General features: G+C 40.9%; 5 protein-coding genes across 5 annotated transcripts in view; 3 read left to right on the forward strand and 2 right to left on the reverse strand.

The window, feature by feature from the left end:
• Positions 1-11,554: 11,554 nt before the first annotated feature.
• Positions 11,555-15,156, forward strand: chac2 (ChaC, cation transport regulator homolog 2 (E. coli)). Its single transcript, XM_079214236.1, has 3 exons — positions 11,555-11,832; positions 12,411-12,446; positions 14,313-15,156. Exons 1-3 carry the CDS (start codon positions 11,698-11,700, stop codon positions 14,706-14,708), a joined length of 567 nt encoding a protein of 188 aa, XP_079070362.1. The 5' UTR covers positions 11,555-11,697; the 3' UTR covers positions 14,709-15,156.
• Positions 15,157-15,791: 635 nt separating this feature from the next.
• Positions 15,792-46,879, reverse strand: psme4b (proteasome activator subunit 4b; the record flags this gene model as incomplete). The annotated part of the gene is made up of 47 exons (XM_079237368.1): positions 15,792-16,792; positions 19,046-19,179; positions 19,406-19,544; positions 20,595-20,750; positions 21,687-21,815; positions 22,013-22,098; positions 23,363-23,565; positions 23,760-23,891; positions 24,092-24,183; positions 25,087-25,191; positions 25,298-25,450; positions 25,692-25,817; positions 25,919-25,985; positions 26,427-26,580; positions 26,923-27,004; positions 27,679-27,808; positions 28,033-28,086; positions 28,265-28,401; positions 28,490-28,699; positions 29,741-29,872; positions 30,075-30,170; positions 30,292-30,354; positions 30,450-30,548; positions 30,637-30,692; positions 30,793-30,849; positions 30,990-31,045; positions 31,135-31,230; positions 31,535-31,692; positions 33,279-33,482; positions 34,068-34,135; positions 35,177-35,246; positions 35,587-35,685; positions 36,310-36,460; positions 36,666-36,730; positions 37,265-37,354; positions 37,725-37,911; positions 38,397-38,483; positions 39,596-39,774; positions 40,034-40,126; positions 40,222-40,344; positions 40,434-40,508; positions 41,340-41,403; positions 41,981-42,130; positions 42,333-42,377; positions 43,604-43,720; positions 46,137-46,277; positions 46,686-46,879. The coding sequence occupies 47 exons, from the start codon at positions 46,877-46,879 to the stop codon at positions 16,658-16,660; spliced, it is 5,439 nt and encodes a 1,812-aa protein (XP_079093494.1). The 3' UTR covers positions 15,792-16,657.
• A 2,791-nt stretch (positions 46,880-49,670) lies between these two features.
• LOC306753753 (thrombospondin-2-like) lies at positions 49,671-61,128 on the forward strand (the record flags this gene model as incomplete). The annotated part of the gene is made up of 21 exons (XM_079237672.1): positions 49,671-49,734; positions 49,858-49,994; positions 50,729-50,805; positions 51,019-51,133; positions 51,820-51,913; positions 52,019-52,183; positions 52,298-52,474; positions 52,548-52,721; positions 53,022-53,152; positions 53,817-53,951; positions 54,025-54,243; positions 54,341-54,448; positions 54,541-54,700; positions 55,487-55,605; positions 55,887-56,121; positions 56,537-56,764; positions 56,855-56,985; positions 57,902-58,042; positions 58,271-58,368; positions 59,872-60,011; positions 60,721-61,128. 21 exons carry the CDS (start codon positions 49,671-49,673, stop codon positions 60,726-60,728), a joined length of 2,856 nt encoding a protein of 951 aa, XP_079093798.1. The 3' UTR covers positions 60,729-61,128.
• A 947-nt stretch (positions 61,129-62,075) lies between these two features.
• On the forward strand, positions 62,076-65,055 carry LOC306753443 (potassium channel subfamily K member 1-like; the record flags this gene model as incomplete). The annotated part of the gene is made up of 3 exons (XM_079237309.1): positions 62,076-62,412; positions 63,284-63,688; positions 64,748-65,055. The coding sequence occupies 3 exons, from the start codon at positions 62,076-62,078 to the stop codon at positions 65,050-65,052; spliced, it is 1,047 nt and encodes a 348-aa protein (XP_079093435.1). The 3' UTR covers positions 65,053-65,055.
• A 1,537-nt stretch (positions 65,056-66,592) lies between these two features.
• entpd1 (ectonucleoside triphosphate diphosphohydrolase 1) overlaps positions 66,593-72,089 on the reverse strand; it is a 17,773-nt gene continuing 12,276 nt past the window's right edge. Inside the window, exons 4-10 of the mRNA XM_079214186.1 lie at positions 71,485-71,635; positions 71,013-71,172; positions 70,716-70,919; positions 70,300-70,557; positions 69,829-69,942; positions 69,561-69,698; positions 66,593-66,806 (exon numbers count right to left, since the gene is read on the reverse strand). Of these exons, the coding sequence (XP_079070312.1) occupies positions 66,600-66,806; positions 69,561-69,698; positions 69,829-69,942; positions 70,300-70,557; positions 70,716-70,919; positions 71,013-71,172; positions 71,485-71,635 (1,232 nt within the window). The 3' untranslated portion in view covers positions 66,593-66,599. The remainder of the gene's footprint in view (positions 66,807-69,560; positions 69,699-69,828; positions 69,943-70,299; positions 70,558-70,715; positions 70,920-71,012; positions 71,173-71,484; positions 71,636-72,089) is intronic.

Here is a 72,089-nt window from a genome sequence, read left to right on the forward strand (position 1 = left end):
CAATACAACATGTATGTTGCTGGGGAAAAGGCTTGTTGTTGAACACCTAATTCCAAAACTATGGGGCATGAGCAGCGGCTTAATTAAAACGCCAAATTGGGATTGGGAATTTGGTGGACGATGTGGAGGAGGAGGCTTGTCTCGTGTGGATGTAGCAGTGCAGCTTGAGTTGCCTGAACTAGCTCGCAGTCGCTCCATTGGTGAGGTTGAGTGCGGATGTTGGGTGCCAAGGCCTAGCTCCCAGTCAGTGGTCCTGTTATTCCCAAAAGTGACGGACGGGCGTTGAAGTCAGGGATCTGTGCAGGCCAGTCAAGTTCTTCCACACTTGGAAATCCTTTTCTTCATGAACCTTGCTTTAATGCACAATGGCTTTGTCATATTGAAACAAGAAAGGGCCTTTCCCAAACTGTCTACAAAGTTGGATGCGCTCTATTGTCTGTATCATCATCGCATGCTGTATTATTAATGAAGCCCCCGACCAGGAGCACACCAAATGTAGTTTGTATTGATTACACACACAAAGTGGCCCAAATGTGTGTGTGTGTGTGTGTGTGTGTGTGTGTGTGTGTGTGTGTGTGTGTGTGTGTGTGTGTGTGTGTGTGTGTGCGCGTGCAAGAGCATAAAGGTGCAGGTATGTTGTCTCAGGCCAATGCAGTGATGGGTAGCATGAATTAGGAAGTGTGGGCAGGGAGAGCAGGGTTACTATGACAACGGGGGAGAATGTTCCAGGTGACAGTGAGATCGTTGAGATGCTAATTGTCCATTTTCAATCCTCCATAAAGTTTAACAGCCACTCTGCCTCCACATGTTATTCTAACGCAGTCACAGAGTATACCTCTGGGATGTTTGGCTATTCCTCTGTCTCTCCATCCCTCCCTCCCTCCCTCTTTTCTTTCATTTATAATGACACCACATCATCCCTTCACATCCCTCCATCTCCTCCTCCTTCCTCCTGGCAGAGGGAGGAAGACTGTGTAAATATCATAGGCAATCTGGAGCATATGTGTGCATCTCTCATGAGGCCAACCAAACACCTGATCATCAGACTCTCTTTCCATCCATCTCTCCTTCGCTCTCGTTTCATTCGCCTCGTCCTTGCTCTCCTCCCTTCTCTTTCTTCACGCCCTCTCCTCATTTCCTCCTGTCCAAATTCATCTCCCTCTAAGTTCCCTCTCCATTTTCGCCCCCCACATCCCCCTCCCCCCGCTCATTCCCTGCTGTTTATCTCTACCGCCGCTCTCTCCCGATGCAGTGCGTTTAACCACTTTGTTCCCCTTTAAGATAAAGATAATTAAATCAGCAGCTAAATGAGAGAAAGTGTGCTGCTGGCGTCACCATGGTAGCGCTTTGATGTTCTATTTCAGCGTGATAGTATCAACATCAACTCATCAGTCTAAAACTACTGTTGCACATACACTCACACACATGTGCACAATTCATGCATTCACACCACCTCCCTCCTCCCTGCACACAGAGACAGATTCGACACACTAAGCTCTGCTGTCTTATTCCCCGTCATCCAACCACAGCATTCTTTACTGTTGATCTCACCCACTTCTCTTCCCTTTTCCCTTCCTTCTCTAGACCTCTCTTCTCTAATCTTTTGCCTCTCTCCCTCTCGCCTCCTCCCTCCCTATCAGCAGGTTGCTAGGCAACTGCGCTCCATTGATCTAGAGGAGCACGATGACAAGCTCCCATAACTGTCATGAAAACACACACACACACACATACACACAGGCACACACATGGACACACACATAGTTATTGCAGATGTCTAGTAGCACCTTTTGAAAGAAGGCGTTCTCGCTTATCTGATAAGGACAAGTAGCGGGAGGAGAGAAGGAGGAGGGACACAGTGATACAAATGACAGAAGAAGAGGAGGAGGAGAAGATGGCTCTTTATGTCGTTTACTTACTCATATCCTCCCTCTCCAGTCTCCAGCCTCATTCCCTCTTTATTCCTTTAGCTTTCCCACATGTAACCCTTGCCATCCCTGGAAAACAATTACCTCTCCTAGTGGCCTGGCTAAATTTCCAATCTGACCCATCACACAGTCATGGCCACCTCATCTCCGCAAGCTACAAACTGGTTCCCTTCCATTTGTGCCTCCACTTCAGCGCTTATAACGCAACCTGTCACAATAAAATGAAACAAACGAGGAGATGGTGGGTTGAAAGAAAGAGAGTCTATAAATAGTAATAGGTCCAAGGTGGTGGTTAAAACATATGCCTTTGCATTTACAGATAATGGAAATGTCAATATGTGTTGAATTACGAGTAAAAGATGGTATTGTCAGGTTCAGTGATACGTTTTGTGCATCATGTAAGGCTTGTCTCAATGCTCTTAGTCGATTTCTTGCCAAGAATTAGATGATAAGATAGATACCACATTGTCATACGTATACACGAAACACAAAGCTAGCTACAGCCAAGAGTTAAGATAAGATAATCCTGTATTAGTCCCGCAGTGGAGAAATTACAGGTTAATTACAGTTAATAAAAGAATCCTGGCTATTAGCGTACCCTGACATTCTTACTTAACAAATCTCACTCCTCATGCCTAAACCTAACCAATCAACTCAACGAAGGCAATGAGTAATTTAGCAGATAGGACATAGTTAGCTTAGTGCAACCCAGGTTAATATAACCTTAAACAAATAAAAGGTTAAACAATAACTCTCAGAATGGTGGTTTACACTGTTGGTTTTACTTGTTTAATTTGTGTACTGTTCCTTTAAGAAATACAGCACCCAACGTTACTGCAGCGCCTTGCTGGTGTGGGTGAGAGAGAGAGAGGGGATCATGGGAGACAAGCGAAGGAGAGGTCTCAAATGAGTAAAGAGTCAAGCAAATAAGTTCAGAAATACGTTTCTTAAGTTGAATGTGGAGCCAAAATGCCCCGTAGCTAAACTAAGACGGTGGTAATAAGTTCATATGGTGTAGTTTGTTCATTTGTCTGTTTGTGAAGTGAACTGAGAATCTACATGCAGCAGGCATGTTCAAGGTTAGCCTGGTTAGCATGGTTCAGTGAACAGCGCCGCCATTTTGTGTGGTTCAGATGATTAATCTGTATTTAGGTGCTAGTTCTATTTAACTAGTTTTAAACTGCTCCTCCGAACCTAGTATCTGGTCCTAGCTTTCTGCAAATACAGAGTAGTGTTGCTGGTGGTGGACTTCCGCCGGGGTAAACGCCCTCCTCCGGTACCGGTGAGCATCCAGGGACTGGACATTGAGATTGTCAAATCTTATAAGTACTTGGGTGTTCACTTGAACAACAAACTGGACTGGTCTGACCACGCTCATTAGCATAGCATAAAGACTGGAAATAAGGGAATCAGGTAAGCTAGCCTGACTCCGACAGTATAAAAAAGCTTTTTTCCAGCACCTAAAAAGCTCACTGATTCACACAAATATATCTCATTCGTTTTGCGACTAATTGTTTTTTTTTATTTAGGGTTATATGCTATTTCCTTGTCTTATTTACATTTTTGGTTTATAGTTTATGTACAGAGCCAAGCTAGCTGTTTCTCCCCACTTTCACTCTTTATGCTACATACAGCTGCTGGGTCAATCTTAATATTTGGGATGAGAGAGAGGGAGGGAACACACACCAATGAATGGTCTTGAAATTATTAAATTAATCAATATCTTTTCCATCTTGTCTTTGAGTGCGTCTCTATTTTTTCTTACATTTCTATCTTAATATTCGACATAAAGGCACTCAGGAAGAAAGCGAATTAGCGTCAAACATTTCTCTAAATGATATTGTCTCCTAGATTCTCAGGACATTCAATCAGCAGCCCTGTGTAAGTAATATATCTGTTATAATCAGCTGATTGTGGAACACATGATCAACACTTCAACCCACATATGATGATTATCAGTAGTTAAAGCAGTGGAAATCTGGTTTTCTTCATTATAGCACCGATTGCTATAAATAACTAAAAAACCTTGATAATTCAACAAGATTTCATTTCCTCAGTCTGCTATACCACTTTTTTGAATTGGCTCTGTGGCATTTTACACATTATAAACTATCCATTTCTGAGTGACATACTGTGAACTCGAAGCTGCTTCCTATCTTTCCTTTCAGAGACGTTTGTCAATGTCATGTCATTGTGCTCATTATAAGCTCTGCGTTATACTGTAGTGTTATCTGACTACATGCATCATTTTCTGGACTTCTTTTTCAGACATCTCTTTTTGCTTTGTCTCTTCTCTTGGACTTATAGTTGAGGAAAAAGTACAAGATAAAATGAGGCTCCTCAGAAGGCTATGGTCAGAGAGAGAAGAACGGGTCATCTGTAAAATGGCTAAAAGAAAGCAGGATGTAAGGATGAAAAAGACTTCATGGACAAAGTAATATTTTGACCTGATTCTGGAGCGAGATGAAGAGTTGCGGGATCAAAGTGATTACACTTCATCCTGAGGGGGACATGAACGTCTGCACCAAATTCTGTGCCAATCAATCCAGTGGACATTGAGATGTTTTACAGGGAGATTGAAAGCTTCAACCTGCTTTTGGCAAAAAAGGAAAAGTCTGAAGATGACCAAAGTCAGGAAGATCCATCCTCTGGGAACCATGAATGTCTGTCCAAAATGTCATTGCAATCCATTCATTAAACATGCTAACGTGGATTGTCATTTGGAGGTGGGGAAGAACTTTAGGGGAATATTCTGGTCACTTTCTTAGCTGGGAAGGTGAATAGCTAAGAAAAATATCAACAAAGAAAAAACAACAAATGTTCTTTTTGAAAAATGGCTTTAATTGAACGTTGGGAAGAAAAAAAAAGAGGATATACTTTGATGGAGGAGGACAAAGAGCCAAAACTGTCAGTCATGATGCCTCAAGGCATTCGACGACAGGACATTACATCGTTTGAAAATTATATTAATTACTGGTTAGCTTTTAAGCTCTGACATAGTAGTAGCAAGGTTTAAGGTCAGAATAAGAACAGCAGATGACAATATTTACAGTAAAGAGTAAGAAAATGTTCTTTTCTGTGGTTACCAGCAGCCAGTGAGTCTGTCAAGTGTCCAGAGCAAAATGTTCTGTCTCTAGCCAGAGTGACAGACTCCCTTTCATTATCACAAATCAGTCCTCTTCACCTGCCAAGCTCAACATATTCACTGACAGCACCATTTTTTTCCGTCGGCTTCACACTGTTCTATGCCTCTAAATTCAACACATCTTAAAAATCAGAAAAAGAATAGAAAGGAAGTAAGAAAGAAAGGAACTTTGATGAATCCCCAGTCTTGTACACCTCTTCATCGCATCTTTTCTTCCTCACTCCAGTTCTCTCCCTGACTTCAGCAGCTTTACGCTGGCTCCTCTCCAGCAATTACCCGGTTGGTTCCACTCTGACGCAACTCAGACTCCACTCATCATCTTCTTCGTCATCAGTTCCTGTTTCTTCAGTAAAAGCGAGACTCCCTCTCTGACATCAACTCCTACTCATTTCCAGGATGGGAATCAGCTCCAGCTTTGCTCAAAATGTTTCTGGCTCAATCTCGGCTCCATCTCCTCAGTGGCTCTTTGGCCAGATTGGTGCCAACACCGGCTCTGCTCTGATGTGGCCATGACTCCACTTTGGCCCAGCCTCCATTTTGACTCCAAGCCAGCTGTCCCCCAGCTCTGGCTTTGACTCATCTCTGCTCTTAAACCTAAGACCCAAGGCGGTTCTATTTCCAATGCAAAAACTATGCCAGCACATTGGTAAGACTTTATTTTCCACCAAAAGTTGTGCCTGAATAGTCAATACTGATGCCTCAGCGTGGCTTTACTGTATGTCATTTGGTCGGTCCACCACTCTATTACAGGCTGAAATACCTCAAGAACTATCAAATGTATTGTCTGAAAACATTGTACAGATACTGTATGAATGGATCCAGACCATGTATCCTAATAACCTTGGTGCCCCCTTGACCTTTCCTGTAGTGCCACCACGAGCTAGACATTGTGGGCGTTCCTGGAGAACTATTGGATGGATTGGCATGACATTTGGTACAAATACCAATGGTGCCCAGAGGATGAATCATAATGACTTGACTGGTGTGATTAGAAATGCCTTGCATTTTCCTCCACATTAACACCACCACATAGTTCACATTTGTTGTTAAGATTGAAATGTCTCATCCAACTCTCTGATGGATTGCCATGACACTTGGTGCAGACTTTAATGTTCCCTATTGGATGAATTTAATGTGTTCAATACTTTGATTCATGATCAAATGCTGAAGGGATGATACACTTTTGTAAGCCAACCCCTGAAGTCAGCATCACTGACAAAAAGCCAATGGAATTTTTCCATTGGATTTTTGATTATTTCTCAAAATAAGCTCTGTGGCAAACACACGTTTATGATACATATACGTTTTCTTCAGCATGATATTTTTTGATAAACATCACTTTTACTATTTTTGAAGAGCAAACACTAGAAGTAAAAAGCAAATGTTGGGCTATAAACCAACTACGCCATGGTCGCAGGAGCCTGAGTCTGCACAACGAGGCTTTAAGGAAGGCGGACTAGTCGGTGAGATGACGTCTTGCAGTCTCAATTAGCCACTTTTTATTAACTCCCGATCACAAAAGCTTCAAAATGTATGAGAGGGGTATCTGCTGACATGTTTTTTTTTTTTATCATAGAACAAAACATGACAGTTTCTACGCTTGTGTCAACCACAGACCTTATTTACTTATAAACTCATTTTGAATGGTTGCATAATGTTCCATTCAAAACATACCATTTGAGCAATTCATACTTTTAAATTGACATTTGCTTTTACTTTGATGTTTATTGTTCCTTTTTTTCAATTTAAGATTGAATATTTACACTTTTACAATCCACACATCCTGTGGGTCACAGTCTGTCACCTATTCTGCTATTCTCAAGATGGATCATTTTAAACTGGGCAATCCTGCAGCCAATAAATATCAAAGGAAGTCCCTTCTGATCAGTCTCCTATAACACTTCACGGTTCTCACTCAAACATGCTGATAAAGTTATGGACTTTGTTATGGACTTTGGCTAAGCTTGAGGAAGCTTTAGCGTATTAGTTTCCATTGCAGCAACTGGATTTAAACCTTATTTATACCAATTTTGGGAAGGAAATATCTCAAATCCCTTCAGCGATGTCAGTTCCAAGTGAGGAATATATCTTTGTAGTTGCTCACTACATGCAGCAAGAATAAAAAAACATGTGTTGAATGATTGGACACAATTTTCAAAAGGTTACAATGACCCCAATTTAATTTATCTAAGTTAAAAATGAAAAGTGGAAAAGAGAGTAATGTTTAAGTGCATTGCTGACAGAGGTTTTAGGCTACTATTTTGTTATCAGTCAATGAGGAAAAGTAGCCTGTGGTTCATTATTAAAACAAATTAAGATCAGCAGTAATCTAATTTAGGTATATATATATATATATTCTTTTTTTTAAATAGAAGAATCCACATTGCCTTACTTCTTCGTTGATTTCATTGCCACCATCTCAGTCAAAAGACCTTTTTCAAGACATGTGCTGGCTTTTGCCTTATTTTGGCAGAAACTTCAACTTTATATTGAAATTCTGAATTAACATAAGCCTCTATCATCATATTGACTCCAAATGTTTGGCCTTTTTCGCTGCTAAGACAAGGGGGAACACAGCATTTATCATCAATGAAACCTTCTATTTTATCATCATTTCTATTATTACATCTCGTTTGAAGACGGAGGACGAATATCAGTCATGCCAAAGCAAACATGATTCTCATTCTGTTATTCTAATTAGCCAATGCTTGTGCTGGTCCAACACTTTCACAGATGAGTTTTTTTGCAGTCTCAGTGTAAAAGCGGAGTCAAAATAGATAATATTGACTTGCTAATAATTACTTTCTTATCTTACAGTCCTTCACATCATCATTATTAGTTGCTATACCCCAAATTGAATCATACTCTCGGGCAAGTACAACCATGCTGAAAGATGTGGCTGCATTCCCTGAGCCTGTATGTGAGCGAAGTCTCAGGAGTCATATGAGCAGTTCAGGATCAAACCGTCTGAGGCCTCAGAGCCAGAAATGGCCCATTCAACTCTGCTCTCGACATATAGTGGACTTTTATGACTCGGCCGTCTAATTCCTCTCTATGGCTGCTGAGATGGAGTCAGAAGTTCAAAAGCTTTTTTTGTGTGTGCAACCACTGCTGCTAGAGTGAGTCAGTATGGAGGAAACCTTTGGATGGGTTTTGTAGACCTTGATTGCTTCAGAAGTACAAAAAAAAATCGAAGGTTAGTTCAATGATTATAAAGGTTGCTGGTGGAAAAAAGAAGTTCCAGTAACTAAAGAAATGTGGTTTCAAAGAGCAGATTGAGGAGATAACTACCATGTAGACACTTTACAACGCTGACAGAAAGCAACTGGGGTGATATCACTATGAGCAATAAAAACTAATTAAATGATTGCTGGCCAGTCTGAACCTCTTAAATAACCTTTAACCTTGGCTGCAACAAACAAACTTGAACAGAACAACGGTGCTCTGGATGTTGACAGCTCCATTCAGCAATGCACAATGTAAATGGATTAAAGAGACCGCAGAAAGAAACACAACAAGAAAGCCCACTCAGAGAAAACAGACGGAGTGTAACTGGTCTTAAAGGGGCACTCTTTAAATAAAGTATTGCTCTCCTATAATGATGAAGGAGCAACAGATTGAACAATTGGTGCTGCAACGACTGAGATATCCTGATTTGTATTCCTTAGTCAGGCTGTTCTCATTCACTGTTCGTACTTAAACCTATAAAAAGTAATGCGCTGTAATTTGGATTTAACCCAGGTAATCGTGACCCAGGACATGCAGGGCTGCTGCTAAGGAACTCTTGTTTTGTTAGGAGAGACAAAGTCCACGAGGAGGAACGGTGTAATGGATGAGTGGCTTTTACCCAGAAGACTGCTGTACATGTTTTGTGTGAAAACAAAAATGAATGTTGAGATATTTTTCTTTTCACTTTTGTTATGTAAGTACTTAACTAATGCCACCTCCGTAAGTTACGTAACAAACACCGTTATTTTGCGTAACAAACACACTTATAACTCAAATTGCAACAAAATACATTGTTGCAACACAAATTAAAATGTTTCCTGATGTTACACCTCTATGGTTGAGGTGTGCTTAGCTTTAGGCACAAACATAACTGTGTTTGCATCATGGAAAGACCAGGGTTTGGGTTAAAATAGCCACTTGGTTAAGGTAAGGGGACGTTTGTTGCCATGATTACAGTATAAACTGGATTACGTCAGGGAACGACTGGATAAAAGAAACAGACGTTGACTGTCTGTAAAAAAACAGGAAATGAGCAGTAGCTTGGAGAGCTTTATACGGCTGTTTTTAAAGTCTGTGTTCTATACGACTTATCACGTTAAATAAACTGGCTTTGATGTGTAAAATTGGTGGAGTATCCCTAAATGCAGATTTTCCTAAATGAACGGAAGCCACTAAAAATGACTTAAACAAAGGAGAAAATGGTGGAGTGCGCCTCTTTCTTGGTAAATAATGAATAAACAGAAGACTAAAGACACCAAGAAAGTTTAACAAAGGCGCTGCAGTTGGAGAAGGAACACAAAAAGGTGCAGAACAGGGAAAAGATGAGAATAAATTGAAAATAATGTAACATGTATGAACAATGGGAGAAAAACGCTGATGAAGGAAGACACAAGTGAAAAGCACCAGTACATACCAGCATTGATGAATTGTTTTGGAATAATTACTTATTTGATTTAGTTTGATTGAGCCGTTGATAAAGTGACTCTTTTGATAGCATCAGGAATGAAGAGTGAATTACAGTAGATTTAATGTGGATTTCTGAATCGCTTAGGGTCGATATTAGAATTTAAAAGCTTCAGTGTTTAAAACGGAATGATTTTCTTGCTCACACTATTGTCTCCAGCCAATTGTATTCACATTCATTCCTCTTGAGTTATCTTCATATTTACTGCAACTTTTTTATCTTCCAAACAAGAGATAACACATTTGCCAAATTCATCTAGTGCAGAGTTTCTTCCAGATAAAAATAAAACCTATTTTGCATCATGAAAACTAGACAACAAACAGGCTGTAAAGGGGACTGTTTATATTTATCAAAATTTCTATGTTGTCATAATAATGAAAATGTATACATTACGACATAGGCTAAATACAATATTTGTCCTGTCAAAGATAAATAGTGCTTAAAAGGTGAGCCCAAGGGAAAGTTTGTAAGCTTTTTGTGGTGTTGATGCACAAACAAATGAGTTCACAATTATGTATGCTTGCGGTTTAAGATATTTGGAGAAGGATTTAGCCTGTACATACACTTGTGTTGCTCTGTAGAGGTTCACAGTTATTATAAAAGGCTGATCATTTTCACAGCAGGGAACATGCAATATTTGATATAGCTGCATTTATCTGATTTACATTACGGTAAGTGCTCTGACATTAATTCGGATCTATGCGTCACACAGATTTACACACATTCCCACCTGAGAGCTGACCTTTAGTGAGCAGCTCCACTGCAGCAGCTTTGGTTCTGGTGTCTTGAACAAGCTTGTCTTTGTGGCAGATGTTTCCTCTGCAGCATTTTCCAGCCCAGATGTGCATTACAACCACCGATCTGCCCCTTCAAACGCAAGGCTGGTAAGTTACATACAATGTTTGCTGACTAGCTTCTCTCAGAGGCAGAAGAATGAGCGCGGCTGCTGTACATGGAGCAAAAATCACAGGCCAGACTGTGGCTGTCCACTTTCTTTGGTTCTGAATCAGTGCTCACACGCATACAAGAGGAGTATGCTATTTGGGAGAATACACAATGAAACACTGAGGGAAATAGAAACTCAGCACCCCCTGGTGTCAGGACTGAAGCTCATATTGCTTTTTTTGGTTTTGTTTGGTTTTGTTTTATGTCTTAATGTATTATTGGATAGGAATCCTGGAAGCATTAAAAAAGTGAATTTTGCATCCACTTCTTAATCTTTATTGTTATTCCACATTTTTCAACAAATACACTTTTTAAATTTAAAACATTCAAGTCAATTGGGACCTGTGTGCTGCTACTTTATAACTTGTTTTTCTCGCAACAATATTCAACACTTTCCGGGATTTCTTTTTTCTCGACAGGTTGGAGGAATATTACAATATCAACGTTTTTCGTGCATTTATCAAACATGGGAATTCATGGCAATTTGCTAATTCAAAAAAGGCACAACAACTTTTTCTTAAAGGGGTGGAGAAAAAAAAGTAGATGTAGTTGTCGCTTCGTCCGGTCCATTATTAGACTTTGTACTGAAATAGAAACATCCGGAATAGCGATTGCCTTCAAAATAAAAGTGGAAGGCTCCTTAAAGTTAAGCTATTGTGGTACGACGTAAGGTTAAAAATACAAAATACTATAAAAAAGCAACATTGTATTGTTTTTAGCTGCCGAGAACTCCTCTATGTGTTAACGTTATCAAAATATGTGCATTTAGATAGGAAAATGTTTTATACTGAAAACTATTGAGCGGAAGTACCTGTAGTTACGTAACCAAAATGACTTGACAGTATTTAGTACAGGGGCAGATTAGCGGTAAAATACCGTTTACTGTTGCAGGTGTACGTGCCATTTAATGTGTTATGAAATGGCTCTCGCTGTGAAATGGCAGTCAGACTCTAACGTCGTAATTTAGTTCTGTTTAACCATCTTTCCTCATGTGGGTTTTCGGCTACGGGTCTCTCATATGGAAAGTGGATTTTCCTTATGAGGAAAAAAGAATTGGCTTCATAAAAGGCTTCAGCCGCCGGTTTTGGCAGGGCAGCACCGACCACCGGGGTGTACCGGGGAAGGTGAGTGAACTTTATTGTCTTTGGGGATAAGTGACGTTACGGCCTGCCAGTCGTTATACCGTGACGACAGCAATTAGCTACTGATGCAAGGTTGCCATGTCTGTTGATAAAGGGGGCACAACTAAAAACGGGGAAAGCAGGGCATGAATCCTCTTGGTTAAATATCTAATTTAATGGGAAAAGTTACTCAACATCTCTTGGTAAATTAATGCATTTGTGGAGTAACTGTAACGTTGGCTGACTATTAAACAAGCTGTAGTAACACTGCTACTATCTTAAGTATTAACTAACCAAAGGTTTAGAAAGTTGCCATTTAGTTAGCTTTTAAAACCCTGTTTATTGTTTATCCTACTGAATGTAACGTTATACTAAACATGCCAGGTTATTCATTTGTGTAAATGCTTTTGCAGCTTGTAATATAACCTTCCCATTAAAAGTCTGTTTTGTTGACATTTGTTAAGTGTTAATGTACAGTCATTTAAAAATGTTTTATATTAATATACTCCTACTTGGTTGCTTTACTATATGTGTATTTGCTGATGTTTTAAAGCTTGCCCCTCTGTCTGTTTCCTTTACAGCCTGGCCGGGTGGTGACACTGGTGGAGAATCCTGAGGTGAGACATACCCCTCCTAAACCTAATGGTGCCGTACATTACTTTGTAATAGAGCTTCAACTAACGATTAATTTCACTGTCTATTACTTTGCCAATTACTTTCTCGATTAAGTGTTTTGTTCGAGGAAATTGTGAATAATGTTCATCCCGAGGTGACGTCTTTAGATGACTTGTTTTGTCCAACCAACACTTTGAAACCCAATTTAGCCAGTTTCCAATAACATGAAGCAGAAAACTGCAGAAAATGCTCCCATTGGAGAAGCTGGAACCAGCGAATGTTTGGTCTTTAGTATTGATAAATAACCTAAAAGATTATTTGATCATTAAAATGATTACCCATGAATGTTCCTTCAACTAACGTATAATTAATCAAATTAAATGTCTTTGAGGTTTATTTTTATTTTTTAAATGACATAAGATTAAGTCCTTTGTAATATGTCACATATGCGCACAATATCTACAATATGTACACCCTCTATGCAAATAGAAAAAAATGAACATTTAAACAAAGAGTAATCCCTCCTTGTATTTGAATCCCTAACCTATCATAAAGATTTGTCATTTTTAATAAGTAGATGTCCTGTCAGCTTAGGTACGAGTAATACATCTTTTGATATTATTTACATTTGACATATGAATGTGATGTTTGTATTAGAAGACAAATTATGTTAAGGGGAAAGGAAACAAAGCAAACAATATATCATGTTATTCATATACAGTAATAATAGATTATCCCCACCTGACGGTCATAATTCAACCACCTTGTTATTTATTACTGAATAATTAAGAGATATCTTGCAGCGTAGAGGCCAACAAACTAGCATTGCAACTACATGAACAGCAAGATTGTGTTTAGGAAATTGCACTTAAGAGAACACAGTTTTCAAGTTGCAGTCACTTACATCCGTTTTTTCTTTATGGAACAGTGGACTGTCACAGTGTTATGGATATTTTAGTTATTGGCATATATGCCTGATGTGAGACAAAGACACATGCTGAACAAGGGGAACGAGAGTGCTGTACTGCTGCTCAGGAAAGGAGATCGCATCTTATAGAAACAAAGGAAAAGACAGTGTATTGTATTCTGACCTTGGATGAGAGATAATTTGTTGCAGTTGATGGGAAAACGATTGAGAGATACAGAGTGTGTAATGTTGCCAGAACATGGTAAGCATCTAAAAAACATGCATTCAGAGGTGACTGATGAGTATCTTAAAACTGTTACTTATGAGGTTAAAAATCATCGTCTATGGCAGTCAACTTGTGTTCATAAACATTATGTCAATACAAATAGGGCTGAAACTAAAAGCTATTCAGTTTACCATCATTGTAAATTAAGAAACTCAGCAAATATGCATTATTAAGAAGCTGTAGTTGGTAAGCTTTTGGCATTTTTGCTTTCAAACAACAGTTATGATTTAATTATCAAAACTGTTAAAAATTAACAATTAAAAAATGAAATGAATGTAGTCGTCGTGATCACCCATTGGTTTGTTGACTGCTTTTTGCAGCCTCGAGTTCAGCATTTTGGTCGTCGCCATCTTGGATTACAGCCGTCGCCATCTTGGCTTTTTGCAAAGAGTGACCATATGAAAACTAACTATATTTGAAACTAGTGATTGAGACCATAAACTCATGTTTACATTGTTTACTGAGGTAATAAATCAAGTGAGAAGTAGAGTCATTTTCTCATAGACTTCCATGCAATCTGACTTCTTGTTGCAACAAAAATAAGTCGCCCCCTGCTGGCCAGTAGAGAGAATTAGAGAACTCTTCTGCATTGGCCTCACTAGTTACCGCCTGGTTATTCTACATTCTTTCCTACAGATGCCAAGCTAACTGTCTTCTTCTTTCCCTCTTTTTAAGGGGTGTGTTTGGGGCGTTGCTTACAAGCTGCCGACGGGCCGGGAGCAGGAAGTGAAGAGCTACCTTGACTACAGAGAAAAAAATGGTTATCAGGTCATCTCGGTGACCTTTCACCCCCGTCCACCACTTTCTCCGCCGCCCAGCCAGATGCTGCTCTACATCGGATCTCAGGACAATCCAGACTACCTCGGCCCCGCCCCTCTGGAGGAGATAGCCAACCAGATCGTCGCCTCTACCGGTCCAAGTGGGCAAAACACGGAGTACCTATTTCAGCTGGCTGATGCTGTGAGGACAATTCTGCCTGAGGACTCAGACACACACCTGTTTTCTCTAGAAAGTTTAGTGAAAGAAAGACTACACAACGGTCAGAAACACTCACACACTCAAACGGGCTGATTGTGATCAGAAAACTAGTAAGATGTGATCAATGATATATAACTGGCTAGATTTGTCAGCTACAAGTCTGTTACAAGTGTCATACTACAAGTAAATGTCACCATTTTCGTGCAGAAAACAAATTACAAATAATATCTATTGAAAGCTGCTTGAAACAAAACAATACATGAAGGTACTGTAATTAAAACTACACATTGAATGATCACAAAGTATGCTTTGGATAAACTTAATAATTTTCTCTTTGTACAATATAAAACAGAGCAAATGAAGAATGTTTTGAATTAATAAATGTATTCTGAGTGAATATCCACCCACATTTACATAAACATTGTGTCTGTCTTCATGAATAATTTTGAAACCTAAAAACATCTTGCGCTTGGTGAACTATCTGGGGTCAAAACTTGTGAGAAGAAAAAAAAAAAAAATCTCTCAGGAGATATAATAAACAATGACCATTTGATTTCCTTGCCTTTCTGATTTAATGATACTAATTTAGTTCATTTAAATTATATTAAGAAGGAGTACAAGGTCAGACAATCTAAAACAAAGCTTAAATATTAGTTTAGGAAAAGCAGTCATGCCCAAACACCTTTTTGCTTCTTAGAAGACATTATCAGAACTCTTTCCAAAGTTCTTTACTTTTTGCAAATATCCTTGATCTGTCCTTTTCAACTTTCAGATTAGGTATCATCATCATACTACTGTAATCACACTCTCACACACTGTAATCACACTAAACAGCTGTGCCTCTTCTCATTCTGCCAGCGTACGTCTCAGCACAGTGAACATGTCAAAGACAACAGCTCCGCATGCACGGACGACAGCTCTATCTGTGATCCTGACTTTCTCTAACACACACACACACACACACACACACACACACACACACACACACACACACACACACACACACACACACACACACATACATACATACACAGCATCCGTCATCTACTGAGGACATATATGTGATATGAATGTATGCAAAGCATGTCACACTCAATACATCTCTATTTTTTACAAATGATGCAATGAATTTATTCAACAGGAAACAATTCTCAGTGTTGAGCTACAGCAGCCTGTGTCAACATGTTATACATCTTATTACTTATTATAGGTGTATATACATTTAATCGATTACGTCATGTTTTGCGACATTATTTCATGTATATTTTTATACAGTAATGCTTTGCAAGTGTGGGGACATTATAACTGTAGAAATACTATTAAAGTATTTGATACGATCAATGACATTTTTTTAAATATTAATTTAATCATTTAAGTTTTTCTTGTATTTGGTAAATTATGAATACTTTATTAATGAGAATAGTGACGTGAAAAGATACAGAGGTTTCTGGCAAATGAGTGACTGACTATATTATACAACTGCAACAAAAGATACCCCCTAAAGCGGGATTATCTTAAAAGTAAAGTGGCCACCTTTGGGGCTATGGAGCTGCTTGGCGAGACAAAATAAACTCACCAAGTAAGTTGGATATTTGAAACCGCCTCGTCCAGGGTGGCTTTTCTGCCGGGCTTACTGAAGGCCAACATCGATGTTGCTACAATATTATTTGAACGGTAAATGGACCTGTACTTGTACAGCGCTTTTCTAGTCTTCCGACCACTGAAAGCGCTTTAACACTACATGACATCATTCACCCATTCACACACTGATGAGAGGAGCTACCATGCAAGGTGCCACATCAGGATTATCAACCATTCATACACCGTAGGCGCAGCTATGGGAGACATTTAGGGTTAAGTGTCTTGCTCAAGGACACATCGACATGGGCTAGTGAACCACCGATCCTCTGATTGAAGGACGACCCTGCTCGCCACTGAGCCACAGTCGCCCCCGGCTTGAGGACCGCAGCGCTGTGAAAGGGTGTCGTTAGTCTTTGACGGGACGGCCCGTGGGTGGAGGACCCGGCGAGGCCGCTGGCTGTCTAGGCGTAGTAACACGGCGACACCAGCAGGTCCGTGAGCACGAGCAGCTGGTCGTCAGTGAAGCACTGCCGATGCTCCTGCCAGTTATCGTGGTGCGTGCGCCTGAACTCCGACAGGGTCTTCTTCACGGTCATCTTGGAACAACAAACATCATCATCGTCAACATCATCAACATCATCATTACCGACACAATGGGAAAATAAACATTGTTGTGACTAAATGACACAAGTACATCAACGCCCATCTCGCAAAGGCTTACAAGACACCACAAGGTGATATACTGTGTGTATATATATATATATATATATATATATATATATATATATATACATATATATATATATATATATATATACATATATATATATATATATATATATATATATATACATACATATATATATATATATATATATATATATATATATATATATATATATATATATACATATATACATATATATACATATATACATATATATATATATATATATATATATATATATATATATATATACTGTATATACACTGTATACTTGGTTAGATTTCAGAGGGAAATCCACACGATTTCAAACTCTACTTACTATGTATATTATTTTTAAAAAAAAATGTTGCATTGTTATTTGATTGATTTGAAAGTAGTCAAATCAGCTCCACCTCAACAGTAGCAACAATCCAATAATATAATATATCATAATAAAACATCCTCAGAGGGGCATTTTTCTGTATAATTAGTCATTTTACTTGATACTTGCTTAAAATACTTGCTGAAGTACAGTTTTGAATGCGGGACTTTTACCCGTGACAGAGTATTTCTACATTGCGGTATTTCTAGTTTTACTGAAGTGACGAATTATTTCTTGCAAAACATGACCAATACATTATGATAATGGAGAAATACAGGTAAAGAATTCCCACCCTGCCTTATTTTTCAGACTCACATAAAATTTAATCAAATTGATTTTTTCAACACCAGTATATTTCATGAAGTCATAAATTGACATTAAGTTCTTAAATGATCATTGTTCACTAAGATGTAACACACGTTTGTTGAGTAACATATATAACATACATACAAACAAACATAATTTGGGTTTTGACAAGAGATTTTAAGTTATTTTTTAATCACAATTTATTGAAGGGAGTTAACAATACAACCCAAATTCGTATGTATTCACAGTAGATCAGCCTCCTCACAGATTGAGCGGAGCTCCTTTGCCGTGGAGGACTGTAATATTCCATCACTGGAGTAAAAATGCACATTTTAAAGTTTGGCTCTCAAAATGAGGACGTTTCCATTAAACACTGCAGTAAACTGCAGCAATAAATAGAGTGTTGATAGTTCTTTCTGTTGCTTCATTTGTTATTCAGGGGAAAAACATGTTCACAACTGAAAAACAGCCTTTGATAACAGCCACTTTCAGTTCCTACAACGAGAGCCACCCTCACGTTTACCAGTGGAACTAGAACAAGGCAGAGTAATGACTTTGCAAAGTAAATAGTTCCTGTTTTGAGCGGAGGAAACAACGGCGCTGCCACTCGCTGATCTGGGGACACGATGTGGCACGCAGGGTAGAAGCTAACAGCAGCTGACAACGTTTCCAGCATTTGTTTACATGTATTAAAAACTAATGAGCTAAGAATAATTTATTGATGATAAAATGCCACAAATAGCAATTTGAATACAAAAACGTGGAAATGATTTAAAGTGAAACAAGTTTGGAGGGAAAAGTTAGCGAGGTTCAACAAGGACACAAAGACAGGGACGTAAACGGATGTTCAGTATAACTGAGGATGTATGCACGACTTAAACTTTGAGTGCATTCATTTTACAGCAAGGCCTTCAAACAAAATGAGTAGATTCCAGGGGAGGAAGGAAGAAAGGAAGGGGATGCCCGTGGCATGACAATCAAAACTGATTTAGACTACAGATTAGTTAGTCTGCCTGAAGAAACCAAGATATTACATGCTTATTATTTTGCACAAAATCAACTCCTGCCACTCGTATATCGAACGATTCTTCTTCTCAGAAGCGTTCGTACCAGACCGGGTAATTCATCTTCTCGCAAATATAATCTTTAACTGTATTCCATTGTATTTTCTTTCTCATCTCTTTCAGTTTGCAACAGGAGAAGCAGTAAATTATCATCATCACTGGCGCTAATGTATTATTCAAACTCCGCATTACGGATTACATTGTATGTCTTCTTCATGCCTGAAGAACGGCCAAAGACACAATTTTCTCCTCAATTGGACAATGAAATTGTATTCTTTCAGCTCACACTGTGTTGAGCTCGATGTTTGTATACGAGTGTGTGTGTACACTATTGTCTGTCTCTGTGTGTGTGTGTGTGTGTGTGTGTGTGTGTGTGTGTGTGTGTGTGTACCTCTATAGGCTGTGGGTCGTTGAGATGGTCGCTCAGGTCCATCAGTATCTGAGGCATCCAGTCTGGGACATCGTAGGGACTTGACAGGATGCACGCACTGAGGCCGAGCACTCCGGCATGGCGCCGCACTAAGTCTGCGAACACACACACACACACACACACACGCACACACACACACACGCACCAAAATGGAGTTAAAATGAGCCTTTGAATTTCAAGGTTCACAATTCTCCTCGGATAAGAAAGGGTAATAGGGCAAGTATTACTGTGATTGCCTCACTGTATGATAGTGACGTGCACGTACATGTGTGTGTGTGTGTGTGTGTGTGTGTGTCTGTCTGTGTCTGTGTGTGTGTGTACCTGTGGAGGCCAGTTCTCCTCTTGCCTTGGGGAGGCGAGTCTGACTCAGCGTCTGAAGCTGTGTCTGCAGACTGGAGTCCATAGGGAAAAACTGGCACTGCAGTAAACCACTGAGGGTGGTGCCTGCCATGTCCCTCACCTACAGGGAGAAGGAGGGGGAGGAGGATAGAGAGATGGAGGGAGGGACAGCAAGGAGAGAGAAAGAAAAAGAGAGACCTGTGAAGATCAGGACAGACAAATAAAGGAAAGCACGGGGCAGTTTTAGGGCGTGAAACGCATGCACAATTTATCAAAAGAGGCGAGTGCAAGAAGCTCAGGTGGAAAGGTACACGGGACAGAGATGAGCAGAGGATGAGAGGGAGGAGGGAGCAGGAGGAGAGATGGATGCTGAGTTGAGCTGAGGTGAAATTCACTTGCTGAACATCACTGCCTCCCTGCATCACTTTGCATAAATTATGAATAAGCACTGAGTGACGGTTGATGCATCGAAAGAGACAATGACAAAGACAACACATTGACCAGCTGGACACTTACACAGTTGAAGAAATATTGAGAGAAGCAACTGTTTTAGCAACTGCAAGTTAGACAACCCGGGTGAACCGTAACGATTATTTATTTTGACCTGTACATCCTGATCAATGGAGAAGAGACAAGTTAAAGAAGGTTTTGAAAGCACGGTTTGTGCACATCACAAATGATGCAAATTTTTTTGTGCATCATTTAATGCACAAAAAAAATACGCATATTCTGTGAATGAGTTGTATAGTTGATTTTACTGCATTCAATACATATATATATATGAATAATTAACAGTTGTTGAAGAGTCAAAACATATATGCCTTGCCAAATTATATTTTGGGCATTAGATTGATAAATTATGTTATTTTTAGATCCCTGAAATAACAACTAGCTACAAAGGAGTGCACGGCGGCCGTAGTGCTTCATCAACATCCCTGATACCACAGATAAAGAGAGAGGCACCAAAACAGGAAAATAAATTGAGAGCTGAGCAGAGAGGTAGAGGGTTATTTTTAAGCAATAACTGCGAATAGAAAAGAGGGATTAAGATTTAGTGAGGAGAAACCAAGGGACAATAAGAGGCCATTTATAATCCTTTGACAATTATACCTCGCAGAGGAATAGTGGCTGTTTTAAACCAATGTTTGCTGCCTTTTTGTGCATGCATTACCTCGAGCTGTTCATCAAGCAGCAGCTGCATCACCAGCTTCCGGATGCGCAGCACCTCGGGAGGCACACTGAGCAGGGTGAACAAGTTGTAGAAAACCATGATCTGGAGGTAGGTCAGTACTGAGAAGCGTGCATGCCACGACCTGCTGCCGGCCATCTAGAGGGACGGGAGACAGACAGGGAGCGAAAGAAAGAGAAAGACCTTTAACTTTCATGGTTCTTGTGCAAACAAAATATGATGTCGTAGACACAAGTTAATATGTTGTGCACACAAGATTCAAAGAACGTGTCCACAAGCTATTATCTTGTGAGTACAAGAAGATCAGGTTGTATCAGTTCAATGCTTCTCTACCAGTTTATTAAGTTTTATTGTCACCTGTCATATAATGAAAAGCTTTTAGCTCGAGCAAAACAGCAATAAATGTCTTCGGCCATGCTGGCGGCTCTGTGAGGCCGCGCCCTTTGAGCTAAATGCTAACGCTAGAATGCAAACATGATGATGTCTGATTTATGTCCGTGTTTTTTTCTCCTTGTCTGATTGTTTGTATAGTTGGTTGTTATGCTGTTATGTATAATTTTGTATTTATTTGTTGCTGTTTTGTGTTGTCTAGTTTGAGGAAATGTGTAATGATTGAAAGAAAGCATGCAAACATGATAACAATGCTAATGCTAACATGTTGGCATAAAGACTGGAAACCAAGAGTCTACGGTCACTTAACTGTCCTCCTCTACTTGCGAGACAGCAAGTATTTCCCAAAATGTCAAGCTATCTCTATAATTTGTGCACACGACATGAGATTGCAACACGATAAAAAAGAAAAAGTGAAATACAAAAATGTTGCAATGTGTTCTCATACGGTCTAGCACAAAATATGCAGACGCATGGTTAGATATTCTGATAGCATTTGAGAGTTTCTCATCAGGGGTGCCACTCGCATGCAAAACTCACAGGAGAAAAACTGTAAGCACCACGAAGTAATAAAAAAATAAAAAAAGCACAGGTTGTTTTTAGGCTAACAACACCTATGGCAGAATTATGCTCTGAACACCGACAGCAGGCAGGTGGGGCAGTATGTGTGTGTTTGCATATTACTTCTTCCAGCGCTGCCAGAACCAGAGGGATGTGCTCAGGATACAGCAGGCCTTGGGACATGAGAGAGAGACACGTGCGAGCATCCTGCTTCATCTCATCATAGCTCTCATCAATCTCCACCGGGGCAATCTGCAGGGAGAGAGAAACAGAGGGAGAGAGAGAGATGGAGAGAGATAGGAAGACACAGAGCTACGCACCGTTTTGAGTAAATGAAGAGAGAAATTGAGTGTAATGGGCAAGTAAGATTGAGTGGGTAATAATGCTGCGTTGGGACCTGTGTGTGTGCGTGTGTGTGTGTGTGTGTGTGTGGGGGGGGGGGGGGGTACTTTGAAGAGTAGAGGCAGAAGCTGTAGTTGCGGCTGAACAGGAGTGGTAAAGGTTCGCCCTGTGCTCGCCATCAACCATTTCAACACTGCAAATGGTACACAGACAGAGACAAACACATTGAGGATAGTTTGGATTGCTGCCAAATAATAAAAACAACAGACTTGGCGCTGTGACCTTACCGCATTGCTCTGGTGATAAAACACAATCTATCATGATTTGGTATCTAATGATTTGGATAATTTCATAACAAGATATTTATCTGTATAATGGAGATTAGGGTGGTAACAGAAACTGAAAGACCAACAATGCAAGACAAAAAAATGTGATATACCACCATGAATAACTAAAGTAGGGGCTAATACACTAAAATAAGAACTAAAGTAAGACATCTTGATCTAAAATAAAATATCTGCTGCAAAACTACAATGAATTTAATTTTAAAATATTTTAGAATCACACCTGCTTGACTTCGAGTGGCAAAATAACATTAAATCTAAATGTATAAAGTTTAGTAAGATGCTATAATTATGAAACACTTATCATATTTAATCTATTCAGTTAACTTCCGCGTCAAATTTTTTCTCTCGTAAATTTGACTCTGCAATGAATAAACATCTGGTGGGAAATATTTAATACTTGATTTTTGTTCAGCTAAAAGTAGTCAAATTTAAATAATTTTTTTAAACCTCCAAATTGTTTCTATAGTGGTAGCTACGGCCTTGCTTACTTGCTTACAATACCTTTAGTGGTATCTAACTATGCACATAGTTTAGATTTTATTTTCCCAGGTTTTAAAATAGCAGGGATTTCTGCTGCCGCCTCTTATTGCAAAAAAAATGTTGTTATTGAAATTTGTAAATGGGATATTACAACGCTGTAAGCACCAAGGATGAAAGTCCACCTCCGCTGTATTTGTGTGGAGGCAGAGATGTAAGAGGCAACTAAAAAACAAACTTTCTGCATAGCTAAAGAATAAAAAATATATATAATCTGGGGGAACTGACCATTTAATTAAATATAATAAAAAAGAAAGATTGCTGAAAAAAACTGGACAATAATTTATTCAACTCTTACTGGAAACTGTATCTGAGAGGAAAATCAATAATACAATCTAGTACACTGCACTACCTGGCAAGTACAAATGTTAATATTAGTCACCCTCCCAAATATTGAGTTTGACTCCATAACTTTAATTTGAAAGGCTAGAACACACCAACTTGAAATCCCCCTCTATCTACTCAGGAAGGGATCACACTTTTTAGTTTGTTTCATCATTCATTTTCCCAAAGTCACTTTCTACACCATGTCCATCCACCACTCGCATCACATGCTTGCATCCACATTCTGACCCGTCTTGAGCAGTTTGACAGCCTGGGTGCGCTCGCCCGTCTCCTGGGTGTTCTCCTCGTGGACGTGGTTGTGGATCTCCGGCTCTGACGTGAGCGGCTTGAGCCGCTCTAAGACCCGAGTGACGAACTCTGCCACGTGTGGGGAGGAGGTGGGCCGGGTGTGAGGCAGGGCCACGTCTATCATGAAGATATAGGTCAGGACACTGGAGAGAGAGAGAGAGAGAGAGAGAGAGAGAGGGAGGAGAGGAAAGAAAAGGAAAAGTCACAAATACAGAATGGGAACACTTGATTAACAAAGAGGCTTAGATTTGAACAGACCAAACAGCGCACACAAACTAATTAGATTAACCTACTTAACCACGATTATGTAAGCCCAGAGGAGATAACACCAGGTTACCTGCCAATGCGCTCCCTGACATTCTTATACACCTGGGTGAGTTTGGGCTCCAGGTAAGTCAGCAGCCTGTGCAGCAGTTCAGAGACTCTCCACTGCTGCTGGGCCAGACCTCCCTGAAGCACATACAGCAAGCTGACAGAGACAAAGAGGGAGGGGGATGGAGCGTTTTCGTGTTATTGCAGCACGTCAGCTCAGCATACGTCAGCTCGGGTTACTACTGCAGCCTGAAATCAGAAACCTCAGAAATACTGTGTAGATGACATAAACACATATTCTGTGCGTAAAGCTATTCATGCATGCACACACGCACACGCACGCACACACACACACACCTGGCGTCCCTGAACGAGCCGCTCTCTCCGCTCAGCGGGCTCTCCATCAGCAGCTCAAACAGCCAGTGGAGTTTCCTGGGGTCCCGGCCCTCCTGTTGTACAGCAGACATTTCAAAATAGGCTTATTTTTAGAAATATTATTTCAGGTGAGTACCGTGAATACATCCACTGAGGGACTGAGAGCTTTACTGACAGTGGAAATAGAGAAAGTAGTCCCCGGTTCAACATTGTAAGTGTTTTTTTTTTATTATATACGCTAACATGCTGAGATTTAGCAGGTGTAATGTTAACCATTGTTCCAATCTCATGGTTAGCATACAGAAATGTCATAATTACATGAGAATTTGGGCTGCACAATACATATACATTCTCCTCATGTCAACTTGCGCAATAAATACATAAATCCCCTAAAGACTACAACATTACAGTCAGGGATTTGAGTTTGATGAAAGAGAGTTGAAAACTGCACCATTCGAGTTCAGTTTTATTTGTTCAATACAAGAATGTTGGAAATAATTTCCATTAAATTTCAACACATACAATTGTGTTATTTTCACAGTACACTGACAACAGCAGAAAAGCAGAAATTCCTTTTAATTCATTACAAATAATATCATTATCGCGATATTCAACGTTATCGTGTATTTTCTTCATATCGTGGAGCTCTTGAAAATCAAGTTGTGCAAGTATTTGGTTATTAAACAAAACACTGCATCTATTAAATGTTTCTCCTGATGATGGCACTAGACAGAAAGTTAAAGAGTCTCTCGTTTATATTTTACAGTTTATCTAGAGGGGAACATGAACGCCCGTACACATTTCATGGCAATTCACCCATTAGTTGTCAAGGCATTTCACTTGTTTTATTGACTTTTCAAATTCCATTCTTCAACATTTTTTATAAGGAAAATATATATGTACATTCCCATTGTTCTTTCCTGAGCCCTAAGCTGTGTTGTGTGTGTGGTGTATTTGTATGCATGTGAGCAACTCACACAGGCAGTAGCGATGCAGGTGCCCCAGTCTGTGTAGGTTTCCACTGTGATGTTGGTTAACGCTGTCCTGATCAAAGGGCACAAAAGCTGCCATAACCCGTCCACCTGAGCGCACACACACACACAATAATGAAAGTTTTTATTAATATTGACTTTTCTTATCAAAAAATAGTGTAGCGTGTGTATTTGTGTGTGTGTGAGTCTCCAGTACCTTGCTGAAACTCCAGAGTTTGCTGCCTCTGATTAGTCCTGCAGTAATCTCACACACACAGCGCTGGGAGTTCTCATGGGGGTCGCTGGCAAGCTGCTCTAGGTGAGGCCACAGTAGCGGCAGGAACGCGTCTCCATAGTTACAAAACAGCCCCTGTCAATCAAACATGAGCATGAAGACCTTTTTTTTTTTATGAACCAAAAAAAAAGACATATTGCAGTCATTCGTTTGACGCCGTCAGCTGTCCGACGGAGAACAATGAATCACAGCAGTTGATGACAGAAATTCCATCTCTGCTTAGCTCAATTCAGACTTGGCTAGCGGTGGTATGCTGTGTCACTTCTTTGTAAAAAAGGTCTGCCAGATCGATTGAGGCTGAGAGTTTAAATTGCACCTTAAAGAGATAGAAGCGTCGGGGATTGAAGCTGTCGTTTCCTTTCCGATCCTCCAGAGAGAGAAACTCTATAAGCCGGTCAATAAACTCTGGGTCCGAGAAATATTCAAAGATGATCTTCTCTCCCTGAGTGAGACACAAACACCAACTGTAATAATAGTTATATTACTGAGGCATCAGTGGTAGATTGTGTGTGTGTGTGTGTGTGTGGTGTGCGATTCGAGCACCTCGCTCATCTCTTCATACGACAGGTCATCTTTTGGCTTTTCCGAAGCTGCATGGATCATCATTTCCCTGAAAGAACGGGAGACCAAAAAAAAAGAGGCTGCTGTGATTTATAGATAACAACAAACTGACAGAAATATGGATAGACACATCCTGTCTTTAAATAAGCAGCCAGGATAAATGAACGATTATAAAGTCAGTTAGTCAGCAAGCCAGCCCTTCATATATACATCAATTCTTCTATCTAGGCCAGGCAGTAAGTCGTTCAGTGAGCCTTATCTAGGCCAGGCCATGACAGGAAGTCAGTTCAACACCCCGCTAGTTATCCAGCCGCCCAGATCAGTCATCCAGCAGTTAGTCGGACATTAAGTTCGCCACAAAGCCACAGAGGCAAGCATCAAATCAACCAGGCAGTTAAGTCAATCAGCTATTTAGCTCCATCCAACCAAGCAGTCAATCAGCCTTCCACTTTCTAAATGCACCGCCTCACCGCTAAGTCATTCTCTTTACCTCGGCCACAAGTAGTAGCCACAGTGTGTCTTCTCCACATACGGCTGAGAATCCCACTGCTCCTCACTCAGAGGGAGGCTGTTGCTGTCGTACTGCAGCCAGCGATTCCCCTCGCGATCCCCAACACACACCCCCTCTGGATCCTCTATGCCACCTACACAGACATGCAAACACAATAAAGTACACGGTCACGCATGTCTGGCTTGTAAGGTGAGTGTGTGTTTGTGGTGACGGCCCATTGTTGGAAAGTCGCCCTGTTTCTCGATGAAAAAAAAAAAATCAGTAGGAAAGATTTTCTCATCTAGAGCAAATGTATATTCATATTCTGGTCTTGCTGCTCATTCAATGGGAAATGAGCACACAATTAGACCATACATCATGGTGTATTTAACGCTGAAATTGCTGGATTGAGAGAAGAGCTTACAGCAATAATTACGGCCTGGCAAGAACTAAAGAGCTGTTCATTTTAAAACTGTTATTTTGTGTTTATACTCACTGATGTCTGACGGCTTCACAGACACTTTCTTTCTTGGTCGCTTTAGCTGTTTCAGGATGCCGGCCATTGCTGAGATGGCCACCTACGAGAAGGAAATAATATAGAGTGGTAGAGTAGAGCCATAAACAAACACAGCAGCTTCTGGAAATGTCTCGGCTTTACATCATTCTGTGGCACTGCTGTTTGTCTTGTATTATATTGCTGCTACTATTAAATTGTAAACTTAGTTTTTAGCCACTCAGACTTTTCCCACAGGCATCTTTGGTAACTTGCTTTTTCATTTCTGTACACTAAACTTATATAACTTGACCTTAAACCTCTAAAGTCAGGATGCATATAAAAAGAAAATGCTGTATTGTTGATTGACACTATTGCCCCACAATGCAATGCACAGAGGGAAAGAAGGCCTTACTCACAGCTGGACAAATAAAATACAAATGGTCGTGACAGCTCAAGAAAGATCTTTACAAAATATATATTTAACCTTTGAAAGACACATTCTTTCTCTTTGTGATGTTTGTGAAGTGAAAATCTTCAAAGTTGCATTTTTTTCTGATAAACAAGGTCATTAAGGACATCCATCATTTTCTGTTGTTTAAAATGGTAAAGTAGGCATCTTTTATGCTTAAATGTGTAATTAGTCACCCCATCTCCATCATTAAAACCCCTGTGGAATATCAGGTACTTCACCATTACTCTTCATCCACACAAACACCAACTCAGACAGACAAACAGGACACGCACACAGCTGCGGACCTTGCGTATGCTGATGGAGTCATGTGTGAGGCTCTGTGTGAAGAAGAGGACGGCGTCAGGGGGAGGTGGGTGATCTTCTCTCAGTTGGAGGCCCAACAAGTCTGTGGCCATGTACTCAAACTTCCAGGGCCTGAAACACAAACAGAAAAGGAATTCTGCCTGTAATCTTTAATTTCTGAGTCTCTGCTACAAAATATATGTATTTTTTACAACATTTACTGGGACTGATTGTTGATAAGTAAAGCTCTTTTAAATACAGAATATAATACATAACTTACATAATGCATTCTGACATTTATTTGATTAACATTTATATAGCAAGTGCATCTACAGTACATATAACAAATAACCTACAAGTTACTGTCTTCAAGGCAATCCAAGATATCGTTGACCAGCTTCTCATATTTCCTGTACAAAAGACAAAGATGCGTTAGTAAGTAGTGATTCTCCTCCTACGACAAATGATAAAAATGGTAATTATAATAATTCATGCTAATATGGTGCTCTAGTTCTTCTGTAACCTTGAGAAAAACAAAGAGGGAATTCAAACTGAATGAATGTACATATACAACACCAGTTTTCCTACCTTGCAGCAACCACGTTTCTGATTCGCTGACGTTGAAGCCCTTCTTTCAGCTCCTCCATGGACGCCGCCTCTAAACAAGGCCTGGGATTTGTAGACTGCATGATGTGATTTGCTACCTCTACACATGACTCCGACACCTGGAGGTGGAAGAGAACAAAGGGGAGCAATTAAGAACAATAAACAGATGAGGATCGTGCAATGACTTTTAATGAACCTGTTGCTCACAGTAAAATATATCCCGATGGTGTCGTGCTGGCGATGAATGCGGTCGGTGACGTCGTCGAGCAGTCCACCGATGGACGGGTCCTCCAAGGTCATGGAGGGCGACAGGCCACAGCGCACCAGAGCGGGCCACACCTCCCCAACGCAGTCCCAGTCCCTTACACTGGCCGGAGAGGGACCGCTGTGCAGACCCAGCAGGCAGTACAACGCACCCTGAAACACACACAGGATAAAGACACTTGACAGATTATATGTATGTATATATTGCATGTATATGGCGGTAGAAACATCGACAGCACAGGCAAAGTGACAGTCAAGTTCTGTGGCTTTAGATTGGATCCTTCAAAGTCTGCGTCACAGAAATGTGTCCTTTTGTCTGAATTTGAAGGACACATCCTGTGTATCTCTGCGGCTCAGATGATGTGCAAAATACTGGTCACATGTTCAGTGCAGCATTCAGGTTTCTATTATTTACATTCTGCAGCTTTAGAAATTAGGCTTGAACTTCATTCTTCTTCATCGTAATGAAGCTAATTACAAAGTGCTAAATCGACAAACCCTGAAGCACAGGAACTATGCTGCTCCTTTCTTTTTACATGCTGACTATTTGCAATTAGCATGTCAGCTTTAGCTTTAGAATTTTTGCATTGATATGATATACATTAAGCCTATTGTGCATAACAGCAATAATAATATTTATGTATATATATATTGCGCATTTAAAAAATACGTTTTAAAAGTGCTTCCGATAATATGATGAACATACTCACAAGATCACATAAAATATACACGATACATGTTTAATTGACCAGAACAAAAACAAAAGCCGGGAGTGAGCCTTTAGAAGAGTGTTAAAAAAGAGGATACTGGTGTTGCTCGCCTGGTTTCCAAAAGAAGACTTTTGTTTTGGTGCTCTGACAGTAAATGTACCCTATGCTATCACCCTCTGTCTCCAGTCTAGCCCTGGGGATAGTCAACATAAACTGGTCAGGCTAAGATCAGGAGTGTAAGGAGAGACAAGGTCAACAATGCAGGGTGGGGCGAGACCTACCTCCCTTCAAAACAAGCAGCGAAACTTTCAAAATCAATGCTGAGGACCACAGTACAGGGAGTACAATGCAGCCATCAAATGCAGTTTTGGACTAACTTCAAGTTTCAGCACCACGGACAGGGACCAATATGAGCAAGTTCACGTCAACTTTGCTTGTCACAATGTGCTGTGTGTATGTGTGTGTGTGTGCGTGTGTTTGGTACCTTAAACTGTTGTGGTGTGCCAGTGGTGTGTTGTGGCGAGAGCAGTTGCAGGATTCGGGGAATCAGGTCTCTGTAGGAGAAGCTAAAAGTTGCCAGTGCGGTCGTCAGCACATGTTGGGCCCTGCTACGTACCTACAAGCACAAATGCATGCACAACACAATTACTATTCACCAGAGATATATTTATACCAACAGTAAAATGGGAACCGGCAGATGTTCTGATTAATAATAATGCATTTAATTTTTATCGCACTCTTCCTTCAAAGAATCTCAGAGTGCCACACATATAGTATATGATTGAATTATTCTTGCTAATTTTTCGTGTCAGTTTTACCTGGCTGTAAGTGCTGGTAGAAAGTAGCAGCAGATCACAAAGCAGCTCCTGATGAACCACTTTATATTCATTGCCCTCAACCACCAGCTTCCTCATCTATTCACACAAAAATTAAATATTCAAATATTATTTAAAAAAAACAATGCCCACCATTTTCTTCATATGCATGTGATTATATCTGTGACCCTGCACAAAGTGCAGGTGTTGTTGAACTGACCTCGTGCTGGAGTAGAACCCGGTCGATGAGCAGTGCTCTGATGTGCTGCTTTTTCCCATGAAGCTGCCGAAAGAAAGGCAACATACGTACAATCACCCTGCAAGTGACTCATTGAAGCTGACAACAATCAGCAGCCTTGTTGCACTCCTCCAACTCACCCTGTTTTCCATGGACTTCTTGACAAGAGAGAAGCTTTTCCAACGTGAGTCAAACTCCTTCTTGTGAGTTCCTCGGAAAAACATGAGGTCACTGATGATCTGTAGTCGGACAGACCGAAAAAGGATGCATGAGACCTTTGCAGGGCCTGAATAATAACATCTCACACATAAATAATAGAAAAATCACCTTAATGATGACGAAGAGTGACTTTGTGTCATCTTCCGAGTAATCCAAGATGTGATCTGGAAAAGTGGATATTGATTAATTGTGCATCACAACCACGCTCCAAACAAAGTGTGGAGTTTAGAGCCGGAGTGTAGTGGCATTAAAGTCTTCGCTCACGTAGCAGCAGTCTCATGGTTTGGCAGATGGACTCTCTGTAGTTCTCCCGTGAATCATCTGGAGGGGAGGAGACACACAGGCGTCCCGTATGGACACAGAATGCATGATGAGCAGCCTTATCACCCACAAGAAACTGCTCAGCGCGCAAATTCTTGTGCGTTTGTGTTGTGTGGGGCGACTTGCTTGTGTTTTCTTACCGTAGTCGACACCTATATGCAGTTTGATCTCCCCTAGATTGATCATGGAGGGCACTCTGAGGAGAAACAAAATGCAAGGAGCGAAACGTGACAAGACTGCAGGAGAACGTGTGCTTTTATATGTGTGCGCAGCTGCAGGACTCACAGGTCAGATACGTGCGGTCCATCCAGAGGGGGCAGCATGCTTCCAGCTCCAAGAAGGCAGTGCTGCACAATGGCAAGACTCTGCAACAGCTCCTCCCTGTGAAGTAGATCACATGTTACAGTCCTTTCAGAGCAGTATTTGTGTGTGCAATTCTACAGTGGTGTTTAAATACTTTTGAGCAGCCGAATCCAACTTTTTCAACCCCTCTGTGCTCTTAATTTGACTTCATCCAGAACGTTGAGACAGATATTAAAAACAGATGTTAATGTTCAGGTTTAATTTTTTTGGATGAAGACGAATCTTATGTCTCAGCTATGAAAGGCTAAGGGTTTCTTTGTTTTGTTTGTGCGTGTGCCTGATTACATCTACAAATGGAGAACTGGGAAAAACAACAGCACACCTGCTCATTGGCTGATCTCCAGAGACGTGGCCCTTGATTCGCTGCAGCTCAGGGTGCAAGAGGCGGGACAACAGCTGGAAAACAAAGTTTTCCTCTTCCTTCTCGGGCACGTGCCAACACACACCCAAGTCTGCCACATCCCCAGCTCTGCCCCAGTCCTGGAGACAGAGAGAGATGTTTTCTCAGAAATTTTTGCAGAAATAGAACATTTCCACTGGAACAACTGGCAAGCAAACCAGCACAACCAGTCTGCCTCAAAACCACAGACCTGTGTCATCCACGGATATTTTTAACACATGTTAAGGATAAGTACACTAAACAATGGACAGATGTAAACACATTCTGCCAAAAAACTGATCTATTATCGGATGACAGACTAGCACATGAATCCAACTAAAAACGAAGTAAAAACAGAATCAGTGACCGCGAGCTGCAGATGAAAAGAGGTCAGCTTTTAAAAGCAATAGAGGAAGGTAGCTGTAGTTACCGCCACCTCAACATCAAAACAGAAACACACTTCCCTTGCACTCACGTACAAAAACATGACAAAATAGAATTTAAAAAAGCTTTTCTCAGAAATACTGCAGGGCAAGCTGCTCCGTTTCTCTCCTGCTGCCACAAAGTAAAACAGACATGAGAGAAATCCTCTTTGAACGTGCATTTAGAAGCTGTAGGGGAGATTACGCAACTTTTTCAAAGAAGGATTTAGCACATTTGTTCTAAAAAATAATTAAAAGTTTGTTTACAACCAAGAAAATGCACATTTTCACTCACTTGGTCTGGTTTGACCAGTAGCTTATGATGGCTAATGTTAGCAAACAGGAATGAGTCCTAAAATTAAAAAAAAAACTGAAAAAAGTAGAATAGCACAAGTCAACATAAAGAAAATAAAACTATTTAAATGAACATGACTGTGCGATAAATGTGTTAACTTCTTAGTTTGCTTGTATGTAAAGAATGCACAAGGTTTGTTTGCTTAAAAGAAAACCTAAAAACGAGACAAACCAATCATGTGATAACTGCTCTAAACTTTTGTATGAAGCCACCAGTTTTTTCCAACAGGGACACTAAGGGAAGTATATTTTGAATGTGTAATGTACTGTAAGTGTGTTGCTTTTAATTGTAATTGATTGCATTGAACTGCTTTAATTGTACTGCATTGTTATTTAATATCTTCCTGCAAGGGACTGCAGTTAACTAAAAGTATACTAAAACTAAAAAAGTATTCACTCATGGGGATTTGTATTTTTTTGTGAGCACTTTTATCTCTTGGCCTTTTTGGGGGTCCCGAACCACAGGTTGTGCAAAAAAAAGCAAAGTTAAATCAAAATCGAGAGATAAAGAGACACAGAGACAGAGAGTGAGAAAAGAGAGAGAAAGAGAGAGCAGTATGAGCATTAGTGGTATCGACATTTCATTTTAAATTGATGAATGCTTTCTAATTCTCTGCCTGGCGATGGAAATTGCCTGTAACATCCAATTTAATTAAACTGTGAGAAAGAGCAGTTTTAAAGGTTGTACTGGTGGCGTTTGTTGTTTCCAAGAAAACCTGATTGTTCCTGTCCCAGAATAGATACTGTAATAACCGTTATAAGAGCCAATTTGCACTCTAGGAGGTGAGCAAATAAGCCAGAGTTGAAACTATGCAGTTAAGAGTCGAGGGACTGGATTTAACTTTCGTCAGTCTAAATAATGGCGGTAAACTAATATTCCCCTGTGCAGCAATTGCAGACATTGTGTTTACCCGTATCGGGAGGTCAGTATCAAAGCCTCCAGAGGTGCTGCGGTACTCGGTGGGATAGATCAGGGACAGCGACCGGAGTGTGTGCTCTAGCAGATTGCAGGCGAGTGTGTACGCCCGTTTGCAGCGCAGACGCACACACACACACACGATCCGTTCCAGGTCCCCCTGGTATTTTAACAGCTGTTCACCATCCACACGGGTTACCTGAAAACAACACACACACACACACACACACACAAGCACACACAGAAGTACATGCACACACACGCACACAAACAGGCAATTCAATGGAGAGTTGTGTCTTAAATATTGAGGTTCTCCACTAAATCACAGCATCTGGCTCGCTCCTACTCGCATTAAGCTCCCAGGAGTAATAAAACAAAACAGAAAGGGTATCAATATGTTCTGCTCCTTGATATTTATGACCGTGCAGGCCGCACGCTGCAAAAAATAGCATTTTCAGCTTTTTCTTCTCTCATACAATATCACAATCATATACACATATTTTTTTGTGTTTCATATATTCTAAAGTTTGGTGGAAACACTTAATGAGACCTTGAATCAAGGTAGAATAGACAGTCTTGAGGAAATAGCACACGGCTCCAAAATATTATTAAAACAAAGTGATCTGTAATGGAATGAAGAAGATATGCAGAACCCTCTGGCAGACATTCCAATCATATTAAGACTAAATAACATTTTAAGAGACAGACTAGATAAAATAAATTAGCAGGATTAATATTTTTTAGAGCGCTGTAGCCCTTGGGAAGTGATAGATCCTCGTCTCACCTCGGAGAGCAGCTGGAGATTCCACAACAGCTCCTTATCCAGCTCGACTTCACTCTGCAGCTCCTCATCTACACACATGCACACACACATACACACACGCACACACACACACACACACACACACACACACACACACACACACACACACACGCACGCACACACGCACACACACACAATAAATGAGATGAATAATGTACTGTATTGCTCCCCTGACAGACTGAGCTCCTTTTGCTGATGTGTTTTTTTTGTTGTTTTTTGTTGTTTTCAGGTTTTAGTCACGCTAGCTCTATTGCCACTTTGGTCCAGACTGAAATATCTCAACAACTATGGGATGGATTGTTATTAATTTTTTTCTGCAGACATTCATGTTCCCCGTAGGAAGAACTGTAATAACTTTGTTGATCCCTTGACTCTTCCTTTAGAGCCAGCATCATGTCAAAAATCCAATTTGTTGTTTCTGACCAAATATTTAACAAAATGACATCAGTCTCGGCTGTACTTTGTTTAGTGGTAAAGAGCAAATGTTAGCATGCTAAAACACTAAACTAAGATGGTGGACATGACACTATAACACTATACCTGCTAAACACATGTTAGCAATGTAATGGTAAGCATACTCACATGCAAAAGTTAGCATTTAGCTCCAAACACAGCTATCCTTAAGCATGTGCAGCCTCACGGAGTTGCTAGCATGACTGTGCTCATGCTGTTAATTCATTCACCTTAATTCATCTTTCATAATTCCACACATTTGAATGTTTTCATGGAAATAACACTGTAAAACACATAATATATGGCTATAAAGCTACTTTCACTTAACATTTAAATACTGTAATTATGTCACACAAGAGCTCTTAATTGTTCTGCGATCTGATGGAGTGTTAAAAACCTGACAAAGATTTGATTTGAAAACTGCAGGTTTCATTTAGCAGTGAACAAGCATCTCAAGATAAAAAATACATTTGAGAGGTCTTGTACGGTTTCCATGCAAACGCACTACAGTTGTATCTACTAGACACACACACACACACACACACACACACACACACACACACACACACACACACACACACACACACACACACACACACACACAGTGTGGTACTGACTGTCAGTAATTTGGAAAATGACGGCGCAGCAGTGAGGGACGAACAGACGGAGAGACTCAGCGGGATGACACTGCAAACACACACACACACACACACACACACACACACACACACACACACACACACACACACACACACACACACACACACACACACACACACAACGTGATTAGATTCCCAAGTAGAAAGACAAGCATGCAGAAAATAAGACTACTGAAAAGAAGGAAAATAATACAGTAAATGAGAATGTAAAAAAGGTCAGACATGACCTTATAGGGTTGCATTTTCAACATATGAAACATGAAAATGTATGATCTACAAAGTGAAATTCACAAATCTAGAGTACATTACTGTAAAATACGTGAGGCAAAGAGTTACAAATAAAAAGCTGATGAACACATACGACATACCTTCGCTGCCGCTCTGCACATGTCAGCCACCATCCTTCCTGACACACACGTCTCAAAGATGTTGGAGGAGGCAAAGTTATACACCTTTTGCAACGCCGTCTAACACAAAGGCAAAATTTACATATGTTATACTGCATGTGTTTCACACAACACCAACATTTGATTTATGAAGATAAATGCATCATGAATCATTAATAGCTTAAATTAAATAGTTTTAATCTGTGGGTATAAAGACGTTTTTATTAAGGTGAGAGAGAGAGCATGTTTCAATCTTGTGTTTTGATTCTTGATGGTGGGTTTTCTTAACTTAATGTGAATTGTGTTGGACAATAGCGTAACTTATTGTAGTGTAATGACTTTAAACGTTAGGGTGTAGTTTTATCAGATTTGAGTGGCAACATAAATATATAACCTCACAACCATCAATACATTTTGACATTCTAGTGTTGCTAAATCCTGATTGGTGCACAGTGCAAGTCACATCATCTTTTTCCAACTGAGCCTCGCCCACCTCAAACAAGGGTGAAAGGTATTTTCCGAAATACAGAAATCTCTCAAGTGAAATAATCAAAACCGTTGGCAGAAATTTGAAAACCGATGTGGCGCTCATAGTGAGAGCTTTAGGAAACTAGTTTTCAAGGTTTGCAATTTGTATTAGAAGTGTCTAGTTAGGGTCAGAAGATTTAGTTTGTGATTAATGGATAGAGAGAGTGTGTGTAATACCTTGTATATGTCTGTCGAGCATTGCGTTAGGACGGTGCTCACGGTGGAGGACAGGCCCAGCTCCACCAGGCTCTCCAGTTGAGTCTGCGTATCCGTCTCCATCTCATCTCTCGTCTGTTCCAGGGTGCTGCTGTCTATCAGAGCAAAACACCTGCATACACAAGCACATACTTATACACTTGTCAGCAATGAAAATGTCAACAGCCTTATGGTGAGAAAAAAAAAAGGGTGTAATACGTGGCCAGCAGAGCAAGCGATGCAGCGGGGCATTTCAAACAGACAGAGATACATTCATACTCAGACATTGACAACACAGCCTTACTAAGTGACAGTTTGAATTGTTAATTCGTCTATACCTGTCCAGAAACTGGAGAACGAAGTCTTCAAATTCAGCTGATGCAAAACACAGATTTTTCTCAATCTGAGAGGGAGAAATATAAATTATTAGTGAATGGATTTTTATCATATGACACTTTTTTGTTCACCATTTTGGGAAATACACAAATATGCTATTGTCCCGAGATACCATTCTATTGTTTGTATGCTAAATATGAAGCAGAAGGCAGAAGGTTGTTAGCTTAGCATAAAGACTGGAAGCAGGGGGGAACAGCTAGCCTAATTTTTCAACTTAAATTAGCTAGTTAACTTGTTAATTAGTGAGCTTTAGAGATGCTGATGGTGAATTTTGTTAACGTTTGACACAGCCAAGCTAGCTGCTTCCACGCTTTCAGTCTTTGTGCTCAGCTAAGCTAACAAGCTGCATATCCATGAGAGTGGTATCAACCGTATGAGCTAACTCTCCAAAAATATCCAACTATTCCCCTTAAGAAAAAAAAGAGAAGGTCTTTAAATGGTGGATGCCAAGTACTTCAAGGCTTTTGCTCAACGTGTTTTATATATTATGTTGATTTAATCTATTTCAGGACTAAATTGTTCATGTGTGTTGTGTGTGTACCTCTGTGAGATCCCTGTGTTGAGAAGGAGCAGACGAACAATCCGCTAAAGGCACCAGAGTGGTGAAGGTGGCGATGAACTGGAACGTTATCTGGACGGAGCCGCACAATGGGACACAGATCAATTTACATCATCTGACGTGATCAAGGCCCACGTTAAATAACCTCCCAGATGTCGGCGGAATAACTTTTTCAAATGTATCAATTCATTCTGGTGTGATGGATTAATGTAGCAATGAGCTCACCAAGAAAGGAAACCAATCCATTTTACAATCCAAGCAGAAACTAAGGACCGGGCCTCAGTAATTGCAAGTTCTTCAAACTGAGATATTCATTGCACTTTCAGGAATTATTAATGGGATAGACCAGAGTACACGAGAGGGGAATTTAATCAGCAAGAGCTGTATTGTCTACTTGTCTAACAATTCTTCTTCATTAATAATCTTTGCATCCATTACTCACCATGCACTTCCTAAAGTCGTTGGGGTCAATCCCCGGCAGGGAGCCCATGAGCAGTGGAAGTACGTGCCCACGGCCTTCTGGGTAATGGTTGTTTGGGGAAACCAGGCTGCGAGCCATGCCGATCATGCAACTGAGCGTGGCGGTGAGGGTGTGCGGCTCCGTCAAGGTCTCCATTGCTGCATAGGTCCTGTTATACACCGATACGAGGAGGTCAAAAATAAAGCGAGCTGACGGGAGAGGTGAAGAGGGGGGATGCAGAGGGGCAGGTGAATGTTGGCGTTCTCAAAACAACGGAGAGGAAACTATTGTAGAGTTTGGTCACTGATTCACATTTTCCTCAGTATCAAATTAATCCAGTGATAGCTGTCTGTACATTCATGGGTACTTTGCAAACCGGATCCGCTAGGAGCTAATTCAGCATACTTTTCATGGAAGAAATATATTCAACTACAGGCAACATTTAAGCTTCCTGTTTACATCCCATAAAGCCCCCAAAACATGGGGGCTGTAGTTCCAAAACTTAAAGCATGATTGTCCGCCAAATCTAACTAAGACAAAACTTAATAATAGGAGTTACAAACTCCATGCCTTTTAAATTCTATTCATGTTACACATTTCTTTTTGACAGAACACTGACATGGTTTATGGCAGATATCTCAAACTAACACTTACTTCTCAAGTACAGGTGGTATGACGAGTTCTGGTGTGAGGAGAGCCAGGTTCTGAAGAGCGTAGGCTGCGTCCGCACTGCCGGTTTTACTGCACATCACCACAAGAGGGCAGATGAGCAACATACAGTGCAGCGTCGACAACAACAAACACACACACTTGCACAGGTAATCACAAATGACCTGTCTTTGTCCAGATTAGGCTTGTTGTCGCTGAGGGCTTGTGACGGCCATTGCATTTAAACGTATTAATCTAAATCACTTCCCAACTACACATGTAAATAGAGCCATTAAAATGCTATAAAAATAATGCCTATATGTAACCTATATGTCTCCAAAACATTATTTTTTTCCAGACAAATTGAGCCCTGCCAATCACCAAAATACAGGGAAGGGTTTTGTTAGGTGTATTGTTGAGATAAAATCCACTGTAAGGTTTAAAATACATTATGCAGTCGGAAGGAATTTAGGAACCAAAGTTCTATCTCAATTTGGGTCATTAAATGTGGATTAACACGACCACCGGCTGTGACTGTGCACCACTCACTGTGCGAGTGAGTGGTGCACAGTCACACCTGCCTCCACATGACACGTATTGCGTCTATTCCTGTCCGAGTAGAAATACTTTTTAGCGGTTTTCCCACTCACTAGAGCACAAGCACAACATTTTAAATGTCATCTTACAACCTATTTTTACAGAATGGCATCTATTTATTTTTGAGTGTCTCTCTTCTGTTTGACTGTTATTGTGAGTTTACTTTTTCACGAACGATTTTCCACAATGTTGCATAAATATTTGTTCCTCAATTTATTCAATGTTCTTTATTTCAATGCCTCTTATGTCTTCTTAGTGTGTTTTATTATCCGCCCACTTTGTATCTTGCTTGAGAGTGCTCTATAAATAAATAACTGACAACAACAACAACTAACAAAGACAAGCTCATCATGTCATGTCAAGTTTGGTTCACTAGCTATTATGCATGTACAGACAGATATTTGTAATTACATGTATAGTATATATCACATAAGTCTGCGTGTGTATACAAATGCATATGTGTGGATGTATGCATGTACATGTGTTATACTCCTTAAAGTAATAGGTGTTCAAAGTTATCCAGAAACACAGGTGTAACCATGGAAGATTACATACGGAGGGACAGGGTACAGTTATGTTTATGGTTTTCGTCTCCCTAAGTGCAATACCTGAACATGGCCAGCAGGGCGGTGCCGGTGATGCTACGGGTGAACTCCTGCAAGTCTCCATCAGTCAGCCTTTGACACTCAGGAACCAGCATGATCCAGCTGGGGGTAGCGTGACGTTCCCGATGCACACGGCGCACAACACTCGCCGGGAGCCGCTGAAGCAGGCGCATCAGTCGCAACTGCAGACAAACACAGACACACAAACACAAACACACTCAACATTAGCGTTATCACCATGAGACACATTCGCACAGTCTGCTGTAAACAGATTTGTGATATTGTTCTTTTCTCCTGCAGTTGTGCATTTTATTATTCTGTTATTAGTGCGGAAAAAGCCAGCCAAGTCCTAAACAGCAGGTTATAAATCAAAGGAGTTTGACAGCCAGCAGCTGAAAATGTGTGTGTGCGTGCATGTGTGTGAGTGAAAGAGTGACTTACTTGCCAGCGACCATGATTGGAAGGATGGTAGAAGGAGGCAATGCTGTTGAAGAGGCAGGTCAGCTCCCTCTGTGCTGGGTTTCCTGGTCCTCCCTGCACAGATTCAAATAACGTAATTCATATAATTAAGTAGCAAGGACATATATATATATTGTTATGTATTCTTCGGAGAAAAAGTCTGCAGGTACCAGAAGTGCTGTGATCCACAACACCAAGTGTCCGATGTCATAGGAGTTGGTGAGATACCGCTGTGCCACCATATTACTGACCCCAACTGGAATGTTCAGACTGCGCAGAATCCTGGTGAAGATCTGCACACATACAGTGTAGAGTTTTCACCTCGATCACGAGACCCCGAAGAAATACATCAACACATCTGCTGCTGACGCTAATGACTCACTGTGGGAATGTAAGGGGTCCAGTCCACGTAGCCGATGTCGTCGTTGGCGAGGCGAGCAAACAGGTTCACTAGGTGCTGCGAGACAACGTCAGACACACATTCACTGCGAGTACAGAGAACCTTCACAAGAGTGAAGGACGCCATTCAAAAATAATAATGACAGCCAATTTGGAAAAAAAGAAGAGATGTTCAAGAAGAGATGAAGTGTGCATCAGGCCAGGAAGCTGCGTCAAAGCAGAGCGGAGGCACAAAGGGAAAATCGTTTCTGCATGCCGAGTGGAAACCACTAATGCTTCAATAACATTTCAACATTTCAATCATTGTCAAGAAATGTGCTTCATTCCAATTTACTGTATCCACGATTAGGAAACTGAAAACTATGTAGTTCATTGCTCAATCATTTAAAAATGTTTTTAAAAAACAACCACTTGCTGTTGTAGGTTTATACAGCAATTTAAAAGGTGGGATTTTTAGTGATTTCAACTTTATTTAGCTTTGCTGTGGCATATAGACTTTAACTTTCAAGCAGGTGAACAGTGAACTAGGTGCCACAAAATTTAAATAAATGTTTAGAAATAACCTAATTCAGCATATGTGTGTGCGTGGGCATGTTTTACCCATCTTCTGGGGACAGTTTCTGTTTACACATATACATTGTGGGAACACTCCTTTTTGGGGGGACAAAATGGGACAATTGAATATCCCCATAGAGGTAATCACTACATTCCTGGGTGAATACATTTTTAAGGTTTAAGGTTTGGGTAAGGTTTAGTTAAAAGTTAGGATGAAGGTTTGGATTAGTTAGCGGTTATGTTAAGCCTGCAGGAAATACATGTAAATCAATGTAATATTCCCAAAAGTATGTTTGTGTGTGTGTGTGAGTGTGTGTGTGTGTTTGTGTCTCACCGTTTCCCAGGTTGGTTGATTTTGTACCGACATCCAAAGAGTCATCAATTCATCAAACCACAACCTGAAAAACAAATGCACAAAGACACCACTTTTATATTCAAAGACACGGACACACACACACCTGAAGCTGTATTCCCCTAATCTGTCTTCAACTCCCAGAAATATGAACTCCCTCCTTCCCTCGTCAATTCTGGAAGAGAAAGAGAAAAGCTGAAACGGAAAAATAGAGTATTAAAGATGATGAATTGTGGAAAGTGTACGGAAACTGCGGATGAATCCAAGACTAAATCCAGACAAATAGCTTGCGAAAGAGCAAATAAACTGAAGAATGCTGAGGATCGGTAAGCTGGAACGCCACCATGAGGGGTGAGAAGAGAGAGGCGGCAAAGGTTTTCCAAGGAAACAAAACTATTAGCAACAAGGAAGGGTGGGGGTGCAAGAAGAACATTATTTATTGAAACTCCCAGGTGTACACGCTCACAGAGCCTGAAAATGTAGTTATTCACATGGTCATAAGATCCAACCAAAATACGTGAAAGTATTACGATTTAATATATTAGCTCTGGCCAACACAAGCTGCACTTATTATATGTATAATATATGTTTCTAAGCAGAGCCATTCAAGTTGGCCCACTTACTGGAAGCCCTGGCTGTGCTCCTCCGGGGGCATGATGGTGGGCAGGAACAGCTCCATGTTGCTGACGGCCTTCTGCATGACTATGTCAAACACGCACAGAAGGGGGCGCCACTCAGCCAGCATCTCCTTGGTGGACGACGCAGGGAAATACCTACGAAATTCCCAAGAACACGCGCAGGAAAGGCAGACGTGAGCATAAACAGATGCAGACAAGCAAAGACAAGTGGGAATACACACACACACACCCACACACACACACACACACGTTGATCTAAAACACACAGCTCAACTGGAGATCAAAGCAACACATTATCCCGTGAACAAATTACGTGATCACAGAGGATGCGACTTACAGTCGGCAGCTTTTGATCAAAGCCTTCAAAATGTGGTCCACTGAGCTGCAAACAAGCAGAGAGAGGAGGTGTGTGAGTTTGTGAAGGAATTCTGCATTTACTTTATTATTAAATACATATGCATTCACACAGGATTAAAAAAAAAAAACACCGTCAATATTCAGGTTGCAACATATTTCATTTGTTTTTTTTCAATTATTATTTTCGACAGTAAAAGCCCAAGGTAATATTGAAAAATTGCTTGTTTTGTCTGACCAGCAGTCCAAACATAATAGACTGAGAGTGAGCAATATATAACAGAGAAAAGATGGAAAGGCACAAGTAAGAATGTTTAGCATCTCTGCTTGATAATTGAGTTTCCTTAACAATTAAATATTTAATGTATCAAGCCACTGAGCAGCTCCAGTGGAACTATTGGTTCTTCGGGATTGAAACCCAACACGTTTATTTTCTATCAATGGACTAATCAATTTACTTGAGTACTATTTGATATATCCACTCGCAACGTTTTATATCAAAGTGTCATGAGGACTGCAGTTTGTTTAGTCTGGCCTGGCTTCCCACTGGTTTAACAGTCACCTGCTCACCTGTTTCCACTTCCCCTGATTAGCCCTGCAGTACATGGTCCAGCCCCTTTTCCTCAGCCACTGCTCAGTTTGTCAATGGTGCTGTCTGTGCTCTCTGACCTGGGAGCGTCACCTGAACCCTGCAACCTTTTCTGATTACCTGTGGATTATCTGTTTGGACTTTCTATCTATGCTTGTAAGCTTTTGCATCTTCACTTTTGTCAATAAATCATTGAAGTGTTCTTTTGCTGCCTCTCACACAACCTTGTGACAAGAAAGAGGTTAACTATGTTGGTTTAGGGTTTGGATTACAATTGTATTTGAGCTATGTTAATGTGAACGATATGCCTATTTGCTTTCTTGCCGAGGGTTTGATGTGAATATTGATACCACTGTCATGTCTGTACGGTAAATATGACGGTACAACCAGTAGCCAGCCCACTGAAGTGGACAGAGCCAATTAAGATAACTATCTTCCCTTGTTTACAGTCTTTATGCTAAGCTAAGTTAGCTGGTTGCTTGCAGTAGCTTTATACTTACCATACATACATGGGAGTGGCATCAATCTTATCTAATGCTCTGCAACGGGCAAATAAGCATATTTCCCAATGTCAAACAAGTAATTCTAAAAATGAAATAACTGGGCTTAAAATGCATCCAATTCAAAGGCTCCCTACAAGTCAATGTAATGGTAAACCGTCATACTTGGGGAACCAGATGAGTCCAAGGTGCTCCGTTTTGGAGTAGACGATCCTCTCGTGCAGATTGTAAATCGGTCTCCACGGCAACTGTAGGTCATCCCTTGACAGCAGTTCCTTCTTCCTGTTTGAGAAAGAAGCCAATTGTTGACTCTGGCCCGTTTTCATAAAGGGACTTCAGTCCAAGTCTTTTGATATTCAAACCTTTTGAAAGAGACCCCCCTAATCAAGACAAAATGATTGTAACAATGAAGCTTGGAAGTGAGGAACTACGGGGTGTCTGAAAAGAGTTTGTATTCGTGGGGAAATGCGTCACTGCCTCGCAGGCAGCGCTCAACGTGACGACTATCAACATCCAGACGAGTCAGCAAATGCAGCACTGTGAGTCTTTGTATTCAATAAAGCACAGCGGGACTGACGGATGCAGGCATTAGTAGTTTGCAGGTGTAGACTCAGACTTAAGACACAGCTCGCAGTGAAGTGACCTCATGATTCTTTATTTTTCAAACTCCCTGTTAAGCTTTTAAATTGCACCCTAACTGATGAGTACTTTTATTATAAGCTTTAGAGCGGCGCACATTTTTTAATCCTCCTGAGAAACTTCCACATTGCTTTCTCTGTAGTCTTATTACTTTGTTCTTTGTAAAACTTACAATTTATATAGGAATAAACTCCACAGAAAGGTTAAGAGTCCCTGCACTGAAAAATGTGCACACTTTCCACAGCCTCCCATTCCTCTTGGCGTCTCCTCTGTCATTCATCTCAGCGATATGGAACAGACTCTCATTGGGGAAATTGTTAAATTGAAGGAAAGAAGAGACAATCGGGGAAATGCGGGGGATGAAAATAAAAAGAAACCAATTGAGACCTGATGTGTGATGTTGAGTATCAAATATGTCTCAGCTGTGAGACCTGGCACTGCATGTACGTTTAGCCCAAATCTTTCTCTTTTCATCTAATGGAAAAACACTCAGACAAATGACAACGCTTTGTGATGGATGTGAAAATCATGGAAACAGCTGAAGACAAATAGGACGTGATGCATGTGGCCGTCGAGGAGAATACCCTGCAGTCGCTCATTATTTAAGGAGACAAAAGCAGGGAGTTAAGATGTAGGTCAGAGCTTAAAGAGTAATAAATGTTCTTTTTACGTATGCGTGGGTGTGCAACTATTTTTTTGTGCTATTTTAAACTTTTACATTTCAGAGGGAAATACTTTTTACTCCCCGTGTATTTGACAGTTGTGGTTACTAGTTTCATTTCAGATTTAGATTATATATATAAAAACATATACATATTCTGGCTACAAAACCCCAATCTTTTTGGCTCGTTGTTCCTTACCAAAAATGCATCTAGTTGGGGCCCATGTCACGCTTGAGATGCCTATGAGTTGTTAACAGTTCTACCAAAAAGATAGATTTAAAGGTTACTTCTAACAGTTTGATGCCTCAAAAAAAAAAGAAAAGACCAAATAGAAAATAACTTGGTTCTTTTCTCTTTCCTGCACCACATCAATCCTCTAATGCCCCCACAATATGTATTTTGTGACCTTTTGAGGAAGCCCAAAGCCAGGGCACACGGGATAATACTGGACTATAAATTAAAATTAGCTCCATCTCAAAGGTAAAACAGTGAAATGTTATACATTATATAACTACTTGTACTTTTCATACAGTCCTATTAAGTACTAATGAATTAAGAACCTTTACCTGTAATGAAGTAGTTTGGTTATATACTGGAGGTATTTATTCTGTCCTCCATAGACTAAAGTAGATTGTCATGTGGTTTTGTAACCTCTACAAAACATATACATGCAGTTCATATTGCTGTCATCTAAAAGTCAGACTGAGTGACATTTACATTTTCACTCCATCAACAGACTTGATTGGGCAGCGATTCAGGTTAATATTGTTGCCCACATTAAACTAAAGGTCTATCACAACTTTAGTGTTGCTACACTTCCCTTTTGATATAGTTTGAAGATTAGGCTCTTTTGAATTGTTTCCTATTTTCTTATGAATTCACCTCTTGCACTGACTTGAATTCATACACATCACTTTGTTTAATTTGATGCAGATGCAACTTTTTCTATAGTTGAAATCACACATTCAGAGGATTGTGGAGATATGCTCTCTGAGTGCTTTACTTTTGTTTTTCTTCTTTTTAAAGCTCCAAAATGGCAGCAATCCAAATGCCAGAGAGGTAAGTGAAAAATCCACTTTAACACGTCATGGGACTCGACATCGGTTCACCATTTGTAGCACAGTGATGTTTGCCAACCGCGCTGCTCTCTGATCTCATTATATTAAAGGACACCAAAGGGCGGGGAAAAAAGGCTACAGATGCTGGAACCAACCACCTCAACATGGCTTCTTTTATTAATGCGAAGGAGCCGCAGCTCTCCCAGCTCCATCACCTTGCTGCTGAGGGTGAGGGAATCAGATATACCTCGTGCATCTGTGTGTGTGTGTGTGTGTGTGTGTGTGTGTGTGTGTGTGTGTGTGTGTGTGTGTGTGTGTGTGTGTTTGTGTCACACCCACTTGAGAAGCTGAATGAGCAGCCTGGCGTAGCTCTGCATCATGTGAGGCTCCAGGTCCGGCAGAGTGACCAACTCGTAGAGCAGCTTGATGAAGAGAATATGGTCATCCTTACTGAACATCCGGCCGTACAGCTTCAGAAACCTGAGGGCAGAGGTGAGGACAGGTTACCGTGCGGGGACAGTCCATCCCCTCCTGCTTCCTGCAGCTGACCCATATCCTGAAAACACACTAAGTGCACAGCTTTCTCCTTTTTGGAGGACCTTATAGTGCAAATAGTTGGGTTATAGTCAACATGTATTATAGCTGTGGCCACATGTAAGGAAAAGCACTAAATCAAACATAATTGAAATGTGACAAATACTATTACACATTTGTAAAGCTTATAATTTCATGGGGGATCTTTCAACTGTGGCCCATTTTGGTTTGGAAACACATATTGAGAGAAATATACTTCAGTTTCAATTCCAGCCTATTATGAATCCGGAGTGAGTAACTGGGTTTCACTTGATGTAGTTTGTATCTGGAGGACAATCTGGCTTCAACACTTACGAGAAGAGCTTCCGAGACCAGAAGGCGACCCCGGGCCACAGCTCTCTGAGGAGGACAGCTCTGGACAGGTTCGCTTTGATCTCCGCCAGCAGCTCCGTGGCCTCCCGCTCCATCCGGCCGGAGTACGGCAGCAGGCCGTTATACACGATCTCCTTTTGAGGGACAAACCCAGCCATACCCTCATCCACAGTCATATCCCACTGATATGGCAGGTCACCTTTCTGCTGAATGCGTAAAAAAAAGAAGAAAAGGTAAAGAAAGCCCCGTTCCCCTTTCAATCTAATGAATGTTGTGCCTTCTGAGACGCGCTGTGCCGAAGTTGGAGGTTTAATAATCCGCTGTGTCCAGTGACCAGGTGGAAGGCAGGCGATCACAGGGGGAAAGTGTGTCAGAGCTATAATTGAGCTGTGCAAAGCCCTGGTCGCGCAGACTACCGGTTCCGCTCCGACTTGCAATGTCAAGGGCTGCGTCACCTCTCCAGGTATCCACCGGCTGCCTGCCTGCTTGCGCGCGCACGCAGGGCCTTGTGCACTTACCGTGACGCACGGACAACATGACTACTATAGCCCACAGGTTGCTGGAGAGAGGGTGGTGCATTACTCAGTGGTCTGACTTTGATTTCAGCACCACTGAGTCCAAGGCTTTGATACATGAAGGCTTTCATGTGTGGGCTAGGAGGATGAAGCCTGGAAGGCATCATTCTGGACTACAAATCCCAGAGGCGCTGCATGTGTGCACCGCAAACTAATCTGCAGAATAAAAGGATGATCTGATAAATGGATTAATGCGCCTTTACTGTTCTACTGACCCACTGTGTCTGTTATTTGGTACAAGCTCTGTCTGTCTGGCGCCTTTTATCCTCACCTACCTCTATCGGAAAAGAAAACCTTTTTTCTTTTTACTTCATCATGCAGCAGCTCAGCAAGCAAAGTCATGCTTGTGTGATTTCACTGCACACCACAAACACACTTGTTTACCTTGTACACTGACTTTAATGTCCCAGTCCCATGATATCCGGCAACACCTTTGTCCCCGACCTTCTCCATTCTTGCATTACTGTGCACCCTTCCGTGTAAATCCATTTACTTTAAGCCCATGTAATTCTCTGACCAGTGCATGCTTAAGAGCGGTGCAGCAAATGCACGTTATTGTCTGGCATGTAAGGTTGCTGCTCAACGCCGAGGGCTTAGAGCATAATGCACAAGCCTTTGAGGTTCTCTGGTCTGGTTACTTTCAGAGAAATGGGACAAATTGCTGCAAAAGCTGTCTGATTTGCACAAAGTGTTCTCAACCCGGCCTTCTGCAGCAGTCCTGCAACCTTTAATCAGTCTCACCTTTCAGTCTCACAGAGCGTGCCCTTTATTTTAACACGCTTCTGTCTATAACCACAGGGGAAGACTGGCAGAGTCACATACTTTGAGAGATCCCAGAACAGAATGTGTCTCCTCTCGGCATATCAGTCCAAGAGTGCCACGCCGGACTTTGCCAAGCAATCTCACCCAAATCTTCCCCTGAAGTCTTTTTCTGCTTCTCAGAGCAGCGACAGCACCTGCTTTCACTGTCTCCATTTCCAGGAGGACGTCTGTTCCTATATATTTGTTCTTCGTTGTGACGTTTCTACGTATCTGGGGAAGTGTTTGTACGGGCACAGGCGCTTGCATGTGTGTACATGCATGTGTGTGCACACATCTGTGAGATTCATTATTTCACAAGCGGAATCCACAGATGGAAAATATGATTCAGGATGATGATGCCTCTTTGACTCAGCAGGGAGACGACCAAACAGGGAGAGCGAGGGAGACAGAGTCAGGGGGGGAGAAAGGGAGGAAAGTGATGGAGGAAAAAGAGAGAGAGAGAAAGTGCGCTAGGAAAGAGAGATGAAAGTCCCAAAGGGAGTAGATGTTTTTGAATTCCACCAGCTTGCTCATCTTTACCTCATGATCTTTTGCATTGTGTCAAAAATGCACACACACACACACACACACACACACACACACACGCACACGCACACACACACAAAATCAAGCTTCTCAATTTCACTAGTGATTTATGGTGATGGCAGTTTTCTCGCTCCTAAAATATTGGAAAAAGTCAGGCAGCCAATAAGTGTATGTGTGTGTGTGTGTATCAATGTGCGAGTGCATGTTTGCGTGCATCTCTCAGTTTGGAGAGGCAAGAGTGTAAATGATGTGTCTGGGAAACCTGCATTGAAACACACACACAAGTTCCTTCCATCCAGCTGGGTTTCTCACTGGGAGATATGCAGCCCAGTTCATCGCCAGACAGACGGGTAATATATGGCTCCTGCCTCTCTCTCTCACTCACACACACACACACACACACACACACACACACACACACACACACACACACACACACACACACACATAACCACATTAGAACTTAACTAACCGAGCTGTCTGCATGTTCTTCACTCAGACTTCCCACTCAACAACCTCTTCCCTACCAGTTTATTTTGGACTATACAAGGAAAGCTGTGCTGATAAGCCTCAGTCCGGTGAGAAGGAAACAATTAAGGAGACAAGGAAAGAAGGAAGAAGACGAAGAGGCAGACATTCCATCAAAGACCCTGTGGAGTTGCAGCATGGACGAGCCAACCAGTCGTGATTTCTAATCGTTGAGAAAGGCGAGGAGTACGTAGCTATGCAAGGTTAATTCTTCTTCTTCTTCTTCTTCTTCTTCTTCTTCTTCTTCTTCTTCTTCTTCTTCTTCTTCTTCTTCTTCTTCTTCTTCTTCTTCTTCTTCTTCTTCTTCTTCTTCTTCTTCTTCTTCTTCTTCTTCTTCTTCTTCTTCTTCTTCTTCTTCTTCTTCTTCTTCTTCTTCTTCTTCTTCTTCTTCTTCTTCTTCTTCTTCTTCTTCTTCTTCTTCTTCTTCTTCCGCCCTGCCTGTATTATGCAGTTGTGTAGCATGATAGGTGGTATATATTTTATTGTGACTGCGTATGTGATTTATGTGTGAACAGGAATGAGTCCACTGAGAGGTTCCCCCTGGCTTTTGATATTCCTCTTTGCAGCAGCTGTGTGCGCAGGTACCACACACGGTATAAACTGCATTCAAATATATGCACATACCGTTTCCTCACCTCTTTTTCTCCATCATTAACTTAAGCATAAAACCACAGACTCCGCACATGCTTGTGCCTCCTCTACAGGTGTGGGTGGTGCAAAGGTCGACAATGTGTCGTCAGAAGTCTGCCGTCATCCATGCGAGGAGCTGGAGGGCTTGCTCACTGAGATCCAAGGCCTGCGTATTGTGACCGGCAACCTGCTTGAAGACCTGGAGAGAGTAGTAAGACACACACATACACAAATGCAAATGAGCTGATATACAAAATATGTTCCTTAAATGTTCCTTTTAAGAAGATAATTAAAACACATGAAAATTCCCAGTTAAAGGGTTTTACGTGTAACATTTTAACACCAGTAAAACATTATAAAATACATGTTTGATACATTTTTAGTGTTTGAATAAACAATTGCAGAAAGCATTGTCTAAATGTGCTTTAAATTGTATTTGACGGGGTTGAATTTGATGGGAAATTTGTGTGACAAAACCAACAGAGTAGCTCTTCTTCCAGAGCAAATGGAACAAACAGCAACGTCCTTTTTTTCTGGCATGAAGCCCTGTGGTTTGTGGTAAATCCTGATGATTTTTGAGGGGGAAAAAACCTGCAAAGAAAATACCATTAGACTTAAAATGTTGGCTGCTAATCAACTCAGCTGCCAATCTACTCGCATACAATAGACCTCTGTGTACTAATAAAGGCTAATGGACCATATTGTGATGGGATCACACCAGCTGCAACGGCAAATTGTGCCAAGGGTGTAAATTCGGTGGCCTTCTTCACATTTGAAAAAAATCTGTCCACAGACAGACAGTCATAGAAACACCCGGCAGAGTACTAAAAAACACTTCTGTAGTATTTCCCGCTACAGAAGGTGTCTCAAGGACCACAGTTAGCATCATATAGAAGCTTTAAATAGTAGTTCTGATAATGTTTTTTTATGTTTTTGGATTCTCAGTCAAAAGAAAATGAACAGATGAGGATATCTTTGGCTGAGCTGAGCAATAACAGCAGCAGCAGCAAAAACAACAGCAGAAACAGGAACAACGGCAGCAGCAACGGCAGCAGTGGCAACAGCAACAGCAACAGCGGCATCAGCAGCAGCAAAAACAACAGCAGAAACAGGAACAACGGCAGCAGCAACGGCAACAACGGCAGCAGTGGCAACGGCAACAGCAACAGCAGCAGCGGCATCAGCAGCAGCAGCAGCAGCAGGAGCAGTAGCGGCAGTAGCGGCCTTGGTGGCAGCGCTGATGTCAATGATCTTGACAGAGACGGGGAGGTCTGGTGTATGCAGGATGGACGGGTGTACGAGCACGGGGAGGACTGGGAGGTTGACAGCTGCACCGCGTGCGCTTGCCAGGTCAGTGTTGAACAACTGTTACACTCTGAAACAGTAGCAGGTGGGTGTTTCCTGAGTGAGTGCCAAGCAAGTGTTGTTGATAAGACAACAGACTGAGGCATGACCTGCATTAAATAGGTTAGATCAGGTCTCAAGTCCTCATTGTGTATTAGGTCTGGTTATTTAGTTTGACATATTTAAAAACTTGAACGCCATAATATTAAGTCTCAAGGTTTGACTTTGACTGTTAAAATGTTGGAACAAAAAAAAGTGAAAGAACCCCACGGCTCTAATATTGATGAGAAGACTGATCCCACCCTTCAGAGCGGTATCAGATCTAGCGCTTGGCAAGAAAGCGAATGAGGATATTTTCCACAATTCCTTACTAATAAGTTGGGAAGATACTTACCGTACATTCCACTTATACCCAATATGGTTTCATAGGGCTGCCTCTGTTGGTCTCTGTTGGATATTTCATCCTCGCTTCATCCTGCACTCTGTTTCATGTCTGTTTCTCTTTATAAAATATCATTAGCTTTTTCAAGGATGGATTGAGGGAGTAGCCAAACCATGAGCCATGACAGCAAACTATTCATCATCACTCTGCAAGGACTGGCATTTAGCACATTTGGCTCAAACTAACACAGTTTGACAGATAATATTGTTAAAAATGCTGATTGTGTGTGTATTTTCCTCACCTTGAGTAGGATGGAAAGGTGATGTGTCAGCAGGTGTCTTGCCCTCCAGTATCCTGCATCTATACATCCTTTATCGATGGAGAGTGCTGTCCTGTCTGTCTCGGTGAGTTTGTTTTTCCTGCAACTATGATTAGCTTACAACGTGTGTAAAGATCACAATATTTGATAAATGTATACCGACAGTGTATGTGCGTGCATGGTTTTAAAGATAATGAAAACGGCTGGTCCCCGTGGTCTGAGTGGACCCACTGTTCGGTCACCTGTGGACGTGGAGGGCAGCAAAGAGGCCGAACCTGCAATGACATCAAGCCGTCCTGTGCCGGCCCGTCGGTCCAAACCCGCAGCTGCATGCCGATGAAGTGTGACCGCAAAGGTAAGACATCACTCTGCATCTGGTGGTCACTCTGGTGGTCTGTGTTGAATTCTGCTCAGAGATCTTTCCAGGCTTTTGTACAAAAAAACTTTTTGTGCTTTGATTCATATCTAGCGCGTCCTGCTGGGAACTGGGGCCTTTGGTCACCTTGGTCTGCGTGTACAACCACATGTGGAGATGGCAGCATCACACGGGTCCGTCTCTGCAACAACCCTCCGCCACAGAAGGGAGGCAGAGGGTGCACGGGCAGCGCCAGGGAGACGCAGCCATGTAACAATACACTCTGCCCTGGTGAGTCTACACACATGCACACCGCACTGTAGCACTCAGCTGGCTTACGGGTGAACAATGTGTTTGTGTGTAGTTGCTGGAGGCTGGACAGGCTGGACTGAGTGGTCACTGTGCTCAGAGTCGTGTGGCGGAGGTCTTACGAGTCGCCAGCGGGAGTGTTTGAACCCCGCCCCTCAGCACGGTGGGAAGCCTTGTGCTGGAGACGCTGTGGACTATGAAGCATGTAACAAACAACCATGTCCAATAGGTAAACTTAACCTTGTCCACAATCCTCAGGCTGTAGCTACAGCTAACTGTGTAAGCAGATATGATCAAATAAGTAGGCTACGCCTTACATACATGCAAAACATTATCTTTTTTTTATTGGATGATTCATATTTTCAAACAAGAAAGGATTAAAAAATAATATCCCGCAGCAGTTATTCTGCCTTTATTCAATTATCGAGGCTTAGGACGGAACAGACAAATTATTCAAATATGAATGTGATCTTGGACTGTTTGCATTGTGACTCTGTGCCTTTACGTGCATATTTGTGTGCGTTTCCAGACACATGTTTGCTCTCAAATCCATGTTTTCCTGGAGTGGAGTGCACAGCACACAGCGATGGATCATGGGAGTGTGGACATTGTCCGTTGGGTTTCAATGGAAACGGCACTCACTGTGAAGATGAGAATGAGGTAATAATTAAATTACTCATCAGTACTCTTAACCTCCTCGGCCTAGTGTGACAACATCTACGATATGCATTGTGATATGAAAATGTTATTTCATTATACTGACAATATTAAAAATATGTTTAAAAATCAAATGGCACTAAAACAAATACTTGCATTTTGTTAAGAAACTAATATCATTTATTGAATCACAGATATTTTTTGTGAAAAAACAAAACAATCTTAAATAAGGTAATTGTGAATAATAAAGTAAATTCTGCATAAATAACAGATACAAATAGCAATCTAGAGACATATTTAGAAGTAAATGTTTTACTTCTTTACCATGATAGCAGGCTAAACAGCTTTTTTCAAGTCACTACATTATGCCAATAATGGAAATTCCCCACCATCAATTTATTTTGAGTGTTTGTTATCGCACAATTTTAGATGCTGAAAGTTTTTCTCTGGTCCTGCTTAGTCCCCTTTGCACATCATGCAGATTGTAAAAGCTATCATGGGTCAGAGTTCAACCTCCAGCCTGTAACTGAAGGCACCTAACCAGACAGTGTTCATGTCGAAGGAACTAAATCTCGTCTCATCGGATCCTGTACACATCAGCTGTCATCTTTATATTTACTCTTCTTGTTTGACATGCTGAGCATTGCTAATCCCTCTATCTCTGCAGTGTGAAGTGGAGAGTGTGTGTGTCACAGAGTGTGTAAACACAGACCCTGGCTTCTACTGTCTGCCCTGTCCTCCTCGCTATAAAGGCAGCCAGCCGTACGGCCTCGGACTGCTGCACGCCCAGAAAACCAGGCAGGCACGTGTTCTCCTCTTTAAACAAACTGTTTCCTTTTGTCTGTAGTATTCTCAAATGTTTGTTTTTGCTGTAGGTGTGCGAGCCATACAATCCTTGCAAAGACAACACACACACCTGCCACAAGTATGCTGAGTGTGTGTACCTGGGCCTGGCGTCCGAGGTTTTGTTCAAGTGTGTGTGCGCCGTTGGGTTCGCTGGCGACGGCTTCCTGTGTGGTGAAGACTCTGATCTGGACGGCTGGCCCAACTCCAGATTAACCTGCAAACAGAATGCAACCTATCACTGTCAAAAGGTAAAACAATAATACATTAAACAAAATGTCATCTTGATTGGCTGGCTGTGTTCTGATTGGATGGGATTTCACGAAGCTGAGTTGTGATTGGCTGCAGGATAACTGCCCCACGCTACCAAACTCTGGACAGGAAGACCTGGACAAGGACGGACAGGGCGACGCCTGTGACCCCGATGACGACAACGACGACGTCATAGATGAGAGGGTGAGACTGGCTCAGACACAGAGGAACTTTCAGGCCAATTTATCACATCCTCGCTCTGTGTGTGTTTGAACTAATGTATGTGTTTGACACAGGACAATTGCCCGCTGGTGTACAACCCCCGGCAGTTTGACTCCGACAGAGACGGGGTCGGGGACCGCTGTGATAACTGTCCGTTTGATATCAACCCGCAGCAGGCAGACACTGATGACAATGGAGAGGGAGACGCCTGCAGCATTGACATTGATGGAGATGGTAGGAGCAACACAGGCCTGGAACATGCAGTTACCTTATCCAACTATTAGAGAACTCCCTAAGTATGCATGGACAGGTAGCTCAACTAATTCAATTCAACTTCATTTCAGACACATTGGTCCATATACAAACAATGATAATAAGATGATGCTAATACAGAGGTATAATCATTGCAGTTCACAAGTCCACAGTGATTAAAAGACATAGAGACATTTGTTCCAATGTTTCCAAAAACAAGAGGAATACATCGTGTCACTTTCTGTTGGCTCAGTTAAGACCTTTATTATTCCATTCATTGATTCAATCAGTCGACATTCTTCAATCGATTGATTTTGCTTTCACTTTCCACAAAAATATGTTCAACAACTCAATATTCTTTTCATATGACACATTTTGGTGATCTTTCAAGATCTTATGTTCTCAGCTCTGTGCTTTTTTCCCCAGGGTCAATATGTTAAAACCACCCACTTTATATGTGACTGATGAGCCGTTGATATCTCCACAGTGGAAGAATGGATTTTTACCATTCAAACTGCATTTGATTTGGTCTAAAGGAAAGAATTACTTGATTTTAATCTGGAAAAGGGAAAATAAAATATGTGGTAATGTGCAAGGCTGGGACCAGGATCAATTCAAAGTAGATTTAGTGTTAAGTTACTCTTTGAAATGTATTAATAAATACTGCATTTACCCAAACATAGTCCTGATTTATAGTGCTCTCTGTGTGAACGTCAATTGTATGCCATTTATCTGTGCGCGTGTGTGTGTGTGTGTGTCTTTCTCCAGAGGTTCTGAATGACCGGGACAACTGTCCCTTAGTCTACAACACGGACCAGCGGGACACAGACCTGGATGCTGTTGGAGACCAGTGTGACAACTGTCCCCTTCTGCACAACCCACTGCAGGTTCCTAAAAACACCACAAATGCTTAAAAGCACACATATATCTGATGGAAAATATGATATTTTTTATATTGATGGTGGCAGCGTTGTCTCACAGAACATCTGGAATGAGGTGCAGAGGGATCCAACAAAACCAAACTAATTTATTAGCTGCACTGGCAATACATCAGTTGAATGGACGATTTATTTATTTTGTATACATGCAAAAGAAATCTTGGAGGTCTGCGTGTTGGTGGAAGTAAACTTGTGATTTAAGACCATTTAAACATGGTGTGTGTCTGCAGCTTGACTCTGACAGCGACTTGGTGGGGGACATGTGTGACGACAACAAGGACATCGATGAGGACGGCCACCAAAACTCTCTCGACAACTGTCCCTACATTTCCAACAGCAACCAGGCCGACCACGACAAGGACGGGAAGGGAGACGTCTGTGACCATGACGACGACAACGACGGTATCCCCGATGACCGGGACAACTGCAGGCTGGTGCCCAACAGAGACCAGCGGGACTCTGACGGTCTGGGTTTCTACTATTTCTTCTAGATTTTAGGCGGGACACAAACAAAAGCACCTATAAAAGCTTTTAAAAATGAATCAGGAAAACTGAGAATATCTCCACAGATGTGACCATGATGCAGATGTGAACAAATGCTGATACATTTTCTGTCACAGAGGAAAGATATTTTGTATGATTTGTTATAAATGGATTTTGCAGCCGTGCAGTAAAATCCGTCCAGTTTGTTTCCAGTGATCTAGGCCATGTTGGACATAAACATAAACAGGTTATGGCTCTCAGTCGTGAGATTAATCATAAATACATTATTTTTTAATCTATCCACCATAATACAGGAATTTCTCATTTTTGCACATTATCTCTTCCAGTAGTTTATTCTTGGAAACAATGAATTTCTTCTAATTCCTCCCTCTTGCAGGTGATGGGAGTGGAGATGTATGCTTTGATGACTTTGACAATGACAGTATTCCAGATGCGCTGGATCCATGTCCACTGAACCAGGATATCGGGTCTACAGACTTCAGGAAGTTTCAGGTTGTTTTGTTGGACCCTAAAGGCACCACGCAGTCTGAGCCTCTCTGGGTGATCCGCAGCCAAGGCACCGAGCTGCTGCAGACGGCCAACTCGGACCCCGGCATTGCTTTGGGTGAGATTAACTATTCAAAAAAGAAAAAGAAAAACGTAACCCCTATAAAAAGTACTATATATTAATAATAATATATTTTTGTTGAAACAGGATATGACAGGTTTAACGCTGTGGACTTCAGTGTGACATTTTATGTGAATACCAACCGAGATGACGACTACGCAGGCATCGTGTTCGCCTACCAGTCCAGTCGACGCTTCTATGTCGTCATGTGGAAACAGGTCAGGTTTGGCTGCGGCCTTTTACATTGATGATACGTTAGAAGTTCATGAACGTATACAAAAAACTTTACCACGTTTTCACTGTGGAACCACATACTATTCAGATCAGTATTACATTACCATTATACTCCACACCATATACGGGGGCGACTGTGGCTAAGTGGTTAGCATGCCTGTCCTCCAATCAGAGGGTTGGTGATTTGCGCCCCGGTCCCAGCTCTGCTAGTCCATGTCATTGTGTCCTTGAGCAAGACAATTAAACCCCTAATTGCAAAAATGTATGTCGCTTTGGATAAAGCCAAAGTGACTTACATTTTGGGGAAAGCACATAATGGGAACACTTTACAGAGATTGCAAAAGCGGCATCATATGGACAAAGAAATATGGGCCAAAGTGGGGATACTACTTGGGATACATTGTTAATGAGGTTGAAGTAAAGTACATCACAGGGACACTCTTTATGCGTTTGAGAATAAGGGTATATATTGCAGATTAATGTATTTGTGTTTTTTGTTCTTTATTTTATTATGTTGTTGTTTTTTTTGCATATATATATATATAGAAGTAATTTCGATTTGTTGACTAAAAAGCGATAATATTTAGAAATATAATAAAATAATAATAATAATAACAACTCTGATGGTGGCTTCATTAATGGGAATAATATAAATGACCCTTTTAATTTAGGGTTTGAATCAAAAGTTCTATCCATCTACATACATCTTAAAATATCTCTTTGACCATAATTTCCTAAATATTCTTCTTCTGCACTGAAACAATTTATATTGCAGTTCTCACCGGCAACGAAAGTGCATAAAATAAAAATACTTTTTTTGTTTTTTTTGTGTTGCAAATGTCATCTTAACCTTCACTCACATTTGTCCTCCACATTCCTTCTCTCTTTCCATGAGAGCAGGTGTCTCAGGCCTACTGGGAAAAAAAGCCGTCCAAAGCTTTTGGCACAGCGGGACTTTCGATTAAACTGGTAAACTCCACCAGTGGGCCAGGAGAGTACCTACGCAATGCCCTGTGGCACACGGGGAACACCCGGCACCAGGCAGGAATCAGTCACGTTGGCTATTTATATTCTGCTTGTCATAAATCACACTAAATGTCTTGTTTGAACAGATAAACCTGCTCTGAAACAACCTTGAAGACCGGCTCAGCTTTCTCTCTCCCCCCTGACATCATTGTGTGTGTGTGTGTGTGTGTGTGTGTGTGTGTGTGTGTGTGTGTGTGTGTGTGTGTGTGTGTGTGTGTGTGTGTGTGTGTGTGTGTGTTTCAGGTCAGAACATTGTGGCATGATCCCAATAATATTGGCTGGAAGGACTACACAGCCTACCGCATGCACCTCACCCACAGACCCAAGACTGGGTTCATCAGGTACAAAGACATCATCAAATAAAGTGTCTTTTCACTGGAGGATCTAACAGTGGTTAGATGTATTCAAGAAAGATTCCTGAATATCCCAAGAAAATCCAGCAGTAGTGCAGAAATGATTCTTTTTCCTTTCATTATTTTCCTGGAAAACATTGCTCTGTTAAATATAGTAGTTCTATGTATTTCTATTGGCAAGGATGGTCACAAACGTAACATTTAAGATATAAACCTTTAGCGGTTTTGAGTTAAAGCCTAATTCTCTTGCTTGCAAATCCCCCTTGGAACCTGAGTTAATATTTTCACGTTCGCTGTCATAAACCACAGCTGGATTATGATCATGGAAACCACCAAGATTTGTGGTCCTCCTTAAAGGACCAACAGCTCCTTTCAAGTAACTCTACATTCACATTAAACCTCTCATTTTTATTTACAGTTAAAACCTTTTGATAATGGCATGGCGATTAAAGGACCATACCAGTGTTTAGCTAATTTACTACACATCACATATACATCATTTGCATGATATATGTCATAATATGAAGCAAAATGGGACAAAATCAGGAAAAATTGGATGAAGGAACGAAACACATATGACAAAAAGTATACCTCTTGGATGTGCAGCAGCCCTAACACGTTGGTAGGATGAGGATTAAAGCAGGATTTCCTGTGTCTAAACTCTAAAACATTGAAGCCTACCCGAAAACGTCCATCAACTCTGTTAAGTAAAGTCTTATATGGGCTCAAACGTGCAAAGATACTGGTGTTAACTCACACATTTGAGACTCACAGTACCAGTTCAGTTCATGTAGTTTATTTAGTGGAGCAGTAATCTGCTGAATAATTTCTTAAATTTGTGAAAATCACATTTATTGCCATATTTTTTGAAGAAAACAGATGTGCTTGTGCTCAAGGATACCATAGATCTCCAAGAGTTATTTTATTATAACAGCGTAATTCACTTTCTTTGTTGTTTGTGGTTCTCCTCAACCTGCCACATCTACTTCTATTTAGTTGAACTTCACATTAATAGACTTTCAAAGAAAAAATAAACTCTGTGCGTTGTGCTGTTTATGGGCACATAGAGAGAACACGTGTATTAGTGCTACAGGGAGGTTTTCAAGGGAACAGAGCTGTGACGTGCCAAGCCCAGTTGGTCAAATGATAGAAATACTCTTAAAGAAGTCCATCTCAGGGGATGCAAGCGAGGCTGTTTTGCATTCTGGGTACTCACTGATTGTAGAAGAGCTGTGCGACTGTACGCATATTGAATGCAAGACTGAAAAGAAGCTCATGCTCTTTGTTTGTGAAGGACAAACTCACATTGATATGTTGGCTCGTTGCTACGCAGCTCTGTTGTAACTGATTTAAATATAGCTCCGTTGGACGTCATGTCCTCAGTTTTGTTCAGGAATAAATTGTCAAATATGGATGCAAAAGAAGAAACAACTAAATGTACGTTGGTTAGAACGTTTATACAAAGTGATCCACATGGTGTTGGCTTTGCAGGGTGGTGGTGTACGAGGGCAGAGGGATTTTATCCGACTCGGGCGCGCTGTACGACCACACGCTGGCTGGAGGCCGGCTGGGACTGTTTGTCTTCTCTCAGGAACACGTCCTCTTCTCAGACCTCAGATATGAGTGCAGAGGTAAGACGTCCTGTCAGAACATCTGTCCTGACTGCTGATCAGTGCTGGAAGAAGTACTCAGACCTCTTACTTCAGTAAAAGCACCAATACAACAATGTACAAATACTCTTTTACAAAGGGAAGTCCTGCATTCTCCTCCTTAAATAAAAGACATGTTAGCAGCAACATTTTCTACACATGTTTATGTAATCTTTTCAAATAATAGTTTTTTTTTTGTAAAATACTGGATAATTTCACTTAAACAGGGGGACTTAAACAGTTATTTAAATGAAACCTTATGAGAAGTTTAGAAGGGAAATCTCATCTCATCTCAAATCTGAAATGGACCCAAATCGACACTTTTTTTGTAAAAGTTGATTTTAATTAAAAATTACGCAGACATGGCGGAGATAACAAATATAACTCAGAAAACCCACTGGGCTTATTATAAGCCTCCACCTAATTGATGTTAGAATTTCACAGTATTATAGATTATAATATGATTACAATTTACAACAAGAAATATATAATAACAAATGCATTTTATATATATATTTTTTAAAGACAGAACATGTGCGTTGATGTGTGTGGGGTAAAAAGCACAATATTATCCTCTGAATTTTAGTGGAGGAGAAGTTTAAAGTACTGATCCGTGTGCCTCTGTCCTCAGTTTATCTTAAAAAATGTGTCTCTGATATCTGTGACCTGTTTTTTTTTATTTCCTCCTCAGATAACTGAATTATTTCCGTGGGATATTCAGGAAACTCAACAACCCACCAGAGATCCACATTAATTCCAGAAATGCTTAATACAACTGAGAGAGAAAACTAGATCACTAATTGATAGCTTTGGCTGGACAAAGGCTAAGACGATCAATTAGTCATCATCTATCTATCACCTTTTATACGACGGTATTGATTTGAGGCTCTCATTCGCTGTATATTACTGTAAGACTCAGACAGCATCTCTAATGATTGTAACTTCTTTTTGCTTTTTATTTTCAAATGGTTGTAAATAGTTATTTATTGCCAGATATGACAGGGAGTGATGGCTGGATAAATGCATGATGGCGTGAGTACAGAAGCACTATGCAATTGTCTGGTGGTAACTTAATAATAAAACACCTTTTTTTTTTCAATCGTTCTTCTTTTCTGAAGAGCTATATTTCACATAATATTGTGGAAATGTGGTCTCCAGCGCCCCTCAGTGGTGAAAGTAATAACTACAAATGATGAGCGAGAGAGAAGAAACTAAGTTGCCAAAGGTTAGTTGACGTTAGTATAGTCATGCAAGAACATAAGGTAAAAACACCAATATGATTAAATGCATTCAAACTTAAGTAAAAGTACAGAGGAAGAGATTGTCAACAAAGTATATTACATTTACATTATTAAAACAAAAAAGTACATAATGGCCCCTGTCAGTGTTTGCTGCAAAACCTTAACCTGCCAGATATATGTAAAAAGTAAAAGTGTCCTCTGTAATAAAAGTACACAGCAGCAAAAAATGGAAATACTCATGTAGAGTGCAAGTAACGTATAGCTACCACTTGGTAAAGGAAATACAAATGAAATTGATAGCTTCTTAACTGATAACACCAGATTAAAGATTACACATCCTGGAAGAATCTCAGGGAAATATGTCGCCCTTATAAAATCCCTTATAAATAATTCATTAATGTTATCGTTTGGTTTTCTTATCGACTCTTACATACTTTTCATCATCTGCTTTGTGTAACTGTAATACAAACGTTTTTGTCCAATAATATATCCGTCTCCAGAAAAAGTTGACCTTGAGCTGAGCCTCAGGTTTAAATAAATCCTTTGTCATGACTCAAAACACTAAAACCTGCTAAACCGGTTGGAGAGGCGTGCATGAACACACACACATACACACACACACACACACACCTGGAGCGGTGAATGGGTGACGTCATCGCCAGTTTCAGTGAGGTGAAGAATGAGGAAGACCTGTCCCCCGGTGAGAGAGAGGATAGAAGTCAGACTTTACACACAGGCTTTCTGTCTGTTGAATTGAAGCTCCCTCAGTTGATAACTCAAGCGTCCTTAAAGGGGAGGTGGAGGGATGGTCGGCCGGTGCGCTCGTTTTGTGGACCGACACCAGTCCGCGCTGAATTTTGCGCTGCTGGTCGTCGGTTACATCTCTTACCTGCTGGTCGGCGCCGGGATCTTCTCCGCCATCGAGCAGCCGTACGAGCAGGAGCTCCGGGACGAGCTGCAGGCGACCCGGCGGGACTTCCTGAGCAACAACACCTGTGTGTCCGACGCGCGCCTGGAGGAGCTGCTGGTGCGCGCGCTGGAGGCCAGTAACTATGGAGTGACCGTGCTGGGAAACAAAACCGAGCGGAACTGGGACTTCGTGTCCTCCCTGTTCTTCACCAGCACCGTGCTGACCACGACAGGTGAGAGGCCCCCGGGGGACACGGGTGCTAAAGTGGGAGAGTAACAATGTGGTATTTCCTGTTATCTGGGAACACTTTCTTTAAAGTCACGCCTCATAAAGGTTTTTGTAATTTATGGCTTATGGAAATAGGCTAGCTGCTTTTAAATAAGAACTTATCTTACATGGGTTTTTTTTATGGCAGAAAAACTTATTTCAAGTTCTTAAAATGTCCTGCTCTCAATAAAAAAAAATCAAATATGCATGTTTCATACATTTTACATATAAAAGTATCATCCTTCGGTAAAAGGTCCTTTCTAAAAGGACCACAATTGGCTTCTGAACTAGTTGTGATGGCGCAACAATCCTGCTGGTAAATGTTAAACTCTTAAGCCCACAGAAACTGTTCCCCCTTTGGCAGAATAATGTGAAAACCGGCTTTAGTGCATACATGCATTTACTGCATCGTAAACATCCGTTAGTAAAAAAACGAACTTTTTTATTTGCCAGATTGTGAAAAGTCTCTTTAGCTGTTGCTTATCATTTTCCTTAACATAGCAGTTACACATGTTGGTAACCCATTAAGAAATACAAGTGTGTTTCAGACTATATTCAGAACCATCATGTCTGGACTTATAAATTCAGAGGAGTTGCTGAATAATTATCATGTTTTTTTCTTTCTCTTCTGTTGTGAGAATTGAAAACACTGGAACTCCATAACACATTGTGTAATAGTTGGTTATGGCTTTTAGATTTAAGATGTAGTCAAAGTTGTCTTCCACAAGAAGACATGTTGTTGTCTTTCTGCCTCACTTTTGTGTCTTCTAATTATTATTTTGTGTGTAGATCTTACACCCCTTAAGGCAACGCTGCATGTTTGCTTGTGTTTTCAGGTTATGGCCACTCGGTTCCTCTCTCAGACGTAGGGAAGGGCTTCTGCATCTTCTACTCCATCTTTGGCATCCCAGTTACCCTCTTCTTCCTCACCGTTGTAGTGCAGAGGATTATGGTCGTGGTGACTCGGCGTCCATTGTCCTATTTCTATCGCCGATGGGCCTTTGCTAAATCAAAGTTAGCCGCCGTACACGCTACCTGCCTTACCATCATCATGGTCCTGCTGGTCCTCATCATCCCTGCGTGGATCTTAGTCAACCTGGAGAAGGAGTGGGATTTTCTGGAGTCTCTGTATTTCTGTTTCATCTCTCTGACGACCATTGGCCTCGGGGATTATGTCCCCGGAGAAAACCAGAGTGGAGAGGACAACCCACACCCACAGCTCTACAGGCTGGCCATTACAGGTGAGAGGAAGGTGGCTGAATATACTGCTTTATTTACAGGTGGAAGCCTTTTGTCTCCAAAAAGAAGAAAAAAACAAAAGCCATTAAACCATCGATTTCAGAAAAGGTTTCAAGAGCTCAAGCATTATTACATTTTCTCCTCCTGTAGAGAAGTGGTTCCCAACCATGTTGGATGGCGACCAATTCAATCAGGATGAGTCTATGAGTTGTAAGCCGTTAAACCAAAGACACCTTTTTTTTTTCTTGTCATGTTTCAACTGAATGATTTTAGAGCGTATCTAGTATTTCACAGGGAAAAGCAACAAGAATAAGAGCCCATAGCTGTTCTGTGAGGCGTCCCCATGCTAACAGAATATCAGCATATCTGAAACGGGATATTGCCACGTATGTTTGCATATACAAGGAATTTGGCTTGGTGACAATAAACACAGTTAAAAAGTATAATACATTATACAGAAAATGTCAAATTAAGTCAATATAATAAAAAAATAAGAGTACGTTAAAATAAGTGTTAACATGCTCATAATGACAGTGCTATCAAGTTTACCAGATGGTATTGTTTGCTGTGTATTCCATCTTAATTTAGCATGTTAGCGTTCTCACATTTACTCTTTAGCGCTACACCCAAAGTACAGCTGAGACTAATGGGAATGTCATTAGATATCCAGGAGCTTGTTCATAAACCAAAGTATTGGACTGAGTGACATTTTCCCTGATGATGGCGCTGGATAAAAAGTCAGGGAGTCACGAAACATCCTTGGCAATCCACCCAATAGCTGTCGAGATAATCGACTCCCAATCTGGGACCCCCTGCTACAGAGGAACATGTGATCTTTTAACTGAGATATAAAACATTTTTTAGACATTGATAATGTGTTCATTACAGGTTCATCATATTTTCCATCATTTACCACTTTAGCTTTTCTGATTGACAGGTTAAACAAAGCAAGCTACTACACCCTGTATTTAATCACCAAACCTTGATGTGATATTACAAGTCACTGGGCTTTGACTTGTCGTGGTGCCATTTTGTCTGTCTCTGTGTGTTTGTTCTCCCAGTTTACTTGCTGCTGGGCTTGGTGTTTGTGCTGGTGCTGCTGGAGACGTGCTACGAGCTTCCCCTTGTGAGACGCCTCACGCAGAGGTTCTATCAAGAAAACGTCCGGGAGCTGGACTCCGAGACCACCGACATCATCGACCAGGATCACCTGAGCGACGAGCATAGCGACGCCTCGAATCACGTGACCGATCACCTCCCGGTCATCCCCTCTGTGTCCGAACAGGCCGCTTCCTTACGGCTGCACAGCAATTCAACGCCTTACAGCCCAGTAACAGGATCTGCTGTCAAGAGCAAACTGAGTTGACAGATTGTCTGGAAAACATTGCATTTGACTGCTCAGGACACACCGGCTTTGACCTCTAAATGTGTATATGTGTTTATAAGGAGCCTGAGCACATGTGTGTGTACATGTATACGTGTGAGCTGGGTCACTTAATCACTTAAAAAGGGCTTTCTGCCATTGCCAACACCAACAGCCATTGTGTGGCGTAACAGAGGAACCACCCACAGATTATGGGGATGGCATTGTTTTCTCCTTCTCCCATGCAGCTCCCATTCCCTGCAGATAAGAGCTCTCTAGCTGTGACACAGGAAGGGCTGGGCCCACCAAACGGAGGGAAACCCCACAAGGTTCCACTTCCTGCCAAAGCCTTGATGCCGTAATTCCAAAGTGGCACAGTTTTCTCTAGAGGATTTCACACCCGCTCTTAGCACTTCATATAATCTATGGTGGTATTTGCATAGGAAATTTGGAATAGCAGCACTAGGGAACCGTGTGTACTATCAGTTGGCCTACTGTACATTATGGGATCGGATTCCCATAAAAGGTTATTTAAGACAAAATATTAGAAACATGTCAGTATAACGCAATATAGTTAAACAGCACCAAACTTCAGCCTCCATAATTATCATGAAGTTGAATCAACATCTTTCTTAAACTATAACAACATTATGATTTCCATAAAGGGAAGACGTATTGCAGGACTGTTGTATTAGACTGCATTATTTTTAGCTCGCTATACCTCATAAACTGGACATTGAATATATTTCAATGGGGTAATCATACTGTAATGTGTGCTCTTTCACCAGTAGAGGGCAGCGCTTTCATGTTATACACAAAAAGAGTTACTGGGTTTTTATCCCTCATGCGGCTCAGGAGACCGGTTCATAACAAATGTAATGTATGCATGAATGTGTCATTATCACAGCTGAGGTGTGAGGGTTTTTTTAATGAACCATTTTAGTCATGCGCTGCTAGTGAATCCGAAACAATGGGTTAAAATCACAAGATATAAAAGGATGTAATTTACTTTCCAAAGATGATTTTGTTTCAATTGTCAATTTGCTACTTTTAAGAGCAAAACTTTTTAATTGTAGTTTTTATAAAATCCCATTAGCTTTCTGCATACAATGTAAATAAAACATGCAACTTTAAACATTTTTGATGATTTTTTTTTTTTAAATGATAAGCGATTTAAACATTTTATATAAACAAAGGTTATTTTATTTATTTAAACAGTACAGTATCATATTCACATCATAATTCAAGACCCATACATGCAGACTGATATATGTACGCACACACACAGGCACCCATTCAAACACACACACACTCGCACATAAACAGAACTGTCCATCACTCTGTAGAAAGAGTAGAGAAAGTATTTGTCCTTCTGGAATGGCCTTGAATCCACATGAGTTGCAGGACTGTTGATGTGCAGAAGACGTTGACCTTTAACCCCCCACGAAAGCTGAAAATTGTAAAATTGACTATCTTATAAAAACACCATCACAAGCTCTCACAGACGTTCCCTCGCTAGCCGCCCTCTGCATACGTCTGTGCATGTGCTTTTATACGATCTGTTGCTGTTTGGAGCAGCGGGTCCAGAGAGGGCGCAGGCTGATGAGGAAGAGGATGAAGAGCACTATTGCAATGATGGTGACGATGGAGACGTAGCCGGCGTAGGGCAGAGGGGGAGTGTCGGGGGCCTCGGCTGGAATCATATTGGTCAGATTCAGCATGTAGCCCAGCGTCCAGCCTGCATCACTGCCTTTTATCTGGACACAAACACAGAAAGAGGGGAAACTATCACTGTCATGTATTCATGTCCTGCAGCTTTGAGGTGCACTGCACCTTTAATGTGGTCTCCTCACTTCTACTTGCATACATATTTATGCTTTTGCTTAAGGAATAAGCATTTTCTCACAACTCCATGGCGTTCTGCTGGTGACACAGACGTAACATGTTTGTTATTGTTTGCAGCAATTCATTTAATCCAAGAAGATGTTCTCTTTCGGGAGACGGTAAAAGAAGCCTTGAACTTTCAACCAAATTGTTTGAAACCAAAATGTTTTCTTATCATATTAATACACACATCAAAAACATACCCTAATCAAACTTATATAAGTATAAACTTCTTATATAAATACACACAGATAATATATTTTTTTCAATAAGAAGAAGATTTTTCCCACTTCAGTTTCTAATTATATATTTAGGTCAGGCTTCATTTATTGTATTGTATGTATTCATTGTTTTGCTTTAACAAAAAAACGTTATAATTTATTTGATTTATTGATTCATATTCATTTGTAAATAAATTAAATAATAATAATATTGCCCGAATACATATCAAACAATAAAATGCTTAGCAATTGATTCCACTTATTTATGAATTAATCTATTTGTAAAATATTTGAATAATTCCAGTTTTTATTGTCTGTTATACTTTTCTAACCATAAACATAACACCTCTCACTACCATAGAGGATTCATACACGATCCTACCGCAGCTGACCTGCAACCGTCTGGCCTTCCCATTATTTAGCTACTTTATCACTATCATTATTCTGGTTGCTGCATCATCATAACAACCGTTGGTTTCTGTGTGTTTGCTGACTGGAGACTCACTGGTTACTTGTATCATGTTGGTCACATAAACATGTCCAGAGTCGTGTCACATCTGGTTGCAAAAAATGGCGGCGGGCAGATTAGATAAGATTAAAAAAAGATGGCGGCGGGCAAATGTCCACCTTTTCTAGACCCACCTGAGTTCTATCATGGTTTCTACGGCGTCCAAAGGAAGTACCGACTGATGTGCTGTTGTACTTTCATTGTTAGTAATGCTGGCAGCTGTTGTTGTTGTTGTTGTTGTTGTAGTGTTTCAAGCTGTAAGCACTATTGTTGACGCATCTTAACTTAACTAAACTTCAATTTAGCTTGCATTTATTTAACTTGAACTATGTGTTGCTTCTGCTAAATGACGTGTATTTGCATGTGTGTGAAACATAATTCAATTGTTAGGTTTCATTTTGTGTACATTGTGATTTCTTGCTTTAATGACCAAGTTAGTATAGTAACAAAGTCATGGGCTGAATGGGTTTTTGTAATATTTTCCCCTGATGGTGTGCCTTGCGATTGAGTTGCCCAGCAGGGGGTAATATTGTCTTGCTCACATTATTTCCTTTTAATATTAGCCTCAAGAAAATGCTTAAGGAAGGCCCATTCATATTCATAATTGTTCTTCATAGGATGAGGAGTTTCAGATAATTGATGGATGGATAAGTAAATACTTTAGTCAAGACATTTAAACACAGTTTATGTGAAAGCTTTACTTTTCTTTATACTGTAATGAAGGGAAATCCCCTGTTCATTGCTAGTTTTAAGAGAGGAAACGGGGCGTGGCTTACAATTAGAGATACTATGCAGTATAGTGAACACATATACTTAATCACTAAGATGCTTTGGTAGCGGATGGCTGTGGCTTCGCAGGTAGAACTGGTCGTCCATTAATCACATAGATCTGCTTTCAATGTTCTATCTGGTAACAATCAATCGTAGGCGTATTGGGGGATTAGTTCCCTCACAGGATCCTTGTTGTTGTTTAAAAGCTCCCTCAAACAGCAGAGCCTTTTTCTGCCAAATGTAACTTCATAACCCTTTATTATAACGGTAGACTGAACTGAGGAAGTACGTATCAGGTGACGTTTTCTGGTCAGGTTGTTGTTGTTTTTTTTAGACTGAGCCAATCCATCAGATAGATAGATAGATAGATAGATAGATAGATAGATAGATAGATAGATAGATAGATAGATAGATAGATAGATAGATAGATAGATAGATAGATAGATAGATAGATAGATAGATAGATAGATAGATAGATAGATAGATAGATAGATAGATAGATAGATAGATAGATAGATAGATAGATAGATAGATAGATAGATAGATAGATAGATAGATAGATAGATAGATAGATAGATAGATAGATAGATAGATAGATAGATAGATAGATAGATAGATAGATAGATAGATAGATAGATAGATAGATAGATAGATAGATAGATAGATAGATAGATAGATAGATAGATAGATAGATAGATAGATAGATAGATAGATAGATAGATAGATAGATAGATAGATAGATAGATAGATAGATAGATAGATAGATAGATAGATAGATAGATAGATAGATAGATAGATAGATAGATAGATAGATAGATAGATAGATAGATAGATAGATAGATAGATAGATAGATAGATACTTTATTCATCCCCAGGGGGAAATAAAAAGTTCATTTTTCTCAATTGAGCAATCCTTTATAATCTTTTTTTAGCAGTGGGATTATATGAAGTGAGAGAGGAGGACAAAGAGTAATGTTGAGGCTGAGTATCTGGGAGCGAGGAAGGTCCAAAACTCAAATAGGTCCTCAGAAAGATAGAAGGCCAAGGGCACACACACACCCACACACACAAAGGTGTTACTGCTCTGACGTGTGAGGAAGGAAAGGAGTGGGCCGTGATCTACTGACCTTTTCAATGAGTGTAATGTCGGAGTAGCTCGCTGAGGTGAAGTTGTATCCTTCTGTCAACAGGGTGATGATGTACGTGCCGGATATACAGTACTCAGCCAGATACTTTGGTTTTGCCGTTGGATGCTGCTGCACGATCTGTTCAAACAGGTTAAATACAGGGATATCATCAAGTATAGGCATTCTGCAGGACTCAATACAGGAAATCAGATAAATATGGCTGGACATGTGTTTTGTGTTTGTAACGGATGCATAAATGTGCCCCGACCTGATTCCAAGGTGTAGCGCAGTAGAGTTTGAGCTTTTCCTTGACAGTTTCCAGAGGGATGGATGTATCAGTCAGATTGAGGAAGTCCATCACAAAGTAGTAAGCAGAGAAAGCCTTGAGTGAGAGGGAGGAAGAGATGAGGCAAAAGGAAGTTATCTAAAGTAGTCAGTTTATACATATTTTATTATCATAGGGGGAGCCAGATATTATGTCTTTGGTTTGCAATTAGCTGTGAGGCTATTACAGATGCAAAATCAACAACAGCAGCAACATCTCTTTCCAGGAGCAGTATGTCTGTTACTCTGGATGATTATGTTACTCTCAATATTTCTTTGGGAGAAAAATGGTCATATATTCAGTTGAAGTTCTAAATGTGCAACACAAAGAACAATGCCATTTACCTACATTAGAAAGAAAGCATCTGCATGGCTAGATACCACTAGATATAAGTGAGACAACCTGATAACTTACCCCATATGACCCCTGCAGAATTGGCTGGAAGACCCCGTTGAAAGAGCACTGCCTGTATTTGCAGTTAGCAAAGTTAAACACTTTTTTGATGACTTCCTGGCATTGTTGGAAGTTTCCTGTCCCGGTGTGCTCGAAAGTTGCAGGAGCTCCATGTGGTTTCAATTTTGATACGCAGGGGCTGTCATAGAGTTCAGCGTAGGCCTTATTTACCGTGTACCCAGGGTGGAAACAAGGATCTGATACTGCTGTTGGACCTGCCTAGAAGAGAGAGAGCAAGATAGAGACTAGAGTCAACATAATTGTACATTTCAGCATATCATATCACTCTTGAATATTAATAAATCTTAAATGATCACAGATTAGATTAGATTTAACCCGAACAATAATGTCAACAGAGGAAGAAAGCAGTCATTTACTTGAGTCTGGTGTGCCAGAGCAATCCGTTGTGCTTGGTCTTTCCCGTAACACAGGAAGCTGTGAGTGTACAGGTTATAGTCATTTCCGTAAAGTCGGAAAGTGACGGAGTTGCTGGGCGACTCTGAACCGTCGAAATGATCGGATACAAAGCTAATCTGAGTGGAGGCCCCGCCAAGGTCAAGGGCGCCGGTGGTTTCCAAGCCCTGCAGCAGAGACAAAAAGGCATTAAAGTCAGTAGCACGCTGACTGATGCACAGGAAGCACATTTAAAAGTAGGAAAACAAACAAGGGAAGACCTGTTTGAGGCGGTCATCCAAGTAGTTGACTGTGACCCAGCCAAAGGCGCCCTCCTCCTGGCCCTGCAGTAGTCTCGCCCCCTGATAGGAAAAGGGGGATTTTTGCAGGGCTTCCTCCACGGCCTGAAAGACCTTGTCTGACGCCACGCTGTTCTCCAGGCTGCGCACAACACACATTCATTAGGCTGATTCACATCCATAATTCAAATAAATACAGCAGCCCATAAATAATAAATAGACTGTGTCGTATGTAATCGATCGGGCAGTAACATATTCCTGCTATTAAATCACAAAGCAGGCATATGAAATAGGCCACAGATTGTGGCACTTCACCTGCCAACACAAACACAATCATAGAGTGAAGGCTTGGGATGCATCAGTGCGTCAGCATGAAAAAGCATGGTGTGTGACTTTTTGTGGATGCATGTTTGATGATGGATCATGGGGATGTGTGGGTGGACGTTTGCCGTACTTAAGTAATCTCATTCCGGCAGTAGCCCCCAGATAAAGAGGGGTCTCGTGGTGCCTTTTTTTGGGCACCCGCTGCTCGGCCTCCTCCATGCATGCCCTCAGAGACTCCCCTGCCTTCAGTGGAGCAGACGCATAGCTGGAGATACCTGGACCTGCAAGTGTCAAGAGGAGGTTGGAGTCATTTCTCTTAAATAGAGACCATGAAATCTAATTAGAGCCAGGAGTTCAGAGATCCTAGCCTCATCTGTAAAAATCCATTAACTGGCAAGAACATTGCTATAGAGAAGAAGAAAAAAAGTGTGGAGCTGACGTCATCAATGAGTCCGCTTCCTGGAAGCGTGCTTCCCAGGTATTACACAGGTTTTATTTGAGGTTGCCAGCTGGCCAAACTACATGATGATGCAACTGGGTTAAAGGGCATGCCTGGTCATATTCCATGTCTGTCTGACAGTTCAAATCCCATGAAAAGACCAAAACCAGCAATGTTATAGTTTACATCACAATACTTTCTGACTTTCTTACGCTGACCGTTGCACTCAGCCCAGCTACTTAAACCTTTAAAAACAGCTCTAGTTTCATTTCAAGAAAAACAGTAAAAAAAAAACA

Source organism: Taurulus bubalis (assembly GCF_910589615.1).
Source record: "Taurulus bubalis genome assembly, chromosome: 2".
Lineage (NCBI taxonomy): Eukaryota > Metazoa > Chordata > Actinopteri > Perciformes > Cottidae > Taurulus > Taurulus bubalis.

What these genes read in the sequence shown, in the direction of transcription:
- chac2 (XM_079214236.1), top strand. Translation starts at nt 11,698, where the DNA reads ATGTGGGTTTTCGGCTACGGGTCTCTCATATGGAAAGTGGATTTTCCT. An exon ending in ACCGGGGTGTACCGGGGAAG is followed by an intron (nt 11,833 to 12,410) that starts GTGAGTGAACTT and finishes TTTCCTTTACAG; the next exon opens with CCTGGCCGGGTGGTGACACT. An exon ending in CACTGGTGGAGAATCCTGAG is followed by an intron (nt 12,447 to 14,312) that starts GTGAGACATACC and finishes CCTCTTTTTAAG; the next exon opens with GGGTGTGTTTGGGGCGTTGC.